General features: G+C 39.6%; 2 protein-coding genes, 1 non-coding gene and 2 pseudogenes across 3 annotated transcripts; all 5 read right to left on the bottom strand.

The window, feature by feature from the left end:
* Nucleotides 1-7,218: 7,218 nt before the first annotated feature.
* LOC100663938 (olfactory receptor 11H7-like) lies at nucleotides 7,219-8,485 on the bottom strand (annotated as a pseudogene).
* Nucleotides 8,486-14,410: 5,925 nt separating this feature from the next.
* LOC100663554 (olfactory receptor 11H6-like) lies at nucleotides 14,411-15,388 on the bottom strand (annotated as a pseudogene).
* A 20,275-nt stretch (nucleotides 15,389-35,663) lies between these two features.
* TRNASTOP-UCA (transfer RNA opal suppressor (anticodon UCA)) lies at nucleotides 35,664-35,750 on the bottom strand. Its single transcript has one exon. It is a non-coding gene; the product is annotated as a tRNA-Sec (tRNA).
* Nucleotides 35,751-41,764: 6,014 nt separating this feature from the next.
* Nucleotides 41,765-42,842, bottom strand: LOC100658530 (olfactory receptor 11G2-like). Its single transcript, XM_010601017.3, has one exon. It carries the CDS (start codon nucleotides 42,825-42,827, stop codon nucleotides 41,880-41,882), a length of 948 nt encoding a protein of 315 aa, XP_010599319.2. The 5' UTR covers nucleotides 42,828-42,842; the 3' UTR covers nucleotides 41,765-41,879.
* Nucleotides 42,843-62,471: 19,629 nt separating this feature from the next.
* Nucleotides 62,472-63,697, bottom strand: LOC100658810 (olfactory receptor 11H7-like). Its single transcript, XM_003421623.2, has one exon. The coding sequence runs from the start codon at nucleotides 63,486-63,488 to the stop codon at nucleotides 62,472-62,474; it is 1,017 nt and encodes a 338-aa protein (XP_003421671.2). The 5' UTR covers nucleotides 63,489-63,697.
* Between the last annotated feature and the right edge of the window lie 8,392 nt (nucleotides 63,698-72,089).

Genomic DNA, 72,089 nt, shown 5'->3' with positions numbered 1-72,089 from the left:
TTTATGTAGTAAAAGGCACTCTGTAGAATATCACAAAGGTTTGCACAAATGGTTTCCTCTCAGTTACTAATGGTAGGTGGCTCGAACTCACCCAACAGTTCCACAGAAGAAAGGCCTGGTGATCTCTTTCTGTAAAGTTTACAGCCAAGAAAATCCTATGGGCATTTCTGCTCTGTAACACATGCGGTCGCTATGATTTGAAATCGAGTCAATCGCAATCGGTTTGGTTTTTTTCTTCCGGTAGTCTATCACAGCCATAGCGGTAATGTGGAAATTGTTCCTGTTCTCTTACATGTAATGATGGGTTTCCTGGCTCAGCTTGGAGAGAGGGATAGACACGGTGGGCTTGAACATAACTTCAGCAACTAGCATCACCTTATCACTACCTCTGATGAGGAAAACCCCAGTTGAGGGCATCATGTATTATTGAACCTGGAGACTCCAGAGTCTTGTTTTCTAGGAGTCTGTGGAGATGCTTAAATTTGTGTTTCCTCTGAGGGATTACTGTAAAACCCTGTGTCTCTCCCCAGGTGGTCTCTGTGGCTCCAAGTTTCCCCTGGAGTGCATCCTCTTTCCAACCCTTGAGGTTTACCGAGGTTTTAGTAGACTAGATCCCAGGGTGTGGCTAGAGTTAAAGAAACAGTGAACTGAACACCAAACTCACTGCCGTCGTGTTGACTGCGACTTATAGCCACCCTACAGGACATGGTAGAACTGCCCTGTAGGGTTTCCAAGGCTGTAAATCTTTACAGAAGTAGACTGCCACATCTTTCTCCTGCAGAGTGGCTGGTGGGTATGAACCACTGACTTTTCAGTCAGCAGTCGAGTGCTTTAACCAGTGTGCCACCAGGGTTCCTGGAAACAGAGAAGCCAGGGGAAATACCAGATAAATTTCAGGAGGGTTTCTATTGTAAAAGGAGACCTGGTGGTGCAGTGGTTAATTGCTTGGCTGCTAACTGAAGGATAGGTGTCCACCTGACCACCCTGCTAGAGAAAGATGTGGCAGTCTGCTTCTGTAAAAATGACAGCCTTGGAAACCCTATGGGGAGGTTCCGTTTCATCCTATAGGGTCGCTATGAGTTGTAATCGATGACATTCGATTTGGTTTGATTTTGGGTTTTATTGCAAAGAGATTGCTTTCCATTAAGGAATTACCTCTGTGGAGATGAGTGAAATTAAGTGTTAATTTTGCTCATGAATCTAACTCTGAAACGGAGAGATATCTGTGAACAAATTCTTCCTCTCTAGCTTAAATGGAATGTGACAACACAGAGAAACAGGAATCTGTATTCTCTTGGTCACTTTAAGTCCATTCATTTTTCCTGGACTCGGTCACTGTGATGACTAGGTGATTGGCATTAGGTAGGAACTGCCTGGAGTGACCTGATAATGAATAATTACTTAATAGATGTGGCAGGAATCCCATGAGTGTCCATATACAGAGCCATTTAATTGACTAATTGAGTCAAATTGTCAGGTTCCCCTCTGAGTTCATTCTCCAAAAACCCAAACCCAAAACCATTGCCATGGAGTAAATTCCGATCCATAACAACCTATAGGACAGAGTTGAACTGCCCCATAGGCTTTCCAAGGAGCGGCTGGTGAATTTGAACTGCTGACCTTTTGGCTACAGCAAGCTCTTAACCACTGCTCACCAGGGCTCCGCAGTAGGGAATTTGAAATCAGTGCAAATGTGAGCAGAGATTTACTTCCATTTTTTATCTTTTGGCATTTGTTTTTCTTCTAAAAAATTGCAGCTTCTTTCAAGGACCCTCTCAGTCTACTTCTTCTTTTTAACATGGCTTCTGGGGAAAGGTGATGGAGATGAGCAAGGAGAAAATCTTCACTTATAACCTGGACCAGCTAGTACATGAAATTGATATTCAAAGACAGTCTAGGCCAAAGGTTCGCAAACTTTAACGTGCGTTATGATAAAGTTAAATTTTACCTGAGCCTTAAGATTTCGGGGAGCAGTGGTGGTTAAAGAAAATTCCCCACTCTTGTGTTCTAGAGAATGGTTTTTTGCAAACAATTGACCAAGACTGACTTCATGATCTCCTCTTCAAATAAGCTTTAAAAGCAGTTGTTGTCAAGTCTACTCCAACTCCTGGTGACCCCATGTGTGTCAGAGTAGAACTGTGCTCCTCAGGGTTTTCAGTGGCTGAAGTTTTGGAAGCAGATTGTTAGGCCTTTCTCCCAAGGCACCTGTGGGCGGATTCCAACTGCCAACCTTAAGGTTAGCAGCCCATTGTGTTAACTGCTTGCACCACCAGGGACTCCGGATAAACTTAAGATGGGCCTTTTCCTGCTTTATCTCCCTAACCATCTTTTTTTCCCTCAGTCTTTATAGTTTCCAGGCACCTAACTAGAGAAAAGGAGCCCTGGTGGTGCAGTGGCTAAGAGATCAGCTGCTAAGCAAAAGGTCGGCAGTTTGAATCCACCAGCTGCTCCTTGGAAACCCTATGGGGCAGTTCTACTCTGTCTTATTGAAGTGCTATGAGTTTGGAATTGACTTGACGGCAATGAGTAACTAGAGAAGAAGGTGCCCTGATTGTGCAGTGGTTAAGTTTTTGGCTGCAAACCAAAAGATTGGGCATTGGAACCTGCCAGGAGAAAGTTGTGGCAGTCTTCCTCCGTAAAGATTCCCAGCCCATTGCCGTCAAGCTGATTTCGACTCATAAAGATTACAGCTTTGGAAACCCTATGGGCCAGTTCTTCTCTGCTCTATAGTCTCACTATGAGTTGGAATTGACTAGATGGCAACAGATATTTTTTGAACTAGAGAGGTCCTTTTCTCCCTCTCTCTTTCCTTAGGTCTCCCAGGATTCAGGTGGCCTTATCATAAGAAAATGGCCAAATGGCTTTACTTGCCAAATGGCCTTACTCAAAAACTTAATAAATCACTTAGGCTTTCCAGTGATTAACCCCTCTTAATTTCTTTCAAAAGCTTCCTAGTTCTTGAACATCTTGCTCGGTTGGCATAACATAGTTTATAATGAAAATGTTCTACACTCCACTTTGTTGAGTAACTTCTGGGGTCTTAAAAGCTTGGGAGAAGCTATCTAAGATGCTCCACTGGTCTCACCCTGCTGGAGCAAGGGAGAATGAAGAAAATCAAAGACACAAATGAAATATTGATCCAACTGACTAATAGGCCTCATGTACCACAGCCTCCAGCATACTGAGTCCAGCACAACCAGATGATGCCCAGCTACCACTGTCGACTGCTCTGACAGGGATCACAATAGAGGGTCCCAGACAGGGCTGGAGAAAAATGTAGAACAAAATTCCAACTCATCCACACACACAAAAAAAGACTAGACTTAATGGTCTGACAGAGACTGGAGAAACCCAGAGAGTATGGGCCCAGGATACTCTTATAGCTCAGTAATGAAATCACTCCTGAGGTTCAACCTCCAGTCAAAGATTAGACACACCCATAAACCAAAATGAGACTAAATGGACACACCAGCCCAGAGGCAAGGACAAGAAAGCAGGAGGGGACAGGAAAGCTGTTAATGGGGAAGCCAAGGTCAAGGTCGAGAAGGGGAGTGTGTTGACATGTTGTGGGGTTGGCAACCAATGTCAGAAAGCAATATGTGTATTATTGTTTAATGAGAAGCTCGTTTGCTTTGTAAATCTTCATCTAAAGTACAGTAAAAAAAATGTAGCATACACACTGTAAAAAAAAAGCCTTCTGAGTTCTTTATCTGAGTGGGGTAGGAGATTCTGGTCCCTTTCTCTCCCTACCACAGTCGTGTTGTTGTCATGTGTCTTTGAGTTGATTTAGACTACTAAAAACCCTATAGGACGGAATAGAACTGCCCCATAGGATTTCCTAGGATATAATCTTCAAGGGAGCAGATCACCAAAGAAATTTTTCTTTTAATAACTTGAATCTCTGTGAGAAGAAAGCACTTTAAAGCAATGTGTCTAGCAATAGGGGAATAATTAAATAAAACAAATTAGGTTAATTCATACAATAGGATACTATTTAACTGTGAAAAAGAACGACATATATCTATTTGTATTGGCCTGCAAAGAAGCTCACAAAATGTTAAGAAATTTAAAAAAAGTTACAGAATAGTCGTATAATATAATCAGTTTAAAGAAAATCAAACCTTTATATACGTATGCATTTGTTGGCATGTATTTTTATATGCATACAAGCCTAACTGCTACTAAACTTGTTATTTGTAGGAAGTGGGATTGTGGAGAAGGATGGTGGGAGCTTTTTACATTTGACTTTATACTCTCTTGTATTGTTTGAAAATTTTGTAACAAACATGTACTACTATCTTTTTTAGGAATACATTTTATGAAAAGGATACAAAAGAAGAGATGCCTAGGATGAGGCCCAGAAGGGTCCCTGACAAACAGCTTCTGTGTCCTCAGGATGTGTTTTCTTTCCTGGTGCATTGATGTCTACCTACCACTAACCAGGAAGCTCCCTTGAGCTTCAGGGTCCAGAGTTTTTATTGGGGTTCATTACATAGGCATGATTGATTGAATTATTGGCCATGTCACTGAATTCAATATTAGTCCCCCTCCCCACCCCAAAGTTTTGACTGATATCACAGTTGGGTATTTCTGGGGTGACCAGCCCCCACTCAACATGAGCCACCTCCTTAGCTTAAACTCTCAGGTGTGATTCAGGCACTTACACTGCAAACATTCAAGAAAGTCTAAGGGTTTAGAGGTCACCTCCCAGGAATCAGAGACAAAGGCCAAATTCTTTGGGTAAAGTAATTTTTCACCCTGTAGGTATACAAAGTGTTCCGAAGCCCTAGTATTAGCTGTGAAGAGATACATATAATAAATAGTACAAAGCATGTGCAACTTTTGTAATAAGATACATTTCATAATGTGGGTTTGAAAACAGATAAGATTCTTAAGTATTTAAAATATCTAAACAATCACTTAATGATTTTTTGACTAAAGTATATTTAATTCTAGTGAGGACGAATTCAAGAACTAGCTCATTCATCCAAATCTACAAATGATTTTTTCTCTTGTGCTTACCATGAGTCAGGCATCATGCTAGATCCTTGGGATAAAAAGATACCAGTCCTGTCCTCAAAGGCCTCACAGTCTAGGGAAAGAGACACATAGCCTCACCTCAAAGCGTCTATAGCACAATGACTGGAATTTGAAGTTAGTATATTCTGATGCACCAAGGAGAGACACAAGTCCAGCCTGGAGTGCTAGGAAGGTTTTTTGGTGGAAGTGATTTCTGAGTTGAATATTAATGAAAGAATGGATGTTTGACAGGAGAAGCTACATATTTGACATTTAAAAGTTGCAGTAGTAGGATAAAAAAAAAAATTTTTTTTTTTTTTTTACGTTTAAGTTATTGAGTTCTATACACAGTATTTCTTGTCCTTTCAGCTAATGAGTTCGGGTGAATGACTGAATCATTACGACTGACTTTATACAAAACAGTGATGAATAGTTCAAGCTTGTCTTTAGTGCCTTTCTTAAACATGTTTTCTGATTTATTTTCCCACTCTTTTTAGGTCTTTCTGCCACCCTGAAGAGCAGTGCTCTCCTGTTGCCCATGGAATTCCGAGGAGGTGCCACTGGGTCCCCCTAGGTGAAGGTTTTCTTCCTCTCTTAGGCTACAGGAATGTTTAAATGTTCTCATCTGTAACTATATTATTGGATGATTTGGCCTTACCTGTTGCTGTGAAGTTGATTCCGACTCATAACGACCCTATAGGACAGAGTAGAACTGCCCCAGAGAGTTTCCAAGGAGTGCCTGGTGGATTCAAACTGCTGAACTTTTGGTTAGCAGCCGTAGCACTTAACCACTATACCATCAGATTTGGGCTTAGTAGGGTGAAAATCGAAAGGAATTTTATTTTTACTGATCGTGTCTACTTCAAACATCTTCTGAGGGCCTATTTGTTTCTACTCTGAATAATATCTTGGACAGATATGACAGCTTTTCTGATGACTCTTAGTATTAATATATGTTCTTATTTTTTTTTATCCATGTATTGGAAAGTACAAACCAAAATTTTAATTTTTATCAAAACTAAAACTTCTTCCCACATACTGAGTCTGACTTAGGGTTGATTTGCTTCTTCTCACCTACCCTTCCACTCCCCCTCTCTCACATTGCTAGGCTGCTGCTGGTTATTTAAATTTGGAGTGAGGGAGAAGGAAGGCCTGGAAAGTTCTTCTTTGACCGTGATATCTCTATTCAGGCACTTTTGGCTTCTAGCTGTGGCAAAAGTCTGAGTGTTTTCTCTCATGGTGAGCAGCTACCTCAAATGCAATTCCCTGATATGGACAACGCTGCCCTGGCTGGCTACTATGGCTTCCTTCTCATCCCTGGGTTCTGGTGTCCCAGACCCTCTTTTGGCATTACCTTACTTCGACAGGTAGTACTTCTGGGTGGGATCCCTTTCAAGATGGCCCAAAATGCTTACCTTCCATGAGGTTGACCCAGGCTGAATGTGGATATTCTATATTTGTCCTACTATTCATGGAGTTCAGTTTGCTCCCATTATAGCCCATCTCGCTCTGCTCTGCTCTCAGAGACAGGTCCTCCACAGCATTTATAATTTTTTTTTTCCAGATAGAATCCAGGGACAGCCTTGGTGTCCCTCAAACTCCAGGGAACAAGGTCAAGCTCTCTGAATGGTTTTCTTGATGTACCCTTTACTTTGCTTAGAGGGATCACATAGCACACTAACAACTCTCATCGAGGATATTCTTACTAATGGCCTCCATCACACTTCCAGTCTCCATTTGTACACTGTTGAAGAGGATGATGAGCTAAGAGTTCTGAGAGACCGATTCATAATCTCTTAGTATGTCCAGCATTGATATGTGGAGATTCTGCCAAAAATACAAGAGGCTTATTGTTACATGGCTTTAAAAAAAAAAGTGATAGAAAGCCATGTGAGAAAATAACTTGATTGATTTCTCTTTCCAAAGTTGTGCAGACTTAAAAAAGTATCAAAACCTTCCTGGATAAATATTAAGATTTTGAAGTTATTTTTATGATTTGTTGGGGGGCTAATCTTTTCTCCCCATGGAAACACATATCTGAAACTAAATGGGAATCAACATATGATCAATACACAATGAGTTTGGCTTTGCACAAATGATCTCTGATGATTATGAATACAGCAAAGCCAGTTTGAATTAGAGAAAGAGGATTATTGTCTCACTTACACTAATAAATTTATTGGGTTGTACAAAGCCTATTCATGAGCTTTGGGTAATTCTTGTCCCAAAAACTATGTGACAGAGGGCATATTTAACGTCCTTGTTGCATAGGCTGTAGATGATAGGGTTTAAGACTGGTGTCACTACAGAGTATATCAGTGTGATGATCTTCCGCATAGCAATTGAATTGCCAGAGGTAGGAGTCACATACATCACCATTATGGTTCCACAGAACAGAGATACCACCACTAAGTGGGATCCACAGGTAGAGAAGGCTTTTCACTGACCAGCTGAAGAAGAGACTTGAAGCACAGATCTGAGCACCAGGGAATAGGACCCAAGGATGTAGAAAATGGTGAGAATGATAATAAGGCAGCTCACAGAGTGTAATATATGCTCTATGATGGGTTTAGGGGCACAGGACAGGGCCATCAGTGGGTCCACATCACACAGGAAGTGATCAATGATGTTAGGACCACAAAAAGGTAGTTGGGAAATGAAGAAAATGGGAATTAAATGTCCAAGGAAACCGATGAGCCAACAAAGAGACACCAGAATGCCACAGAGCCTCTGGGTCATGATGGAGGGATAGTGTAGTGAGTGGCAGATGGCCAGGTAACGATCCTAAGCCATGGCACAGAGAAAGAAGCATTCCATTGTACCCAGGGAAAAGAAGAAGTAGAACTAAGTGAAGCAGCCAGAGAAGGAAATGGTCTTGGTTTTGGAAAGAAAATTGACCCACATGTTGGGAACTGTGCAGGTCACATACCAGATCTCTAGGAAGGAGAAGTTGGCCAGAAGCACGTACATATGGGTATGGAATCTTGGGTCCCATCTCACTGCACAAATGGTGGCCACATTCCCAGTCAGAGTCAAGATGTAGGCCAACAGAATCATCGAGAAAAGAATGAGCTGCATTTTCCAGGGACCAGGAAAGCCCAGCAGAACAAAGTGTGTTACAGTAGATATCCCTGATTTATTCATGGTCCCCAGACTGTAGAGAGAAGACAGATGGATAATGACAATTGACTCTGTTTGCTGCTGAGGCAGCCTGAAGTTTTTCTTGGGACAGAGAGTTTGATTCATGCAGGCATACATATGGATATTCTAAAAAAAAGTCTTGAACGAATCCTTCCGTGTTCTGAATGAATCTTTTGGCCCTAACTCTTTGTAAATATACACTTCTAGGCTACTTGAACTTTCTGTGACAGTGGACAAAGTCAGTTAAATTTCATTTTCTTCTGATATTAAGAAGCCTTAAACTGGAGGAAAAATGGTTTGTCTTTTACCTAATTTTTTTCCAGTGAAAGCTGTTTATACACAGCAATTACTTAGTGCTATTGACATCAATATGTGATGGCATGCATACCATCATCAAATTTTCTAATCAGTTTGAATGACTTGTGCTTTTATATTATTTTAGGTTCTTTCTTTCTTGGAGCCATTTCCATTAGAAGAATTTATTTTCCATCCAATACTTTTGAGTGATACCAGAAAAAAAATCCATAAGGATATTCAAATGATAAAATTCTTTATGTATATATACTAAATACATTTAAATTGGACTCCAGCTCATTTGGTTTTTAATTCTTTGTTTTTAGCAATAAAAAAGTCACTATTACCACTTCTGAAAGGGTAATTGTTAATTTCTCATCCTTCATAGACATTTAAAAAGATATGTCATTAAAGATAAATATAACCTATGGGATGTATTGAGAAGGAAATTACAATCACTAAAGAGACTCTTTTCTAAAGCTCTTCTTACTATGGCCGCCACAAGTTTTGCTTCAAATTTACGATTTGGAAGATTTTATTTTAGTCCATTTAAAAAACAGCCCCTAAAACAAAAGAATACAAGAGAATCAAAGATATTGTTTCAAAGAAATATTATTCACCCACTTTAAAAAATTTCCTCTTGCTCCCTTTAGAACACCATTACCAAAGGAGGTTTCTTTTTAAGACCAACATGTAACTCTAAGAGCACAGCAACAGCTTTAACATGTTACAATCTCCAGAAAAATTTAACAAGGTAACTTTAACTTTTTGATTGATAAGAGGAAAATTTACCTTAAAAATATTTTTCATAAAAGTGGTGTATTTTGTGACTAGGTTGATTTAGTTTCCTGTATTGAACAAAGGGTGAAGGTATATAAATAAGAGTACTCACTGAAATAATCAAATTGAAAAAAAAAAAAACCCTTCTATTCAATGCAGTTATATGAAATCAGAGAAATATATTATGCAGCTGTTGCAGGCTCACTAAATTCATAAGGCATGAAGTTTAGTAACCTCTGAGCCTATGTATCTAGAAGAAACCATAACCTTTCTATTGGGTTGGTTATGTCAAACCAGGTTGTAGTCTAATGGACAAGAAACCAAGAAGAGAAAGGAACTGAAAGATACATATATATATACATACACACACACACACACATACACACATACACATATATGTTGTTGTTGGGTGCCGTCTAGTTGGTTCTGACTCATAATGACCCTATGTACAATAGAACAAAGCACTCCTTGTCCTGAGCCATTCTCACAATGGTTGCTATTTTCAAGCCCATTGTTGTAAGCACTGTGTCAATCCATCTTGCTGAGGGTCTTTGTATATAAAATATATAAATCCTAATTTAAAATGCTTTTTTAAAGGAGGATTTTTGTGAACAGTTAAATTAACCTGCATTGATGATCTCTGTGGTGAAGCATCTTGAAAAATGTTTCTCCACCATAGGAGTTCTATCCCTAAAAAACTGACGGTTGTCGAGGCGATTCCCACTCATTGTGACAGAGTAGAACTGCCCCGTAGAGTTTCCATGGAGTGCCTGGTGGATTCGAACTGCCGACCTTCTGGTTAGCAGCCATAGCACTTAACCACTACGCCACCAGGGTTTCCAGGAGCTCTATATGTTCTCCATTTTTCTAAGCAAGAAATATAACTCAACAAGTTTGAGAAAGCAGTGATGCAGAGAACAACCATTATCCCTGGAACAGAGCAGCATCAGCAATGACTTTGAACTCAGAGTCACAGACTTTGACCCGAAATGCAGAAGGCTGAACTCCATGCATTTGAGCCATAGATCGCTCTAGTTGACGTACAAACAAAGAAACAAGCAAGGAAACATAAACAACCTTTCAGAAACTGCTAGTCAGCCACAGGGAAAGCATGAAAAATGAATTTCACAGATAATTTCAAACGTAACGGTAGGAAGTAGTTCCCAATATATTCACCATTAAGCTCTGTGGGAAATCTTACTCCTCATGCTGCCTTATTTGATATAACTATTAAAATATTTTTTTTTCTATCACCTCATCTGAAGGTGCAGATGAGTAATGGACCAAGAGGGGAAAGCTGGTGAGAGGAAATAAACAAACAAACAAACAAAAAAATTCCAGTTTTCTTTTGGTTTCTAGCCTCAGTCGATAGAGTTAGCTCCATACTATTTTGCTCAAATATCTAGAAGAGTCGGATGGTTTCTGGTCACCCAGGGATGACTTTGGCTCCCTTTTTAGTGCACTCATTTTGGTGAGTGTGAATTCCCCGTTGATCTAAGTACCTTGTGGGATTTTTTTTTTTTTTTAATTTTGTTACTGAGCTGAAGAGAAACTGATATTCTTTGGTACTTGAAACCTTGAGCATATTGAATGAACAAATGTACAGGTGGATAGGCCCAATGTGGTGTATCATAGCAGCAACGCCCATCAGAGAAGACGTCCCGTGCATACCGTGAAGCTTTCCTAGGTCAGCCTGAAGAGAGTCTGCAGGGAGATCACAAAGTTTCTCTTCTCCCCTGGCTCTAGTGTAGAAACCCTAGAGAGAGCCCCATGCTTGGCTTGTTTCTCTTCCCTTGCTCCATGAGATTCTCGTGGCCTATTTCCCACAGAGTGTTGAAACTGAGCTCTAGTCTTATTTTATGGCTTATATTAGCCACTGTTGAGAACCCTCAAGTCTCTTGTAAGTTTTCATGTTTTCCCTAGGGATTTTCTTATTTCTTGCCTTAGGGTATCCTTCATTTATTTGATAAATTGATCCCCAGGGATCATTAAAAATAATGTGCAATGTTAACTCTAGGGAGACCCCGTAGTCTCCTTAAGCATCCCTCCTTGTGCTTCTCAAACAGGGTATGTGATTTTGTGCCATGAGATACACAAATCCTTCAGTTAATTGGTTTCCTGAAGGGCCAATTTAATTTAGAGAAAATAATTTTATATTATATAAAATACATGTATACTATGGAATAAACCCATTGCTGTCAATTCGATTCTCACTCATAGCAACCCTATAGGACATAGTAGAACTGTTCCATAGGGTTTCCAAGGCTGTAATCTTTACAGGAGAAGACTGCTATAGCTGTCTCCCATTGAGTGGCCGGTGGGTTCGAACCACCAAGTTTTGGTTAGCAGCCAAGTGTATAACCACCATGACTAGGAAACATAATTTGTAATGAACTTTAAGACAAAACTTTGGATTAAAAAAATTGTTGTTCCAACATGCTCTGTGTTCTCTGACCACTGTTGTTAAGCATGCGCTGGTGGAAAGGTTGAGAAACACCATGCTGGAGCATTTCTTCCCTTGGCACCCAGAATGTCCTTCTTCCTCACGCACCTCATTCCAGCCCCTGGGGGTCCTCTCATTTTAAGTACGTTGGCCTCTCAGCTGATGGTCTTCCTGTTCAGTATGGGGTTTGGGCACAAAGGTTGAAATCTTGGCGTTGTTTTCTGTGCACACTTTTCTGTTTGAGGCTTTGCCCTACAGCCTCCTGAAAGGCATGCATTGCTCTGTGGGTGACATGGAAACCGCTGCACACAAATAAAATATGCTTAGGTTGTTGTCTTCTATATATATGCCAAATGATATTAGAATCATCATAGTCAGTTTGGGGAGGATGAGTTCTACGTATTTCCTGGCACATCTAGGAGAGAACCATCCGTGAAGGAGGCCTGAAGGGCTGCGGGGTGGCCTCATGTCTTCTGTGGTTGCAGTCTGGTGGATTTGCTTCTAGTTTTATCAAGTTGTCATTGTCAGGCAAACTTTAAAACTCCTCCTACCAATGTTAATTTACCACTTGTTTCTGTGCTGTGATTGCGGAATATCACTAAGTAGGCAGAAAATGACTGTCACATCTGGGAACTTAGGGGTAATTTCGGTTTGTATGTAGTCTTTAGTCAGCGACAACATGAAAGAATTAGAACAGGTGGGGCTCAGGAATTAAGAAAGCTGATGAACATTTTATGCCATTATATTAATTATAAAACATTGTTTTAATCTCCAGGATATATGGTATATAGAACTCAGTCTGATTTCGTATACTCAAAGATTCTCATATTTGTCTGCAATTCATAAGTACCTTCAATCCATATGGAGTGGATCGACATCACAGTTATTATCACAGGTTATCATCAAAGGAAATTTCAAAGTGATTGCTGGTCCAATGTCGTGTTAATCCAACAGTCTAGCAGAACTTTGCGACACGTATCACATTAATAATTAAGCTCCTCTTGAAGAGCTAGTATGAGCCGAGCAACCAGGAGACTATTACAGTTCACAGTCCAAGGTGTATGGACATAAAACAATTAGGAAGCAATGTAAGATTGAATATAGCAGAATTGACTGCTAGATATTGTGGTATTCTTCTCAGTGCTGAACTGCCTGCTGTGGAAACCTGCTTTAGAGTGCCCTTTCCCACAGACACATTCTAGTATGACTTATCGAGTTTTCTCCTGGAGGTGATTAGGCCATTTAAAAAGATTCCAATATAGTTAGGACCCAATTCAGTATAAGCAAAGAATAAATTAATGTTTGTTTATATGACTGTACTCTGCATGAATAACTTGTGGGGTCAGAAATCAAATTGAGGAATTTAGATATACATTTGGATAGTCTTGATGATAGAATCAGTACCCTAGATATTTATTAATTTATTCATAGGTATTTGGTTTGTGCCTATTGTGCACATTGCCCTGATTTGGGCATTGAGGGGAAGCAAAAGATGTTTAGGTTTTAGTCTTGCTCATAAAAGAACAGCTAAGGATCCCTGCAAAATAGTATGCAATTAAATGGTTAAATTGCAGATAAAGATAAGTTCCAGGGAAAGGAGAGTTCAGGGAGACATCAGGTATTATCTCATGGAAGAGAAAGGGTTAATTAAGATTTACGTCAGTAGATAGACAGGGGCAAGTGCTCAAGGTCAGGGGAAGCACTACGATTAAAACACCCAAACCCAAAACTAAACCCACTGACGTCAAGCCAATTCTGACTCATAGCAACCCTATAGGACAGAGTAGAACTGCTCCATAGGGTTTCCCAGAAGCAGCTGGCGGATTCAAACTACTGACCTTTTGGTTAGCAGCCAAGCTCTTAACCACTATGCCACCAGGGCTCAGTTGGGAATAAATGTGTTTAAAAGAAGTAAGAAGGCTGATCATCGTGAAGTACAGGGTTATACAGTGGATAAGTGGGAAAGAAGACTGGACCTAGCAGTCCATTGAATAGACTTTGAATGGCAGATGAAGAGTTTGCACTTCACTCATAATTGATAGAGATATGAAGCACACTCTGTTTTTGGTGTGAAAGAGAACCTCAAAGAATGAAAGATGTCCATTGCTATTTTTTTTTGAGGCTCCTTGGCCCATTGTGTTTAAGAGTATTTATTTTCTGAACTTAGAAGATTCCTCCCTCTCTTGAAAGGCTTCAGGAACATGTGCAATCAATTCCTTCTGCCAGTCAGGATTAAAACCAGCAAAGACACATCATAGAAAAAGTACATGTAACATACGTATAACAACCCTACATAATTACTCAGTGAGCTATGCATATTTAAAATGTTTTACTGAATATATCATCAGTGAACTGTACCTGATCTGCCAAAAACCAAACCAAACCCACTGCCTTTGAGTTGATTCTAACTCATAGCGACCCTATAGGACAGAGTAGAACTACCCTACAGAGTTTCTAAGGCTGTAAATCTTTACAGAAGCAGGCTGCTACATCTTTCTCCCATGGAGTGGTTGGTGGGTTCTAACTGCTGACCTTTCAGTTAGCAGCCAAGTGCTTTTATCACTGTACCTCCAGGGTTCACTGAACTGTTAAGGAACAGTGAAAGAGAATTCTCTCTTAGATATGAGCCAGAACATGATGTACTGATGCCATTCTCTATGGTTCTTATAAATAACACAGGCCAGAAGTGACAAACTCAGTTTCTCTTTCACAGGTGTCTCAATATTGGCTACTTCATAATCCCAGGACTTTCTTTAGGGCATCTTTCATGGCCTTGTTTCAAGACTATAGATAAGGGGATTTAGTAGGGAAGTCAGTGCTGAGTACACCCAAGTAAAGATCTTCTGCATCCCTGCTGGGTTCCCTGATGTTGGACTCACATACATAACTGTAAGACTTCCACAGAATAGAGACACCACCATCAGGTGGGATGCGCATGTGGAGAAAGCTTTAGTTCGACCAGCTCCAGAGGGAAAACGAAGAACAGCTCTGAGCACCAGGGTGTAAGATCCCAAAATGGAGAGGCAGGGTCCAAAGATGGCCATTGAGTTGAAGGTGTAATGGATAAGCTCAGTAGAAGGTGCAGGGACACAGGCCAGTGCCAAAAATGGGCCTGGGTAGCACACAATGTGGGCAATGATATTGGGTCCACAGAAGGGAAGTTGGGAGATAAGGATAATGGGGACTGGATAGCAGAGGAATTCACTCATCCAGCAAACACAGATCAGGATCACACAGAAATTTCCAGTCATGAGAGAGGGGCAGCGCAGTGGGTGGCAGATTGCGAGGTACCGATCATAGGCCATAACTGATAAGAAGAAACACTCAGTTGTATCCAATGAAAAAAAAGAAGTGGAATTGGAAGAAGCAGCCAGACAAAATGATGGCCTTAGCCTCAGAGAGGATGTTGACCAGCATGTTTGGGACAGTGGAGGAAACATACCAGATCTCTAGGAAGGCAAAGTTTCCCAAGAGGATGTACACAGGTGTGTGGAGCTGCCTGTCCCATCTCACTGCATGGGCAATAGCCCCAGTCCCCAGCCGGGTCAGGAGATAGACCACCAGGATTAATGCGAACAGGAAGTTCTGTGTCTCCCTTGGACCAGGCAAACCCAGAGGGACAAACTCAGTCACGACATGCATCGTTCTGTTCTGGGCTCTCAACGGTGTTCAAGAAACAGAAGAGACCAAGGAATGAGTAATAATGAACATTAGTAGGATAAGCTAATAATTGGTTGAAAATGTACTAAGCATTTTCACACATTATCTCATTTGGTCTTCATCATGGCCCCTTGAGCTACAGGGAAGTGTATTTCATTGTCTTCTTCTTCTTCTTTTTTTTTTTTTTTACAGATTAAAAAAAAAACTGAAGCTCAGAGAGATTTAAGGAATTTACTTGAATATGCAAGGGCAATAATTCCTAGATACACTGGCCTATTTGGAGGTTGGTTTGGAATAAACACCAGTTCATTTAAAATGTTCCTGCAATCCGAAGTCTCAGTTTCAACTTTAATGGTAGAATCAGGGCCTCTTGGATAGCCAACATATAAGTATAAACTCTGGACCCACTCCTTCATTTTGAAGCAAAATTGAGTATCAATCTGAAGCAAAAAAATCTGTTAAGTTGCCTTCTTACTCAGAGTTTCATATGCAGACATCCAATATAAGCAGGTGAGAATGGAGCTAGGTGGTAACCTTGAGTTGCCTTGCCTTCACTGCTCCGAATGAGATGCTGCAGAACTCTTAGGGTTCTGTAAAGCAGTCCCCAAATCACCAATCTGGTTCCCTCTAGATCACATCCCTCAGGTGGCATCTGGATTTGCTGAACATTTTAACCCATTTCCCACTTAAGGAGCCCTGGTTCTCTCAAAGCACTTCCTTATATTGCACAAACTCTGTTTCCCTTATTACTTCTACGCACTGATGCTGGGTCTTCTCTTTGCAGCTACACAAAATGAGTCTAATTCCTCATCCATGGGGGCAGGGAGATTAAATTACTGAAGACAGCTGTTATGTGCCCTATACATCTTTTCTTTCAGCACCATTTCCCCTGGCTTGTTTTCCCCATCAGCTGTACTACTCCACAACCCCACAGTCACAGCTGGGCACCTGAGGCACCTTGGTGTTTTGCTGCTGGCAAGTCAATTTCTCTAGTATATACAGCCATGTGCCTTCATTTTGGCCAGGAACTAAGCCCTAAAGACAACAATTTATGTTGCTTCATAATCTTGCTTTTACCTAAATTTAATAATGTTCAATAATGAATAATGAATAGAGGGATCTCCTTAAGATGTGCAGAGATCAAAAAGATCTTTCTGATGATGGCTGATTCAGGAGTTGAGACAAAAGTATAAACCTGGATATTTTGCTAGCAAAGTTCTTGAAATTATTAGTCCCGGTTCGTTTCTATGTCCTAAACTTTGCCAGCTAAAACTCAGAATGTTTTGCTAGGTAAGTCACCATCCATATTTTAGGTTCAGCCATATATTGACTTTAAAACTAGAATAAATGACCATATTATTTATTTAGGTCATTGTTAAGATACTCACTGATAAACATCCTTATGCCATTTATACCATCTGCAGAGAGCAAGGGACCTGCTTCTTAGCACTTGATCAAAGCTGGAACAAACCCAGAGGGATAAATTTCTTATGGCCAAGGTTACTTTGGATATTTGCATTAACATTTGTGTTTAGAATGATGAAAAATATTATCTTTAATAAACATGATTTTTGTGAAAATGTAAATTTTGTACGAGATTTGGTTCACTGGACTGTAATCGTGATGACCTCTGCACCAAAATTTCTAGCAGAGAGATAATTTCCAATATACTTCCTACAACTATGCTTACATGTGCCAGACCGCATGCTGTCATTTTTCGTTAGAAAATATAGTTACTGGGCTTGTAATAACAATAAAAAAAATTGAATGCCGAATATAGATTTCAGAATTCCCTCCATTTACTTATTAATTCCCTAAGCTAAGCTCTATAGCTTTTCGCCCTCCCCAAAAATATATTCTCAAGGGCACGTGAAAGATATAAAATTCTTTAAGAAGAAACAACTTTTTTTGACAGCTAGAAATAAGAATTTTAAAACAGAAATACGCTAGTGAGTAGACACATTGGCATGAAAGACTTCTAGGAAAACATAAATGATGATAGAAAGTTCTTTCTGAATTTGTGATAGAGAAGGAACCAGATGCTAGAGGGCAGGGTGAGGAAACAAGAATAGAATGAGGCATAAAAACTAACTCAAAATGGATCAAAGACCTAAATATATAACCTAAAATGATAAAGATCATGGGAGAAAAAATAGGGACAATGCTAGGGGCCCTAATACATGGCATAAATATAATACAAACCATAACAAAGAATGCACAATCACCAGAAGAAAAAGCAGGTAACTGGGAGCTCCTAAAAATTAAACCCTTATGCTCATCAGAAGTCTTCACCAAAAGAGTAAAAAAAGAACCGACAGAGTGGGAAAAAAAATTTGTCTACAATACATTCAACAAGGGTCTAATGTTAAATTCTACAGAACACTTCAACACCTCAGTAACAAAACACAAACAATCCAGTTAAGAAATGGGTAAAGGATATGAACAGACACTGCACCAAAGAAGGCATTCAAGAGGCTAACAGACACATGAGGAACTGTTCACGCACACTAGCCGTTAAAAAAAACCCATTGCTGTGGAGTCAATTGAGACTCTTAGGGACTCTATACGACACACTAGAACTGCCCAAAGAGTTTCCAAGGAGCACCTGGTGAGCTCGAACTGCTTACCTTTGTTTAGCAGTTGTAGCTTTTAGCCACTAAGTCACCAGGGTTTCCACTAGCCATTAGAGAAATGCAAATCAAAATTGCAGTCAGATACTGTCTCACCGTGACATAACTGGCATTAATCAAAAAAGCAAAAACAAAACAACAACAAAAAACAAATCTCGAAAATAACAAATGTTGAAGGAGTTTCAGGGAGATTGGAACTCTTATGCACTGCCAGTGGGAATGTAAAAGGTACAACCACTATGGAAAATGATATGGCACCTCCTTAAAAGCTGGAAATAGAAATACCATACAATCTAGCAGTCCTACTCCTAGGAATATATCTTAGAGAAATAAGAGTCATCAAACGAATAGACATATGCACCCTTATGTCCATTGCAGCATTATTCACAATAGCAAAGAGATGAAAACAACCTAAGTGCCTATCAACAGATGAATAGATAAATTATGGTACATACACACAACGGAATACTGCACATAAGTAAACACCAATGATGAATCTTTGAAACATCTAAAACATGAATGAATCTGGAGGGCATTATGCTGAGTGAAATAAGTTAATCATGAAAGGACAAATATTGCATGAGGCCACTATTAAAAATACACAACAAAAGTTGTAAGCATAGAAAAAAACAATCTCTGATGGTTACAAGGGAGGGGGTAGGTGGAGAGAAGAAACCATTAACTAGATAATACACAAGTGTTAATTCTGGTGAAGGGTAAGACAGTACACATTATTGGGGAAGTCAGCACCACTTGGCCAAGGCAAAGTCATAGAAGCTTCCTAGACACATCCAAACAACTTGAAGGACGTAGTTACTGGGGCTGAGGTCTGGGGACCATGCTCAATTGATACAATATAGTTTGTAAAGAAAACGTTCTATATCCAACTTTTGCGAGCAGCAACTGGAGTCTTGAGAGCTTGCCAGTGGCTGTCTAAAATACATCTATTTGTGCCACCATTTTGAGAGCAAAAGAGAATGGAGAAAACCAAAGGTACAAGGGAAATACTAGTCCAAACGACTCATGGACCACATGAACCACAACCTCCAGCAGCCTAAGCCTAGAGGATCTAGATGGTGCCTGGCTACCACCACCAACCCCTATGACAGAGATCACAATGGAGAGGGTTCAAGACAGCACAGGAGAAAAATGTAGAACAAAATTCAAATTCACAAACACACACAAAAGACCAGATTTACTGGTCTGGCAGAGACTGGAGAAACCCCCAAGAATGTGGCCCTCAGATACCCTGCTGACTTAGAACTGAAGCCACTGCCAAAGTCCACCTTTCAGCCAAAGATTGGCCAGGCCTATAAAACCGTAACACAAGTGAGGAACTTGCTTCTTGGTTCAACCAAGTACAGGAGACTGAATGGGCAACACCTGCCCAAAAGCAGATGCGAAGGCAGGAAGGGATAGGAAAACTGGATGAATGGTGTGGAAAAGAAAGAGGGAGAGTGCTGACACCTTGTAGGGAGCAACCAATGTCAGAAAAGCCTCAATTTTTGAGTGAGAAACTAATTTGTGCTGTAAACTTTCACCTAAAATGCAATAAAATTTTTAAAAACTTAATAAAACATTACTTTTGAAAAATCTGTGAAACAGGAAAACGAGTCTACTTTGTATAAACCAAATCCAAACTAGTTGTCATTGAGTCTATTCTGACTAATGGCGACCCCACGTGTCTCAGTTTAGAACTGTGCTCTGCTCCACAGGGTTTTCAATGGCTGATTTTCTGGGGAGTAGGTATGTCTTCCAAGATGACTTTGGGTGGATTCAAAATTCCTTTTTTTTTTTTTCCTTTTTGTGCTTTAGGTGAAAGTTTCCAGAGCAAATTAGTTTCTAGTTCAAGAGTTCCTACACAAATAGTTTTGTGACATGGATCGCAACTCTCGTGATGTGTCAACACTCCCCACACCCCCATCTTTCCCAGTTTCCATTCGTCCATGTTTCCTGTTCTTCCTGCCTTCTTATCTTTGCTTTTGGGCAAGTGTTGCCCATTTTGTCTCATATACACGATTAAACTAAGAAGCACTTTCCTTACATGTGTTATTATTTTTTAAAACTGTGTCATCTTTGGGTAAAAGATGAACTTCAGGAGTGGCTTCAGTTCTAAGTTAAAAGGGTGTCTGGGGAGCTATAGTCTTAGGAGTTCCTCTAGTCTCTGTCAAACCAGTAAGTCTGGTGTTTGTTTTTTGGGTTTTTTTTTTATGAAATTGAGTTTTGTTCTACATTTTTCTCCAGCTGTGTCCGGGACTCTCTTTGTGAATCCTGTCAGGGCAGTCGATGGTGGTAGCTGTGCAGGGTCTAGATGTTCTGCGTTCAGGGTGGTGGAGGCTGTGGTTCATGTGGCCCGTTAGTCTTTTGGACTAATATTTCCTTTTGTCTTTGGTTTTTTTCATGCTCCCTTGCTCTGGATGGGATGGGACCAAAAGATGTATCTTAGATGGTCGCTCGCAAGCTTTTAAGACCCCAGACGCTACTCACCAAAGTTGAATGTAGAATATTTTCTTTATGAACTATGTTATGCCTATTGAGCTAGATGTCCCCCGAGACCATGGTCCCCAGTCCTCAGCCCCAGTAACTCAGTCCCTCAGGGTGCTTCGATGTGCCCAGGAAGCAACTGTGGCTTTGCCTTTGTCAAGTTGTGTTGATTTCCCATATATTGTGTACTGTCTTTTCCTTCATCAAAGTTTTCGTTTGTCTACTATCTAGTTCTTGGTTGATGTTCAATCATTTCAGTAGGTAGAATATGATCAGGAACTGATAGTACTGAAGGAAGAAGTCCAAGCTGTACTGAAGGCATTGGCAAAAAACAAGGCCCTGAGAATTGATGGGATAGCAGTTGAGGCATTTCAACAAATGAATGCAGCGTTGGGAGTGCTCACTTGTCTATGCCAACACATTTGGAAGACAGTTACCTGGCCAACCAGCAGGAAGAGATCCATATTTATGCCTATTCCCAATAAAGGTTTCCAACCAAATGAGGAAATTTTGGAACACTATCATTAATATTACACACAACCAAATTCTGCTGAAGATCATTCAAAAGCGACTGCAGCAGTACATCAACAGGGAACTGCCAGAAATTCAGGTTGGGTACAGAAGAGAATGTGGAACCAGGGATTTAATAGCTGGTGTCAGATGGACTCTGGCTGAAGGCAGAAAATACCAGAAGGATGTGTACTGTGTTTTACTGATTATGCAAAGGCATTCGACTGGGTGGATCATAACAAATTACGGAGAATGGGAATTCCAGAACACTTAATAGTGCTCATGAGGAATCTGTGCATAGATCAAGACACAGTTGTTCAGACAGAACAAGGTAATACTGCATGGTTTAAAGTCAGAAAATGTGTGCATCAGGGTTGTATCCTTTCACCACATGTATTCAGACTGTATGCTGAGCAAATAATCTGAGAAGCTGGACTGTATGGAGAAGAATGCAACATCAGGATTGGAGGAAGACTCATTAACAACCTGCCTTATGTAGATGACACAACCTTGCTTGCTGAAAGTGAAGAGGACTTGAAGCACTTACCGATGAAAATCAAAGACCACAACCTTCAGTATGTATTACACCTCAACATAAAGAAAACAAAAATCCTCACAACTGAACCAATAAGCAACATCATGATAAATGGAGAAAAGATTCAGGTTGTCAAGGATTTCATTTTATTTGGATCCACAACCAACACCATAGAAGCAGCAGTCAAGAAATCAAAAGATGCATTGCACTGGGTAAATCTGCTGCAAAGGACCTCTCTAATGTGTTGAGAAGCAAAGATGTTACCTTGGAGACCAAGATGCACCTGACCCAATGCATGGTATTTTCAAACACATCATATGAATACGAAACCTGGGCAATGAATTAGGAAGACCCAAGAAGAATTGATGCCTTTAAGTTGTGGTGTTGGTGAAGAACATTGATTATACCATGGACTGCCAGAAGAACAAACAAATCTATCATGGAAGAAGTACAACCAGAATGCTCCTTGGAAGCAAGGATGGCGAGACAGTGTCTTATATACTTTGGACATGTTGTCAGGAGGGGTCAGTCCCTGGAGAAGGACATCATGTTTGGTAGAGGGTCAGTGGAAAAGAGGAATATGCCCAGCAAGATGGATTGACACAGTGGCTGCAAAAATGGACTCAAGCATAACAAGGATTGTGAGCATGGTGCAGGGCTGGGCAGTGTTTCGTTCTGTGGTACATAGGGTAGCTTTGAGTTGGAACTTACTCAAAGACACCTAACAACAATTATCTAGTTAGTTATTTTCCCTTCCCAGCCCTTCCCTCCCTCTTAACTATCAAAGATTGTTTTTTTCTGTGTATAAACCTTTCTTGAGTTTTTTAAATAGTGGTCTCAGACAGTATATGTCCTTTTGTGGTTGTCTTATTTCACTGAGCATAGTGTTCTCCAAATTCATCCATGTTGTGAGATATTTTATGGATTCATTATTGTTTGTCGTTGTATAGTGTTCTGTTGTGTGTATGTACTATAATTTGTTTATCCATTCATCTGTTGATGGGTGTTCAGTTGTTGCCATCATTTTGCTATTGTGAATCATGATGCAATGAACCTGAGCGTGTGTATGTCTATTTGAGTGACAGCTCTGATTTTCTCCAGGATATATTCCTAGGAACGGGATTGCTGGATTTTATATTTCTATTTCTACGTCTAGTCTTTTAAGGAAGCACCATATCATTTTCCATAGTAGATGACCTCCAAACAAGTGTGTTAACAATTTGCACAACAAAGGGACTCTGTGCACGGTACAATGCGTGGGGGTAAGGGGGAAGGGATAAATGCAATTCAAAGTAAAATAATCTGTATTTTCTACTTATCGACTATTATAATGTACAAATATATAAAAAAAATAACAGAATGAAGTAGAGATGCTGGATATACTAAAGGAAACTTCCAAAGCATCACAATTTTGCTGAGTGTGCCCTCTCCCCCTCTTTTGTCATTATCTGTGCAGGATGTTTAGAATCACAGGGTAGAACTTCTTCACATAATGCATTGCTGTTTAGATGCTATTCAAACTACTGTTCTACAAGAGAGTTTTTTTTTGAAAAAAAGCAAAATCAACTGTATATTAAATTTATATCTCACTTTTACATTTAAGGTAATGGTTTAGCCTAAGCTACTCTGCCTGGCATCACCCACCATTAGATGACAGTTTCTTGAACAGCAAGCATAGTGTTTAGGAAAAATTACTTAACTTCTAGGTGAGAGTCCTGGATCCCTGGGTGGTGCAAGCAGTTAGTGATTGGCTACTCTGGAGCAGTGGTTAAGAGCTCAGCTGCTAACCAAAAGGTTAGCAGTTGCAATCCATCAGCTGCTCCTTGAAAACCCTATAGGACAGTTCTACTCTGGCTATGAGTTGGAATCAACTCCACAGCAATGGGTTTTGGCTTTTGTTTTTGTTTTTTATACTAACCTAAAGTTTGGTGGTTCACACTCACTACCAGAACCATGGAGGAAAGGTCTGATGACCTGCTTAACTATAGATTACAGCTAAGGAAACCCTATGGAGCATTTCTACTGTGTAATGCATGGAGTCGCCATGGATTGGATTAACTCAACAGCAAAAAGTTCCAGGTTAGGGTTATCCAGGATGTTTCAACAGTACAATTCATCATAATCAGAAACCTCTATGTATGTGGATCGCATAATATATAAAAAAAAAAGATAAAAATCATGAAGGAGAGGATCTTTAATCAAATGTATTGCTTAGGTATTAAGGAGTAGAATGTGAGTCATATATACATGAAAGCTTTGTTCATACCAATTTTCCTTTTGTAGTCCTTCATAATAACACCATTTCGTGGGGCAGTTTTAGTTGACCCAAACTAGAATGATTCAAATCGTAAAATTATTGCATTATGTTCATTTTCAATGAAAGTTGCTATTTTATCTAATCTTGCTAGCAGGACATTAGGCCTTAGTCATTTGTGCAGTAGAAATAATAGTAAAATGAGGCCGTTAAGATCCTATGTGGGCTTCATCACAGATTCAGTCTCACATAACCTCCAACCTGCAGTCTACCATCAACAAAACATCCCAGGAGTTGAACATTTGTAATGTAAATATGATTATATTACTCACTTGTTCAAAACTTTTGAAAGGCTTCTCATCTCATGCAGAAATAAAAGTTCTTAAAATGACTTGTAAGGTTCTGAACAATTTGCCTCCCTGGTCACTCTCTGACTTTATCTCCATTAGTCTTTCCCCTATTCTCTCTACTGCCAAGCCAACCTCCTTGGTGTTGCTTGAACACACTGCTGCCTCAGAATTTTGTAGAGAACTTGCTTCTGCATGAAATACTCTTCCCTCAGCTGTCTACATGTCTCACTCCCTCACCTCCTTCAAGTTTTTGCTTAAATCTTGACTTCTCAGGGTGGCCTTCCCTGACCACCCTATTTAAAATTTCAGCCTTCTCTCCTACACTTGCTAACCTCTTTCCCCTTTCTCCATAGCACTTACCTCTCTCTGACATGCTATATATTTTACTTCTTTACTGTTTTTCTTTCCGCAACTAGAATGTAAACTCCACGTGGGTAGTAGTTTTTGACCATTTTGGTTATAGTGTCTCTCTAGTGCTTAGAAGAGTGCCTGGAACATAGTAGTTGCCCAAGAGTATTTGTTGCCCAATGAAAGAATGACTACTACTTTATCTAATGTCACAACATTTACTACTTATGTAAGCATGAAACTTTCAGTTTGTCCCTAGTCTGGAAGACTCTCAACCATCAAGAACCAAGGAAATTAGAAAGTGGTTCTGTTACTAAATCCTTTAGTTCGGTAGTCATTAGGCATTAAAATTTGTTCTGTATTCACTTTTTAAAAAATTAGACTGTGTTAAGAAATGCCTTGAGTACAGCAATGAATATCCACCTGGGATAACAGCGCTCCGACCTTCTACACCCAATCCCCCCAGTAATCAAACCTAAAAAATTGAGAGAAATACCACAGATGTAATGGCCTTCCATCTACCAGGATTGCCCATGTTGAAAATACAGTTGTTACAATTAGGTGAATTATAATACAGGTCTTCCTGGTTAGCCGAAGAATAAATCAATGAAGTGTGCCACTGAGAAAAATGTCTTCTTTAAAGTGTGCATTGGCCGCTGAAATCATGTCTTTCTTAAGTGACCTTTATGTGTGGACAGTGGTCTGCTTTGTCTCACATAGATTATGCTTATTCTAGCCTCAAGACTTTCTTCAATACACCCTTCATATCCTTGTTACATAAGCTGTAAATCAGAGGATTTAAGAAGGGAGTGACCACAGAATAGAACAAAGTAATAATCTTCTGAAGTTCAGCTGGATTTTCAGATGTGGGGCTCACATACATTGCCAAGAGGGCCCCAAAGAATAAACACACCACGGTTAGATGCAATCCACAGGTAGAAAAGGGCTTCTGTTGGCCAGCTGCTGAAGGGACACTTTTTTTTTTTTTTTAATAACTTTTATTAAGCTTCAAGTGAACGTTTACAAATCCAGTCTGTCACATATAAGTTTACATACATCTCACTCCCTACTCCCACTTGCTCTCCCCCTCTTGAGTCAGCCCTTTCAGTCTCTCCTTTCTTGACAATTTTGCCTGCTTGCCTCTCTCTCTATTCTCCCATCCCCCCTCCAGACAAGAGTTGCCAACACAAATCTCAAGTGTCCACCTGATATAATTAGCTCACTCTTCATCAGCATCTTTCTCCCACCCGCTGACCAGTCCCTTTCATTTCTGATGAGTTGTCTTCGGGGATGGTTCCTGTCCTGTGTCAACAGAAGGTCTGGAGAGCATGGCCGCCGGGATTCCTCCAGTCTCAGTCAGACCATTAAGTTTGGTCTTTTTATGAGAATTTGGGGTCTGTATCCTACTGATCTCCTGCTCCCTCAGGGGTCCTCTGCTGTGCTCCCTGTCAGGGCAGTCATCGATTGTGGCCGGGCACCAACTAGTTCTTCTGGTCTCAGGATGATGTAGGTCTCTGGTTCATGTGGCCCTTTCTGTCTCTTGGGCTCTTAGTTGTCGTGTGGCCTTGGTGTTCTTCATTTTCCTTTGCTCCAGGTGGGTTGAGACCAATTGCTGCATCTTAGATGGCCGCTTGTTAGCATTTAAGACCACAGACGCCACATTTCAAAGTGGGATGCAGAATGATTTCATAATAGAATTATTTTGCCAATTGACTTAGAAGTCCCCGCAAACCATGTTCCCCAGATCCCCGAGCTTGCTCCGCTGACCTTTGAATCATTCATTTTATCCCGGAAACTTCTTTGCTTTTGGTCCAGTCCAATTGAGCTGACCTTCCATGTATTGAGTGTTGTCTTTCCCTTCACCTAAAGCAGTTCTTATCTACTGATTAATCAATAAAAAACCCTCTCCCACCCTCCCTCCCTCCCCCACCCCGTAACCACAAAATGTGTTCTTCTCAGGTTTACTATTTCTCAAGATCTTATAATAGTGGTCTTATACAATATTTGTCCTTTTGCCTCTGACTAATTTCGCTCAGCATAATGCCTTCCAGGTTCCTCCATGTTATGAAATGTTTCAGAGATTCGTCACTGTTCTTTATGGATGCGTAGTATCCCATTGTGTGAATATACCACAATTTATTTACCCATTCATCCGTTGATGGACACCTTGGTTGCTTTCAACTTTTTGCTATTGTAAACAGAGCTGCAATAAACATGGGTGTGCATATATCTGTTTGTATGAAGGCTCTTGTATCTCTAGGGTATATTCCCAGGAGTGGGATTTCTGGGTTGTATGGTAGTTCTATTTCTAACTGTTTAAGATAACGCGAGATAGATTTCCAAAGTGGTTGTACCATTTTACATTCCCACCAGCAGTGTATGAGAATTCCAATCTCTCCGCAGCCTCTCCAACATTTATTATTTTGTGTTTTTTGGATTAATGCCAGCCTTGCTGGTGTGAGATGGAATCTCATCGTAGTTTTAATTTGCATTTCTCTAATGGCTAATGATTGGGAGCATTTTCTCATGTATCTGTTGGCTGCCTGAATATCTTCTTTAGTGAAATGTGTGTTCATATCCTTTGCCCACTTCTTGATTGGGTTGTTTGTCTTTTTCGGGTTGAGTTTTGACAGAATCATGTAGATTTTAGAGATCAGGCGCTGGTCGGAGATGTCATAGCTGAAAATTCTTTCCCAATCTGTAGGTGGTCTTTTTACTCTTTTGGAGAAGTCTTTAGATGAGCATAGGTGTTTGATTTTTAGGAGCTCCCAGTTATCGGGGTTCTCTTCATCATTTTTGGTAATGTTTTGTATTCTGTTTATACCTTGTATTAGGGCTCCTAGGGTTGTCCCAATTTTTTCTTCCATAATCTTTATCGTTTTAGTCTGTATGTTTAGGTCTTTGATCCACTTGGAGTTAGTTTTTGTGCATGGTGTGAGGTATGGGTCCTGTTTCATTTTTTTGCAAATGATTATCCAGTTATGCCAGCACCATTTGTTAAAAAGGCTATCTTTTCCCCAATTTATTGACACTGGTCCTTTGTCAAATATCAGCTGCTCATACGTGGATGGATCTATGTCTGGGTTCTCAATTCTGTTCCATTGGTCTATGTGTCTGTTGTTGTACCAATACCAGGCTGTTTTGACTACTGTGGCTGTATAATAGGTTCTGAAGTCAGGTAAGGTGAGGCCTCCCACTTTCTTCTTCTTTTTCAGTAGTGCTTTGCTTATCCGGGGCTTCTTTCCCTTCCATATGAAATTGGTGATTTGTTTCTCCATCCCCTTAAAATATGGCATTAGAATTTGGATCGGAAGTGAGTTAAATGTATAGATGGCTTTTGGTAGAATAGACATTTTTACTATGTTAAGTCTTCCTATCCATGAGCAGGGTATGTTTTTCCACTTAAGCATGTCCTTTTGAATTTCTTGTAGTAGAGCTTTGTAGTTTTCTTTGTATAGGTCTTTTACATCCTTGGTAAGATTTATTCCTAAGTATTTTATCTTCTTGGGGGCTACTGTGAATGGTATTGATTTGGTTATTTCCTCTTCGGTGTTCTTTTTGTCGATGTAGAGGAATCCAAGTGATTTTTGTATGTTTATTTTATAACCTGAGACTCTGCCAAACTCTTCTATTAGTTTCAGTAGTTTTCTGGAGGATTCCTTAGGGTTTTCTGTGTATATAATCATGTCATCTGCAAATAGTGATAACTTTACTTCTTCCTTGCCAATCCGGATACCTTTTATTTCTTTGTCTAGCCTAATTGCCCTGGCTAGGACTTCAAGTACGATGTTGAATAAGAGCGGTGATAAAGGGCATCCTTGTCTGGTTCCCGTTCTCAAGGGAAATGCTTTCAGGTTCTCTCCATTTAGAGTGATATTGGCTGGTGGCTTTGCATAGATGCCCTTTATTATGTTGAGGAATTTTCCTTCAATTCCTATTTTGGTAAGAGTTTTTATCATAAATGGGTGTTGAACTTTGTCAAATGCCTTTTCTGCATCTATTGATAAGATCATGTGGTTTTTGTCTTTTCTTTTATTTATGTGATGGATTACATTAATGGTTTTTCTGATATTAAACCAGCCTTGCATACCTGGTATAAATCCCACTTGATCAGGGTGAATTATTTTTTTGATGTGTTGTTGAATTCTATTGGCTAGAATTTTGTTGAGGATTTTTGCATCTATGTTCATGAGGGATATAGGTCTATAATTTTCTTTTTTTGTAATGTCTTTACCTGGTTTTGGTATCAGGGAGATGGTGGCTTCATAGAATGAGCTGGGTAGTATTCCGTCATTTTCTATGCTTTGAAATACCTTTAGTAGTAGTGGTGTTAACTCTTCTCTGAAAGTTTGGTAGAACTCTGCAGTGAAGCCGACCGGGCCAGGGCTTTTTTTTGTTGGGAGTTTTTTGATTACCGTTTCAATCTCTTTTTTTGTTATGGGTCTATTTAGTTGTTCTACTTCTGAATGTGTTAGTTTAGGTAGGTAGTGTTTTTCTAGGAATTCATCCATTTCTTCTAGGTTTTCAAATTTGTTAGAGTACAATTTTTCGTAATAATCTGAAATTATTCTTTTAATTTCATTTGGCTCTGTTGTGATGTGGTCCTTCTCATTTCTTATTCGGGTTATTTGTTTACTTTCCTGTATTTCTTTAGTCAGTCTAGCCAATGGTTTATCAATTTTGTTAATTTTTTCAAAGAACCAGCTTTTGGCTTTGTTAATTCTTTCAATTGTTTTTCTGTTCTCTAATTCATTTAGTTCAGCTCTAATTTTTATTATTTGTTTTGTTCTGGTGCCTGATGGATTCTTTTGTTGCTCAGTTTCTATTTGTTGAAGTTGTAGGGACAGTTCTCTGATTTTGGCTCTTTCTTCTTTTTGTATGTGTGCATTTATTGATATAAATTGGCCTCTGAGCACCGCTTTTGCTGTGTCCCAGAGGTTTTGATAGGAAGTATTTTCATTCTCGTTGCTTTCTATGAATTTCCTTATTCCCTCCTTGATGTCTTCTATAACCCAGTCTTTTTTCAGGAGGGTATTGTTCATTTTCCAAGCATTTGATTTCTTTTCCCTAGTTTTTCTGTTATTGATCTCTAGTTTTATTGCCTTGTGGTCTGAGAAGATGCTTTGTAATATTTCCATGTTTTGGACTCTGCAAAGGTTTGTTTTATGACCTAATATGTGGTCTATTCTAGAGAATGTTCCATGTGCGCTAGAAAAAAAAGTCTACTTTGCAGCAGTTGGGTGGAGAGTTCTGTATAAGTCAACGAGGTCAAGTTGGTTGATCGTTGTAATTAGATCTTCCGTGTCTCTGTTGAGCTTCTTACTGGATGTCCTGTCCTTCTCTGAAAGTGGTGTGTTGAAGTCTCCTACTCTAATTGTGGAGGTATCTATCTCACTTTTCAATTCTGTTAAAATTTGATTTATGTATCTTGCAGCCCTGTCATTGGGTGCATAAATATTTAATATGGTTATGTCTTCCTGATCAATTGTCCCTTTTATCATTATATAGTGTCCTTCTTTATCCTTTGTGGTGGATTTAAGTCTAAAGTCTATTTTGTCAGAAATTAATATTGCTACTCCTCTTCTTTTTTGCTCATTGTTTGCTTGATATATTTTTTCCATCCTTTGAGTTTTAGTTTGTTTGTGTCTCTAAGTCTAAGGTGTGTCTCTTGTAGGCAGCATATAGATGGATCGTGTTTCTTTATCCAGTCTGTGACTCTCTGTCTCTTTATTGGTGCATTTAGTCCATTTACATTCAGGGTAATTATAGATAAATAAGTTTTTAGTGCTGTCATTTTGATGCCTTTTCATGTGTGTTGTTGACAATTTCGTTTTTCTACATACTTTTTTGTGCTGAGGCGTTTTTCTTAGTAAATTGTGAGATCCTCATTTTATGTTAGTTGAGTGGTTACGTTTTTCTTGGTTTTTATCTTGAGTTATAGAGTTGTTATACCTTTTTGTGGTTACCTTATTATTTACCCCTATTTTTCTAAGTAAAAACCTAACTTGTATTGTTCTATATCACCTTGTATCACTCTCCATCTGGCAGTTCAATGCCTCCTGTATTTAGTCCCTCTTTTTGATTATTGTGATCTTTTACCTATTGACTTCCATGATTCCCTGTTATGTGTATTTTTTTTAATTAATCTTAATTTGTTTGTTTTTGTGATTTCCCTATTTGAGTTGATATCAGGACGTTCTGTTTTGTGACCTTGTGTTGTGCTGATATCAGTTATTATTGGTTCTCTGACCAAACAATATCCTTTAGTATTTCTTGTAGCTTTGGTTTGGTTTTTGCAAATTCTCTAAACTTGTGTTTGTCTATAAATATCTTAATTTCGCCTTCATATTTCAGAGAGAGTTTTGCTGGATATATGATCCTTGGCTGGCAGTTTTTCTCCTTCAGTGTTCTGTATATGTCGTCCCATTCCCTTCTTGCCTGCATGGTTTCTGCTGAGTAGTCAGAACATATTCTTATTGATTCTCCCTTGAAGGAAACCTTTCTTTTCTCCCTGGCTGCTTTTAAAATTTTCTGTTTATCTTTGGTTTTGGTGAGTTTGATGATAATATGTCTTGGTGTTTTTCTTTTTGTATCAATCTTAAATGGGGTTTGATGAGCATCTTGGGTAGATATCCTTTCGTCTTTCATGATGTCAGGGAAGTTTTCTGTCAGGAGTTCTTCAACTATTTTCTCTGTGTTTTCTGTCCCCCCTCCCCGTTCTGGGACTCCAATCTCCCGCAGGTTATGCTTCTTGATAGAGTCCCACATAATTCTTAGGGTTTCTTCATTTTTTTTAATTCTTTTATCTGATTTTTTTTCAGCTATGTTGGTGTTGATTCCCTGGTCCTCCAGACGTCCCAGTCTGCATTCTAATTGCTCGAGTCTGCTCCTCTGACTTCCTAGTGCGTTTTCTAATTCTGTTATTTTATTGTTAATCTTTTGGATTTCTACATGTTGTCTCTCTATGGATTCTTGCAACTTATTAATTTTTCCACTATGTCCTTGAATAATCTTTTTGAGTTCTTCAACAGTTTTATCAGTGTGTTCCTTGGCTTTTTCTGCAGTTATCCTAATTTCATTTGTGATATCATTAAGCATTCTGTAAATTAGTTTTTTATATTCTGTATCTGATAATTCCAAGATTGTATCTTCATTTGGGAAAGATTTTGATTCTTTTGTTTGGGGGGTTGGAGAAGCTGTCATGGTCTGCTTCTTTAAGTGGTTTGATATGGATTGTTGTCTCCAAGCCATCACTGGGAAACTAGTTTTTCCAGAAAATCCGCTAAAAAAAAAATGCAGTCAGATCCCTATCAGAGTTCTCCCTCTGGCTCAGGCTATCCAGATGTTAATGAAGCCGCCTGGGGAGGGTGGGGGAGGGAACAGAGAGATAGGAGATTAGCACCTCAGAATATAGCCAGAGTTGCTTGTCTTGCTTGGAATGAGTATTATATCTGAGATTCCCACGAGTGCGTCCCCTATGTGTGCTGGCTGTGTGGAGATTGCCCCCGGGGGGTATGGCCCGCTGGAGTCATGGTCAGATCCTCCACTTCCAGCCCCACGCCCAGCATCAAGGCTCCCCTACTGGGATGGTGCACTCTCAACTCCAAAATCAGTCGCTGCCTCCCGGGGACTTCTCATCCCTCCAGCCGCGTGGCCGTGCCACCTCCGAGAACCAGTTGGGCCTCCTCCCGGGGTTAGTTCAGATGGGTGGAGCAGCTCCCCGTGCTTGTGCCGTGACCGAGTGTCCCGGCTGGGACGCTGTTCTCCCCACTCCAATACCAGTCGCTGCCTCCCGGGGACTTCTCCTACCGGCTGAGTCCCACGCCGCCCGCGCGACCCGGCTGGTCCCCTTCCCGGGGTTAGTTCAGGGGAGTGGAGCAACTGTCTGTGTTTATGCTGTACCCGCGTCCAGTCCAAATCCCTGCGGGACGGTTCCCCGGCTCGGACGCTGCTCTTTCTGCTCCAAGACCAGTCACTGCCTCCCGGGGACTTCTCCTACCGGCTGCGTCCCACGCCGCCCGCGGAACCGGCTGGTCCCCCTCCTGGGGTTAGTTCAGGGGGGTGGGGCAGCTCTCTGTGCTTGTGCTGTACCTGACTGGTACGCTGGCTCCAGGCTCTGGAAACAATCGCTGCTTCCCCGTATTAGTTCGTTCTCCGTCTCTAAATCTGTGTTTGTTGTTCAGTGTTCGTAGATTGTTATGTATGTGATCGATTCACTGGTTTTTTCGTGTCTTTGTTGTAAGGGGGATCCGAGGTAGCGTCTGCCTAGTCCGCCATCTTGGCTCCGCCCCCCCCGAAGGGACTTTTAACACAGCTATCAGTAAAAGGGTATAAGAGCCAAGGATGTATAGAAGGGTGAGGACCATAATGAGAGAGCTCAGGATGTAGAAGACAATCTCAGTGATAAGAGCTGGAGCACAGGACAGAGACATCAAGTGGTCCATGTCACACACAAAGTGATCAATGATGTTGGGCCCACCGAAGGACAATTGGGAGAGTTATACTGTGGAGACTGAGTAACTAAGGAACCTAAACACCCAGCAAAGAAACATCAAGATATAGCAGAGTCGTAGGGTCTTGATGGTTGGGTAGTGCAATGGGTGGCAGATGGCAAGGTACCGATCATATGCCATGACACGGAGGAGATATGTTTCAGTTATACCAAGGGAGGTAAAAAAAATAGAACTGGAGGAAACAGCCAGCAAAGGAGATGGTTTTTGTCTATGAGAGGACGTTGGCCAGCATACTGGGCACAGTGGAGGTAATGTACCAGATTTCAAGGAAAGCAAAGTTCCCCAGGGGAATATACATTGGGGTGTGGAGTCGCTGGTCCCATCTCACAGCACAGACAATGGTGCCATTTTCCATCACGGTAAATACGCAGATCCCAAAGAAGAATGAGAAGAGGAAAATTTGCATCTCCTGGCCACCAGAGACATTGTTCATGAATCCTAGGGCTGCAGAGAAGACAGAGAACAGCATTATACAAGCTGTTTTGATTCCTGAGAAACCTGTAGGAAACCTATGTATGGCACATACGTTGGCCATTTGGCAATTATATTGGAATAATCCATTCTCTGACTCTTCCTTAAAAGCCACGAATCAATGATCCTAGTGATTCTAAATTTCAATAAAATTGGGTTTGTAGCAATAGAAGCTTTATATTTTATGGATTTTCTTTATCAATGAGTTAAATTTGAAAATACTTCCCTCTCCTCTTTGAAGTTTTGAAAACTCAGAAACATCACCCTCTCACCTCTGTGAAAGGCAGCAGAGTGACTATCAGTTTGTGTTTCTTTTTCACACCCATAGTTATTTTAATAGATTCACTCTTAGTCTAAGTTACTTTTTATTAGGAGTGGAATGACTATGTTTTTTGAAACCTCTCACCCAATGGAAAGTAGTTGACACACTTCTCACATCACACAGAGCTGTGAATGTCCGTTATATAGTTTCTCTGTGTTGTCCACATCAGAATAATTTTCTCTTGTAACATATCAGTGAAGTATAAGTCTTAACACGGAAGCCAAAAGGAAAGGTCATGGTAACACTTTCCTGGAGAGTAGAGAGCTAATAGTTACCTCAGAACATTCCTTGTATTTGCTTTGCTTCAAACTATTATTTTAAACCCTCTAATTTATCAACGTGGCTGCAACAATGAGCTCAAGCATAACAACAATTGTAAGGGTGGTGCAGGACCGGGCAGTGTTTCGTTCTGTTGTGCACATGGTCGCTGTGAGTAGGAACCGACTCGATGGCACCTAACAACAACAACAATTTATCAACTGAATCTCTGCTACTCTAAACAAATACAGTGTTTTAAATAATTTTGCCATAAATGTCATTTGAAACAATTTCTTTCAAAATACGTGGTTTGGCTACTTACAAGTAATCTTTGTTGTGTTATCCAGGTATTGCACATGATAGGTTTCCACATTTCTGACTGTAATCCCACCTGCAAGAAATTCAGAATCTTAATAAACTCAGAAAGATCATTTATTAAAAATCAAACAAATGGATATGCAAACGTAACATTATCTCTAAATGTTGCTAAAGATCATTTCTTGTTGCTGAGCACACATGATATTTTCTTTTCTTGCAGGTTGGTGATACACAAAACATACACGTAAAAAATATTCAACAAGCCTTATCCAAATGCAAGGATGTTTATTAATATCACTTGGTATAAAATTAAAAAAAAAAGACTTTAATAATAGAGGAAATGGTTGGAGGGTAAAAGTATGGGAACTCTCTGTACTTTTAGCAGAATTTTTCTGTCAACCTAAAACTGCTCTAATGAATAAAGTTTATTACATTAAAAAGAGCACTTTATTTGACAAATTTCAAATAAACTAAAGTGCTTATGCCTTGTGATTTTAGTTTATTAACAACACAGTATTTAAAAATTTACTTTTCTAAAATAGAATCCTTGTTTTTAATAATTAAGAACATAAAAAATATGGAAACAGAGAAAAATGAGAAATCATCTCACTTTCCAGAGAAAACAATTTTAACTCTTTGGAGCATTGTGTTCCTCTCTATTCTTAAAAAAAAAAAAAAAAAACCAAAATGAGATTTTCAAAATACATTGCTTTATAACCTCTTTTTTCCATGTGAAAATATATGGCCCCACATCATTAATTCAATCACTGCATTGTCTTCTATTGTATAAATTGAATCAACCCCTAGTGATAGATATATGCTTGGCCTATAAAATGATTTTAAGATTATTAGAATATTTAATAATTAGTGTAGCACGTTGTAGTTTTTGATGATGACTATGTTAGATATCCTTTTGATCCCTATCATATACTGAAGCCAGTCAGATAAAACCCTACTACATATATTGGCATAGTGGTTAATTATTAAGTGCTACGGCTGCTAACCAAAGGGTTGGCAGTTTGAATCCACCAGGCGCTCATCGGAAACTTTACAGGGCAGTTCTACTCTGTCCTATAGGGTCGCTATGAGTCGGAATCGACTCGACGGCACTGGGTCTGGGTACATATGGGATAAATTCCCTATGTAGTTCCATGTTGTTTTTGTTAGGTTCTGCCTAGTAGGTTCCAACTCATAGAGACCCTATAGGACAGAGTAGAACTGCCCCATAGAGTTTCCAAGGAGCAGCTGGTAGATTTGAATTGCCAACATTTTGGTTAGCAGCCGAGCTCTTAAACACCACACTACCAAGGCTCCTAAAAAGCAGGGTACCAGGCACCTGGAAGGTGGAATTGAACCACTCTGTTGCCAGACATCTACAGGTTTGAAACCTGTGCCCCAGACTACTGAGGATCAGTCGGGTGGTATTTTCCCTAGCATGTTATCCACTGGGGCATGTGACGTATTGACTAAATTGTATGTCTATGTTTTTCTTTCTAGACTGAAAGCTCCTATAATTCTCGGATGATGTTAAATTCATCTTTATAATCTCAGTTGACTCAGTTTCTGGTGTACAGTAGGCATTTATTAAATGAATAAATGGATAAATGAATTTAATGTTCTGAGTTTCTGAACATCACCATAACTGAGTTTCCAATCTGAACATCATTGGGCAGAATCTTGTGTGACTCTGACTAAATTGTCAACAGGGCTACTAATCCCAACTTGTGGCCCAGTAATCCCATCTTGCCTCATATCTCTCTCACCCTTTAGGGTCCATTCTAAATGTAAGCCTCTCCAGTCATTTACTCTGTTTTACATTTTCAACCCTGTAATGGACATTTTGCTCAGTCCTTTTCCTTATTCCATCTTTTTCTTCCTAAGTGTGTTCCTCCTCTGTATTTGCTTCTTGGTGAATGATTCTTCTCTCCATTCATCAATCCATTCAGCATTTACCAAAGCCAGAAACTTGACAGGCACCCAGATCTTTCTTCTGTCTGGCCCAGTAGAGAAAGTTCATCAGTTGATTTTTACATATTAGTTATTTTTGCTGCAGAGTTGATGGAAACACTGAGGTATGAACTCATGGGGCAATTTCAAAAAGGGGGTGGAGGTGAAGGAATGGGAAGAGAGTGTTGTTGAGATTCTCAATGGGTGCAATTAAAGTTGTGTCTTAGAAATTTCTGTGAAGTCTTCAGTCTCCCCTTGGGGTGGTTTGTGCTCAGGAGTCCTTGGTGTAGCATCCTTTCTTCCACCCATAATCTTCATATAGTTTAGGGTAAATAGGTCTCTAGAGGGAAAGCAGGAAAACTGTGTTAAAAAGGCAATGGTGAGATGTGTGTATGGATTTACCGAAAACTTCTTTTTGTTTCCAGGAAAAGCCTTTTTCACTGTGAAATTTAGAAAATGTTCAAGTGTACATTGTTTATATTCTCTGAGGGTGTGTTTTCTTCACACAATTGACAGCAGTAAATTTAATTACTGATAGGCTATTTCTTTTCTATTTGTCGTATTTGTTCTTTTTTTTTTCTTGTTTGGATTATCCAAGTAATTTTATTATTTAGTTTTCCCCTGATTAGCTTTTTAGTTATACACTCTTGGATAATTATTCTAGTAATTATAATACGCATCCTTAATTTTACAGTCTATACATTAAATTGAAGCCCTGGTGAAGCAGTGGTTAAGTGTTAAGGCTGCTAATCAAAAGGTTGGCAGTTCACATCCACCAGCTGCTCTTTGGAAACCCTATGGGGCATTTCTACTCTGTCCTGTAGGGTTGCTATTAGTTGCAACTGAATGTATGGCAATGGATTTGGGTTTGGTTTTGGTTTACCTTAAATGAATACTTTTACCACTTTCTGAACAATTTAAGATCGTTCTCCGTCTCTAAATCTGTGTTTGTTGTTCAGGGTTTGTAGATTGTTATGTATGTAAGATCGTAACAATGGTTTAAACCCATTTATTTATACATTTTATTTGTACATATGTTATAAATCCCACAAGATATTACAATTATTGTATAAACAGTTGGTTGTTTTTTATTTATTCACATATTTATCCTTCCTAGAGTTCATTCCTTTTTTCACTTTCAGACCATTCCTTTGTATTGCACTGGAATGTCACCTCTGTCATAAACCAAGTGACTTTATATCTCTGGGTCTTTTATTGGGCTTGCTAATTGGTTCTGTTGGCCTATTTGCTTACCTTTGCCCTAATACCACAGTATCATCACCTTTGTAATAAGTCTTGATGTCTGCAAATATAAGTCATCCACCTATATATTTTTCTTCCTTCTTTTCTTTCTTTCATATTTCTCCTTCCCTTCTCCTCCTCTTCCTTTTTCTTCACTATTTTTTTATAGCTATATAGTATTACATTGTTTGAACATACTGCAATTTATTTGTCCATTCTCTGCTCATGAGTATTTCAATTAATATTAGGACTAAGGACTAGCTTGTTAATATTCCCAAAAACAACTGCTGGAATTTTGGTTGGTATAATGTTAAATCCATAGAGCAATTTGGAGAGAATTGATACTTTCACGACACTGAATTTTAATTCATGGAATAATATAACCATCATTAATTTAAATCTTGATTTTTTTTTTCTGTCATGAGGCCTTGTACATCTTTTGTTAGATTTACTTTTTGGCATTTGATAATTTATTTTCTATACTTTAAAAATTTTTATTTTGCTTTAAGTGACAGTTTACAAATCAAGTCAGTCTCTGACACAAAAACTTATATACACCTTGCTACATACTCCCAATTACTCTCCCTCTAATAAGAAAGCCCGCTCTCTCCCTCCACTCTCTCTTTCCATATCCATTTCGCCAGCTTCTAACCCCCTCAACCCTCTCATCTCCCCTCCAGGCAGGAGATGCCTACATCGTCTCAAGTGTCCACCTGATCCAAAAAGCTCACTCCTCACCAGCATCCCTTTCCAACCCATTGCCCAGTCCAATCCATGTCTGAAGAGTTAGCTTTGGGAATGGTTCCTCTCCTACGCCAACAGAAGGTCTGGGGGCCATGACCACTGGGGTCCTTTTAGCTTTAGTCAGACCATTAAGCCTGGTCTTTTTATGAGAATTTGGGGTCTGCATCCCACTGTTCTCCTGCTCCCTCGGGGGCTCTCTGTTGTGTTCCCTGTCGGGGAAGTCATCTGTCATAGCTGGGCTCCATCTAGTTCTTCTGGTCTCAGGATGATGTAGTCTCTGGTTCATGTGGCCCTTTCTGTCTCTTGGGCTGATAATTACCTTGTGTCCTTGGTGTTCTTCATTCTCTTTTGATCCAGGTGGGTTGAGACCATTTGATGCATCTTAGATGACGGCTTACTGGGGCTTAAGACCCGAGATGCCACTCTTCAAAGTGGGATGCACAATGGTTTCTTAATAGATTTTATATGCCAGTTGAGTTAGATGTCCCCTGAAACCATGGTCCTCAAATCCCTGCCCCTGCTACGCTGTCCTTCGAAGCATTCAATTTATTCAGGAAACTTCATTGCTTTTGGTTTAGTCCAGTTGTACTGACATCCCCTGTATCATGTGTTGTCTTTCCCTTCACCTAAAGTAGTTCTTATCTGCTATCTAATTAGGGAATACCCCCTCCTGCCTTCCCTCTCTCCCCCTTTTCATAACCACAAAAGAATTTTTTCTTCTCAGTTTAAACTATTTCTCAAGTTCTTGTAATAGTGGTCTTATACAATATTTGTCCTTTTGCAACTGACTAATTTCACTCAGCATAATGCCTTCCAGGTTCCTCCATGGTATGAAATATTTCACAGATTCCTCACTGTTCTTTATTGATGTGTAGGATTCCATTTTGTGACTATACCATTATTTATCCATTCATCTGTTGTTCGGCACCTTGGTTCCTTCCATCTTTTTGCTATTGTAAACAGTGCTGCAATAAACATGGGTGTGCATATATCTGTTTGTGTAAAGGCTCTTATTTCTTTAGGATATATTCTGAGGCGTGGGATTGCTGGGTTGTATGGTAGTTCTATTTCTAGCTTTTTAAGGAAGTGCCAAATTGATTTTCAAAGTGGTTGTACCATTTTACATTCCTGCTAGCAGTGTATAAGTGTTCCAATCTCTCCACAGCCTCTCCAACATTTATTATTTTGTGTTTTTTGGATTAATGCCTGCCTTGTTGGAGTGAGATGAAATCTCATCGTAGTTTTGATCTGCATTTCTCTAATGGCTAATGATCGTGAACATTTCCTTATATACCTTTTAGCTACGTGAATGTCTTTTTTAGTGAAATGTATATTCATATCTTTGGCATTTGATAATGCTTTGATGCCATTATAAGTATCATTAAAATATTTTATAGCTTTTGTTGCTGGTATATAGAAATAAAATTAATATTTGTATATTGACTCATATACAATGACTTTTTAAAAAATTCACCTACTAAATGTGATATTTTCTTGGGATATTATTTTGGATATTATACATATACAATTATATCATTTTAATTTCTTTTAGATATTACCCATATATGTATACAATTTTTTTCTATTTTATATCCTAACTTTCCACTCCTTGTAACTTTATTTTTCTTACCAAATTGCACTGGCTAGAACCTCAAGAACAATTTTAAACACAAATGTTTACAATGAGCATCCTTGTCTTCTTTTCAATCTCAAAGAGAAAACCTTTCAAATTAAAACATTAAGTGTATTTAATGTAGCTTTAGAAAAAAAATACATCGTTTTCAGTTAAGAAATAATTCTTTTATCCCTATTTTACTAAGATATTTTAAAATGGGTGATATTGAATTTTAATATGTGTTTTGCTGTGTGTTTTGATAAGATATAATGTTTATACTCTTTTATTTTGTTAATGTGATGAATTACATAGATTGATTTTCTAATGTAAAAGTAAATATGAGGTTTTCCGGTTTAAATTAAATTTGGTCTTGATTTTTTTTTTTTTAGCATATTTTCCCTGGTTATGATCATGATTAGTAGCTTAGCAATTAACCCTTCTGACAAATGTAGCTATAAAATCTGGACAAAATACAAGCAACCATTTGGATGCGTTGGAGAGCAATCTACACAAGGAAAACGTCAGGGACTGCAATTCCAGGAAGAAGGCAAAAGTGTGTTCCATTCACCTCCCACACCCCCACCCCAGCATGTTTGACAATTAACTAAAAAAAAAACACACCCATTGCCATGTAGTAGATTCCAACTCGTAGCAATCCTACAGGACAGAGCAGAATTGTCCCATTAGGTTTCCAAGGAGTAGCTGGTGGATCCAAACAGCCAAACTTTTGGTTAGCAAGCAGAGCTCTTAACTATGCCACCAGGGCTCCGACAATTCACTAGTTTTGGGGGAATATGGAAATGTTGAGGCATGGGAAAGAGACTGGGGTTTGTAAAAAGTCTGAGTAGAAAGCACTGGTTTTACTGAACTGAGGAGATAAAAATTGGACCAGTGAGTGTTTGAGAAAGATATTCTTGAGAGAGGCTGACCACAGAGAAGTGACACCCAGAATTTGATGAAACCTTCCCTCAATGGATTTTGGGATTCCTAGATGCCCTGGGGGAGCAGTGGTTATGAGCTCGGCTGCTAACCAAAAGGTCAGCAATTCGAATCTAACACCTACTCCCTGGAAAAATTATGGGACAGTTCTATTCTGTCCTATAGGGTTGCTATGAGTTGGAATTGACTTAAAGGCAATGGGTTTGGGGTTTTTTTGTTTGTTTTTAATGGGGTGCCTATTTTTTTTTTTTATGCCTTTGAATAGACTCCATGGCAAAGATTTTTGTTTTTGGTTTTTCAACTGTTCATGAAGCCCTGGTGGCTAGTAGATAAGCGCTTGGCTGCTAACCACAAGGTTGACAGTTTGAAACCATCAGCCACTCCTTAGAAATCCTATGGGGGACTTTTACTCTGTTCTATAGGATTGCTATGAGTTAGAATCAACTCAATAGGTTTGGGTTTTTTTGGAGATGTTCATATGCAAGATGACACTTCAAGAAATCTAGCGCAAGCAGAAACCCAGAGTCTGAAGAGATAAGCAGAGATTTCAAGAGTCACAGGGTGCAAAAAGTACAGAAATAGGAGTCAGAGCACACTAGAAGTGGCCGTGGTACACGGTCCAGGCTTCAGATGAGATCTCATGAATGCCATGTTCCTGAGTAAGGAATGTATCCCAGGAGGAAGATCAAAACTGACATAGACTATCTTTAAAATGCATAAAAATAAGTTTTAAATGGGATTAAAACTATCTGCACCTACTCTATCTCCCTGGTGAAAGAAAACCTTCTTCTTGAGTTGGTTACTAAACCCGGTGTCTACAGAATTTTTTAAGCATAATATGCTGCATTCTAAAAAAAAAAAAAAAAAATGAGGCAATGCTAAGAAACAGGAATAAATGATCAAAAACCAAGAGAAGAAATAGACAATAGAAACAGACTCGTGGGTAGTTAAGGTTTGGATCAATACTAGGATGAATAAGTATATGAATGACACCTGTTTTTCTTTTTTTAACCCAAATAAGAGGTTACGTATGAGTTTAACATTGCTCAAGAATCTTTTTGATTAGCACTTTCTTTGTATTCTCAGAAATTTCTGCAGGGATCTTTTCATATCTTTGTTCCTAAGACTGTATATCACAGGGTTAAGGAGAGGGGTCACAACAGAATAAAACAGGGTCACAATTTTCTGCATTCTGTCTTCATGCTCAGATGTTGGACTCCCATACATGACCAGTACTGAGCAATAGAAAAGTGAAACCACAGCCAGGTGAGACCCACAGGTGGAAAAGGCTTTTCTTTGTCCAGCTGCTGAGAGGACCCTTAGTACAGCTCTTAGGACCAGAGAGTAGGACCCCATGATGAAGAGAAAGAGAATAATGATGGGCAGAAGAGTTAAGGTGGAGAAGACAAGCTCCATCACAGGAGCTCTTTTGCAAGTGAGTCCTAGAAGAGGACCTGGGTCACATAGGAAGTGATCAATTATCCTGGATCCACAGAAGGCCATCTGGGAGATGATGATAATAGGAATCAGGAACCAGAGGAAACCAAACACCCAGCAATTGACTACAAAATTGGTGCAGAGTTGTCCAGTCATAATGGTTGGATAGTGTAGAGGCTGGCAGATTGCAAGGTATCGATCAAATGCCATAACCGCCAAGAAAAAGCATTCTGTACAACCCAGAGAGAAGAAAAAGTAGAATTGGAGAAAGCACCCAGAGAAAGAGATGACTTTGGTCTCAGAGAGGAAGGTGGCCAACATGTTGGGGACAGTGGAGGTGACATAGCAGATCTCGAGGAAGGAGAAGTTGGCAAGAAGGATGTACATGGGAGTATGGAATGTTTGATCCCAGCACACAGCACAGATGATAGAACCATTCCCGATGAGGGTCAGGAGGTAGACAATAGAGAAGAGCACAAAGAGGAGGATCTGACCCTCCCTGGGGCAAGGGAAGCCCAAGAGGATGAAGCCAGTAAAGATGTTGGAGTTGTTGAGGGTGTTGTAGATTTTCATGTGTTTGTGAGCTGTAAAAGACCAGCAAATACTGAATAACAGTGTAAAGAGAGATGGGTCCCCAGATTTATATTTGAAACATCTTTGGAAAGAAAAGAAAGAATTAAGTATCAATTGCTACTTTTTTTCTATAATCCTGAAATATTGTCCTGGCTTGTTTTTTTGCTCTCATTCAGATTTTCACTGTGGGATCATGTAAACCTGTGGTCAGATCTGATAAACTCTTGAAGTAGAGTGCTGTAGAGGTATTTATATAAGATTTACACATAGTAGAACACACACAGACACCCACCCACCCCGCCACACACACACACTCACAGATATATATATATACATATAAATATATCTATAGATATATATCTATATATACACGTATCACCTGACCATGTTGAATTTTACCTGAACCCCGTGAGCCTGGAAAACAGCCATGATTAAAGAAACCCCTTTGCCCTTTGTGTTCAGGAAAATGGCTCACTGCAAGTGACAATCCTTCTTCACAGGACTTGGATACAACTCATGGATTCTCCCTTGTGTATCTATGACAAGGTGAGACACATATCCTCGAAATTCACATGTTTGCCTTATAAATACTTAACTGAGATTATGAACTGCTTGTTCTCTCTGACCAATCAGAAATGAAATGCTTGTTAACAAAACTTGAGTTACGCTTTTCCCATCTCCACTGCCCCTGCCCTAGTTCAAGTCATCTTTTTTCCCATGGACCACTGAAATGGTGTCTTAACTTTCTTCCTGCTTCCATTCTTGCTTCACAACACACTGCTCCCCATGCCACAGCCAGAGTGGCTGTTTAAACAAAGAAAATCAGATCATTTTCTTCTCTTGTACGTAGACTTTAGTTAGGTTTCCAATTCACTCAGAATAAAATAAAATCTCTAAACTGTGGTCTTTATTTTGCCCCTATAAACATCTCCACAATAATTCCACTATGAATATCTCCGTAAGAAATTATGAATGACATTACAAAGAATGGGAATTCCAGGACACTTCATTCTGGTCTTGCAGAACCTGTACATAGACCAAGAGGCAGTTGTTCAAACAAACAAGGGGATATTGCGTGGTTTAAGTCAGGAAAGGTAGATGTCAGGGTTGTATCTTTTCACTATGCTTGCTCAGTCTGTAAACTGAGCAGATATTTAGAGAAACTGGGCAATATGAAGAAGAACATGGCATCAGGACTGGAGGAAGACTCACTAACAACCTGTGATATGCAGATGACATAATCTTGATTGCTGAAAGTGAAGAGAAATTGAAGCACTTAACGGATGAGGATCGAAGACTACAGCGTTCAGTGTGGATTACTCCTCAGGATAAAGAAGACAAAAACCCTCACAACTGAACCAATAGGTTTTCATTTACTTGGATCCACAATCGATACCCATGGAAGCAGCTGTCAAGGAATCAAATAATGTATTGCACTGGGGAAATCTGCTGCAAAAAAGACCTCTTTAAAGTGTTAAAAAGCAAAGGTGTCACCTTGAGGACTAAGGTGTCCATCAACGGATGAATGGGTAAATAAATTGTGGTATATTCACACAATGGAATACTACCCATCGATAAAGAACAGTGACGAATCTGTGAAACATTTCATAACATGGAGGAACCTGGAAGGCATTATGCTGAGTGAAATTAGTCAGAGGCAAAAGAACAAATATTGTATAAGACCAATATTATAACATCTTGAGAAATAGTATAAACTGAGAAGAACACATACTTTTGTGGTTACGAGGGGGGGAGGGAGGTAGGGAGGGAGGGAGGGAGGGAGAGGGTTATTTACTGATTAATTAGTCGATAAGAACTGCTTTAGGTGAAGGGAAGGACTACACTCAATACATGGAAGGTCAGCTCAATTGGACTGAACCAAAAACAAAGAAGTTTCCGGGATAAAATGAATGCTTCAAAGGTCAGCGGAGCAAGGGCGGGGGTTTGGGAACCATGGTTTAAGGGAACTTCTAAGTCAATTGGCAAAATAATTCTATTATGAAAACATTCTGCATCCCACTTTGAAATGTGGCGTCTGGGGTCTTAAATGCTAACAAGCGGCCATCTAAGATGCATCAATTGGTCTCAAACCACCTGGAGCAAAGGAGAATGAAGAACACCAAGGTCACACGACAACTAAGAGCCCAAGAGACAGAAAGGGCCACATGAACCAGAGACCTACATCATCCTGAGACCAGAAGAACTAGTTGGTGCCCGGCCACAATCGATGACTGCCCTGACAGGAGCACAGCAGAGGACCCCTCAGGGAGCAGGAGATCAGTGGGATGCAGACCCCAAATTCTCATAAAAAGACCAGACTTAATGGTCTGACTGAGACTAGAGGAACCCCGGCGGTCATGGTCCCCAAACCTTCTGTTGGCACAGGACAGGAACCATCCCCGAAGACAACTCATCAGACATGAAAGGGACTGGACAGTGGGTAGGAGAGAGATGCTGATGAAGAGTGAGCTAATTATATTAGGTGGATACTTGAGAGTGTGTTGGCATCTCCAGTCTGGAGGGGGGATGGGAGGCTAGAGAGAGTGGGAAGCTGGCAAAATTGTCACGAAAGGAGAGACTGGAAGGGCTGACTCGTTAGGGGGAGAGCAAGTGGGAGTACGGAGTAAGATGTATATAAACTTATATGTGACAGAGTGACTTGATTTGTAAATGTTCACTTGAAGCTCAATAAAAGTTAATAAAAAAAAAAAAAAGAATAAAGGAATGAAGACTCAGTGGTTTTACAGAAGGGCCAGCATGCTCTAAGGCTCTGAAAGCAGTGTGCACAGGTGCGGTGATGCACTGATGAGTACACTTTCCTTACTTACCTGGTGGCATTTCTGGCTCCAAGAGGAACTTGTGAGAGGAACTCCAGCCACAAGACTCTCTTTATTAACAAGACCTAAAAACTGAGTCAGGAATGGCGAACAAAATTTTTGACTCCGGAGACTTGCTTCCTTACAGTGTAAAGAACCTAAACAAATGGAATTCATTCTTCAGGTCAGTGATTATTAAGAGTTTACAAGTCTCTCCTGCAAGGACCCATAGTTCCCCAGTGTGCTCCTTGGGAGGTATCACTCCCTGTGCTTGCATCTAATCTAATCTATATTTGTGTATATTTCCCCCATGGGCCCGATTAGTGAGACACAGAGATCAGGATAATTATTCAGAGATGCCAGGGAAACTTTTCTCTTAGTGGAGACATCATCCTCTAAGGATCGAATCTACTGTGGAGAGGGAGGAAGATGAAGAGGGTAGGGATGGGAGGTGAGGAGTGGTGGTTGATGGGGGAGGAGAGATCACAGTGTGAGTGTGTGTTTGATCTTCTCTTGAAATAGACTTAATTCATTCTTGGTGACTAACCAATAAGCAATTATATTAAAAAAATCTTTGTCTATACATAATTTAGTTTTGTTATGTCTGATATAAAATAATCTCCTTTTTCAATTTTAAATGTAGTTTGAAAATATCTGTTCGAAAAAATTTATTCATCTGTAAATGCAAAATTTATAAGGCTTCTGCCCTACATGATTAATATTACTGAAAATGAAAATTATGCACTATAAAGTGTTCAGAGGTGGGAAGTGGGAATTCTTTCAGTGATATCAGTGGAAGGAGGACAAAAAAACATGAGGCAGAGGACCCGAGGACCTGAGAGAAAGATGAATTCAGTCTGAGATATAAGAGCTCAAGTAGAGATCATGGCTGAGTTTAGCAGTGAGAATAAGGAAGTGTAAGTTTTCTCAGAATGTAGTCCCTGCACCAGCAGTATTAGCTTCAGTTGACAACTTGTTAGACATGCACATTTTTAGGCCCCACCCTGACCTATTGAATCAGAAACTCTGAGTGTGGGGCCCAGCAATCTGTGTTTACAAGCTTTCCAGTGTTTGTGGTGCATCCTAAAGCTTGACAACCACTGTGATAGAAGACAGAGCATTGGAGTCAGTAGGGTCAGGAATCAATTGAGAATAGTTTCAACAGAGGGTTAAGGATGATATTAGTAGGGATAATTGTCACTTAGAGCTGAGCTACACGTGATGTTCAGTGTGTGTCTTAGTTATCTTGTGCTGCTATCACAGAAATACCACAAGTGGATGGCTTTATCAAAGAGAAATTTATTCTCTCACAGTTTAGGAGGCTAGAAGTCCGAATTCACGGTACCAGCTGCAGGGGACAGCTTTCTCTCTATTGATTCTGGGGGAAGGTCCTTGTCATCCCCTGGTCAAGGAGTGTCTCAGCCCAGGAACCTCGGGTCCAAAGGACACGCTGTGCTCCAGGTGCTGCTTCCTTGGTGGTATGAGATCCCCATGTCTCTCTGCTCTCTTCTCTCTTTTATATGTCAAAAGAGATTGGCTTAAAACACAAGCTAATCTTGTAGATTGAGTCCTGCCTCATTAACATAATTGCCTCTAATTCTGCCTCATTAACATCATAGAGGTAGGATTTACAGCACAAAGGAAAATCACATCAGATGACAAAATGGTGGACAGTCTCACAATACTGGGAATGATGGCCTAGCCAAGTTCACACACATTTTTTGGGGACACAATTCAATCCATGACAGTGTGGGACTAAGATCTAGGCGTCTGAAAAAGCATAGTTGGATTTAAGAACTGGAAGAACTTTTGAAAGAAGTATAGGATAGGCAAGGAAATGGTGGAAAAGATTATTCAGACATTTTATGAGTGTGGGAGACCTGGGATAAAGAGGGACACTGGGTGAGAGCAGGGTTGAATCTAAAGAGAAGGTAGCAGTAAAGGAAAGAATATTGGGACACAGATAATTTGGGTCCTAGTCTGAGTATTCTCACTTATTAGATGTAAGAACTTGGTGAGCTATAGTTTCTTCAAATATTAAATATATACCTTTCCTGTGTGCCCCATAAGGCTGATATAGCATATGGGGATGAAATTGTTGCCAAACCCTAGAAGGTGGGTTCTGTCTGGAGCACTCAAACCTGCCAATAATCTGGACACCAGCTTTTGAGAAAGACAAAGTAACTTTATTGCAATGCTTGGAGCAAGGAATCAGTTCCTCAGATGTGACTCCTTGAGCTATGCGTAAGCAGGGCTTAGATGTGATTTCGGCAGCAAGACGGTAGCTGCGTAGGCTTAATGGGGCTGGAAAATTCTAGAAGGAAGAAGTTGCAGGAATTATGGTGGCCAGAAAACAGAGATGACAGGGTTCTTTTCAGACCTCTCGCTTTGGAATGGGGTCCAGGTGATGATTTTCCTTCCGACTTGTTCCACCTGTTGCTCTGTCATATGTTGAAGTCAAGCAATGGTCACAGCTGGCCCTTTTGAGCATACAGGGCAGGCTGATCCTGGCTTGGGTTAGTTTAAGTCAGTCTTTTCTGACTACTGGAAATTTACTGGCATTCATAGGGTTGGATTACAAAATGAGATAATGGATATAAAAATGTTTTGTATATTTTTCACACCACAATAAGTAAGATTATATGCAGCTCAAGGGCCTCAAGCGTAGATTTCTAACTTCCCACTTTTCCCTCAAGATTGTCATGAAAACATCATTCCTGAATCAGAATTTCCTTCCCTAGGGCTTGGAGGACTTTCCATTCCTGTGGGGCAACTAAGCTCCCTAGCTTTTCCCCTTCCCCAAAAACATATTCTCAAGGGCAGGTGGAAGATACAGTCTTTTAAAAAGAAACGGTTAAAAAAAAAATTCTTTATTTACTTATTGTGCTTTAATTGAAAGTTTACAAGTCAAGTCAGGCTCTCATACAAAAAGTTATACACACCTTGCTATGTACTCTTAGCTGCTCTCCCCCTAATGAGAAAGCACATTCCTCCTCCTAACTCTGTATTCCCCATGTCCATTTAACCAGTTCCTGTCCCCCTCTTCGTTCTCGTCTCACCTCCAAACAGGAATGACCCACATAGTTTCATGTGTCTACTTGAGTCAAGAAGCTCACTCCTCACCAGTATCATTATCTATCTTATAGTCCAGTCCAGTCCCTGTCTGAAGAGCTGGCTTCAGGAATGGTTCCAATGTTGGGCCAACAAAGGGTCCGGGGATCACAACCTCCAGGGTTCCTCTAGTCTCAGTCAGACCATTAAGCCTGGTCTTTTCATGAGATTTTTTTTTTTAATTAATTTTTATTAAGCTTCAAGTGAACATTTACCATTCCAATCAGTCCGTCACATGTAGGTTTACATACATCTTACTCCCTTCTCCCACTTGCTCTCCCCCTATTGAGTCAGCCCTTTCAGTCTCTCGTTTCGTGCCAATTTTGCCGTCTTCCCTCTCTCTCTATCTTCCCAGCCCCCCACCAGTCAAGAGTTGCCAACACACTTGCCAGTGTCCACCTGATTTAATTAGCTCACTCTTCATCAGTATCTCTCTCCCCACCACTGACCAGTCCTTTTCATGCCTGATGATTTGTCTTTGGGGATGGTTCCTGTCCTGTGCCATCAGAAGTTCTGGGGAGCATTGTCTCTGGGATTCCTCTAGTCGCACTCATACCATTAGGTATGGTCTTTTCATGAGAATTTGGGGTCTGTATCCCATTGGTCTCCTGCTCCCTCAGGAGTTGTCTGTTGTGCTCCCTGACAGGGCAGACATTGATTGTGGCCGGGCACCAACTAGTTCTTCTGGTCTCAGGACAATGTAGGTCTCTGGTTCATGTGGCCCTCTCTGTCTCTTGGGTTCTTAGTTGTCGTGTGACCTTGGTGTTCTTCCTTTGCCTTTGCTCCAGGTGGGTTGAGACCAATTGATGTATCTTAGATGGCCGCTTGTTGGCATTTAGGACCCCAGGCACCACAATTCAAAGTGGGATGCAGAATTTTTTCATAATAGAATTATTTTGCCAATTGACTTAGAGGTCCCCTCAAACCAAGTTCCCCAGACCCCAGCCCCTGCTCCGCTGACCTTTGAAGCATTCATTTTATCCCAGAAACCTCTTTGCTTTTAGTCCAGTCCAATTAGGCTGACCTTCCTTGTATTGAGTGTTGTCTTTCCCTTCACCCAAAGCAGTTCTTATCTACAGATTGATCAATAAAAAGCCCTCTCCCTCCCTCCCTCCCTCCTCCCTTTGTAACCACAAAAGTATGTGTTCTTCTCCGTTTTTTCTATTTCTCAAGATCTTATAATAGTGGTCTTATACAATATTTGTCCTTTTGCAACTGACTCATTTCGCTCAGCATAATGCCTTCCAGATTCCTCCATGTTATGAAATGTTTCAGAGATTCGTCACTGTTCTTTATCGATGCGTAGTATTCCATTGTGTGAATATACCACAATTAATTTACCCATTCATCCGTTGACGGACATCTTGGTTGCTTCCATCTTTTTGCTATTGTAAACAGAGCTGCAATAAACATGGGTGTGCATATATCTGTTTGTGTGAAGGCTCTTGTATCTCTAGGGTATATTCCGAGGAGTGGAATTTCTGGGTTGTATGGTAGTTCTATTTCTAACTGTTTAAGATAACGCCAGATGGATTTTCAAAGTGGTTGTACCATTTTACAATCCCACCAGCAGTGTATGAGAGTTCCAATCTCTCCGCAGCCTCTCCAACATTTATTATTTTGTGTTTTTTGGATTAATGCCAGTCTAGTTGGTGTGAGATGGAATCTCATCATAGTTTTAATTTGCATTTCTCTAATGGCTAATGATCGGGAGCATTTTCTCATGTATCTGTTGGCTGCCTGAATATCTTCTTTAGTGAAGTGTGTGTTCATATCCTTTGCCCACTTCTTGATTGGGTTGTTTGTCTTTCTGTGGTTGAGTTTTGACAGAGTCATGTAGATTTTAGAGATCAGGCCCTGGTCTGAGATGTCATAGCTGAATATTCTTTCCCAGTCTGTAGGTGGTCTTTTACTCTTTTGGAGAAGTCTTTAGATGAGCATAGGTGTTTGATTTTCAGGAGCTCCCAGTTATCTGGTTTCTCTTCATCATTTTTGGTAATGTTTTGTATTCTGTTTAGGCCCTGTATTAGGGCTCCTAGGGTTGATCCTATTTTTTCTTCCATGATCTTTATCGTTTTAGTCTGTATGTTTAGGTCTTTGATCCACTTGGAGTTAGTTTTTGTGCATGGTGTGAGGTATGGGTCCTGTTTCATTCTTTTGCAAATGGATATCCAGTTATGCCAGCACCATTTGTTAAAAAGACTATCATTTCCCCAATTGACTGACACTGGGCCTTTGTCAAATATCAGCTGCTCATACGTGGATGGATTTATATCTGGGTTCTCAATTCTGTTCCATTGGCCTATGTGCCTGTTCTTGTACCAGTACCAGGCTGTTTTGACTACTGTAGCTGTATAATAGGTTCTGAAATCAGGTAGAGTGAGGCCTCCCACTTTCTTCTTCTTTTTCAGTAATGCTTTGCTTATCCGGGGGTTCTTTCCCTTCCATATGAAATTAGTGATTTGTTTCTCTATCCCCTTAAAATATGACATTGGTATTTGGATTGGAAGTGTGTTATATATATAGATGGCTTTTGGTAGGATAGACATTTTTACTATGTTAAGTCTTCCTATCCATGAGCAGGGTATGTTTTTCCACTTAAGTATGTCCTTTTGAATTTCTTGTAGCAGAGTTTTATAGTTTTCTTTGTATAGGTCTTTTACATCCTTGGTAAGATTTATTCCTAAGGATTTTATCTTCTTGGGGGCTACTGTGAATGGTATTGATGTGGTTATTTCCTCTTCGGTGTTCTTTTTGTTGATGTAGAGGAATCCAAGTGATTTTTGTATGTTTATTTTATATCCTGAGACTCTGCCAAACTCTTCTATTAGTTTCAGTAGTTTTCTGGAGGATTCCTTAGGGTTTTCCATGTATACGATCATGTCATCTGCAAATAGTGATAGCTTTACTTCCTCCTTACCAGTCTGGATACTCTTTATTTCTTTGTCTAGCCTAATTGCCCTGGCTAGGACTTCAAGTACGATGTTGAATAAGAGCGGTGATAAAGGGCATCCTTGTCTGGTTCCCGTTCTCAAGGGAAATGCTTTCAGGTTCTCTCCATTTAGAGTGATATTGGCTGTTGGCTTTGCATAGATGCCCTTTATTATGTTGAGGAATTTTCCTTCAATTCCTATTTTGGTAAGAGTTTTTATCATAAATGGGTGTTGAACTTTGTCAAATGCCTTTTCTGCATCTATTGATAAGATCATGTGGTTTTGTCTTTTGTTTTATTTATGTGGTGGATTACATTAATGGTTTTTCTGATATTAAACCAGCCTTGCATACCTGGTATAAATCCCACTTGATCAGGGTGAATTATTTTTTTGATGTGTTGTTGGATTCTATTGGCTAGAATTTTGTTGAGGATTTTTGCATCTATGTTCATGAGGGATATAGGTCTATAATTTTCTTTTTTTGTAATATCTTTACCTGGTTTTGGTATCAGGGAGATGGTAGCTTCATAGAATGAGTTGGGTAGTATTCCATCTTTTTCTATGCTTTGAAATACCTTCAATAGTAATGGTGTTAAGTCTTCTCTGAAAGTTTGGTAGAACTCTGCAGTGAAGCTGTCTGGGCCAGGACTTTTTTTTGTTGGAAGTTTTTTGATTACCGTTTCAATCTCTTTTTTTGTTATGGGTCTATTTAGTTGTTCTACTTCTGAATGTGTTAGTTTAAGTAGGTAGTATTGTTCCAAGAATTTATCCATTTCTTCTAGGTTTTCAAATTTGTTAGAGTACAATTTTACATAGTAATCTGAAATGATTCTTTTAATTTCATTTGGCTCTGTTGTGATGTGGTCCTTCTCGTTTCTTATTCGGGTTATTTCTTTCCTTTCCTATATTTCTTTAGTCAGTCTAGCCAATGGTTTATCAATTTTGTTAATTTTTTCAAAGAACCAGCTTTTGGCTTTGTTAATTCTTTCAATTGTTTTTCTGTTCTCTAATTCATTTAGTTCAGCTCTAATTTTTATTATTTGTTTTCTTCTGGTGCCTGATGGGTTCTTTTGTTGCTCACTTTCTCTTTGTTCAAGTTGTCGGGACAGTTCTCTGATTTGGCTTTTTCTTCTTTTTGTATGTGTGCATTTATCGATAAAAATTGGCCTCTGAGCACTGCTTTTGCTGTGTCCCAGCGGTTTTGATAGGAAGTATTTTCATTCTCATTGCTTTCTAAGAATGTCCTTATTCCCTCCTTGATGTCTTCTATAACCCAGTCTTTTTTCAGGAGGGTATTGTTCATTTTCCAAGTATTTGATTTCTTTTCCCTAGTTTTTCTGTTATTGATTTCTAGCTTCATTGCCTTGTGGTCTGAGAAGATGCTTTGTAATATTTCGATGTTTTGGATTCTGCAAAGGTTTGTTTTATGACCTAATATGTGGTCTATTCTAGAGAATGTTCCATGTGCGCTAGAAAAAAAAGTCTACTTTGCAGCAGTTGGGTGGAGAGTTCTGTATAAGTCAATGAGGTCAAGTTGGTTGATTGTTGTAAGTAGGTCTTCCGTGTCTCTATTGAGCTTCTTACTGGATGTCCTGTCCTTCTCCGAAAGTGGTGTGTTGAAGTCTCCTACTATAAATGTGGAGGTGTCTATCTCACTTTTCAATTCTGTTAAAATTTGATTTATGTATCTTGCAGCCCTGTCATTGGGTGCGTAAATATTTAATATGGTTATGTCTTCCTGATCAATTGTTTCTTTTATCATTATCTAGTGTCCTTCTTTATCCTTTGTGGTGGATTTAAGTCTAAAGTCTATTTTGTCAGAAATTAATATTGCTACTCCTCTTCTTTTTTGCTTATTGTTTGCTTGATATATTTTTTTCCATCCTTTGAGTTTTAGTTTGTTTGTGTCTCTAAGTCTAAGGTATGTCTCTTGTAGGCAGCATATAGATGGATCATGTTTCTTTATCCAGTCCGTGACTCTCTGTCTCTTTATTGGTGCATTTAGTCCATTTACATTCAGGGTAATTATAGATAAATAAGTTTTTAGTGCTGTCATTTTGATGCCTTTTCATGTGTGTTGTTGGCTATTTCATTTTTCCACATGCTTTTTTGTGCTGAGACGTTTTTCTTAGTAGCCTGTGAGATCCTCATTTTCATAATGTTCAACTTTGTGTTTGTTGAGTCGTTACGTTTTTCTTGGCTTTTTTCTTGAGTTATGGAATTGATATTCCTTTTTGTGGTTACCTTATTTATCCCTATTTTTCTAAGTAAAAACCTAACTTGTATTGTTCTATATCACCTTGTATCACTCTCCATCTGACAGTCCAATGCCTCCTATATTTAGTCCCTCTTTTTGATTATTGTGATCGTTTATCTATTGATTTCCATGATTTCCTGTTATGTGTATTATTTTGTTCATTTATTTATTTTTTAGAATTAGTCTTTGTTTGTTTTTGTGCTTTCCCTATTTGAGTTGCGTTGATATCAGGACGTTCTGTTTTGTGACCTTGTATTGTGCTGGTATCTGATATTATTGGTCATCAGGCCAAACAATCTCCTTTAGCATTTCTTGCAGTCTTGGTTTAGTTTTTGCAATTCTCTAAACCTGTGTTTATCTGTAAATATCTTAATTTCTCCTTCATATTTCAGAGAGAGTTTTGCTGGATATATGATCCTTGGTTGGCAGTTTTTCTCCTTCAGTGCTCTGTATATATCGTCCCATTGCCTTCTTGCCTGCATGGTTTCTGCTGAGTAGTCTGAACTTATTCTTATTGATTCTCCCTTGAAGGAAACCTTTCTTTTCTCCCTGGCTGCTTTTAAAATTTTCTGTTTGTCTTTGGCAAGTTTGATGATAATATGTCTTGGTGTTTTTCTTTTTGGATCAATCTTAAGTGGGGTTCGATGAGCATCTTGGATAGATATCCTTTCGTCTTTCATGATGTCAGGGAAGTTTTGTTTCAGGAGTTCTTCGACTATTTTCTCTGTGTTTTCTGTCCCCCCTCCCTGTTCTGGGACTCCAATCACTTGCAAGTTATCCTTCTTGATAGAGTCCCACATGATTCTTAGGGTTTCTTCATTTTTTTAAATTCTTTTATCTGATTTTTTTTCAGCTATGTTGGTGTTGATTCCCTGGTCCTCCAGAAGTCCCAGTCTACATTCTAATTGCTCGAGTCTGCTCCTCTGACTTTCTATTGCATTGTCAAATTCTGTAATTTTATTGTTAATCTTTTGGATTTCTACATGCTGTCTCTCTATGGATTCTTGCAACTTATTAATTTTTCCACTGTGTTCTTGAATAATCTTTTTGAGTTCTTCAACAGTTTTATCAGTGTGTTCCTTGGTTTTTTCTGCATTTATCCTAATTTCATTTGTGATATCTTTAAGCATTCTGTAAATTAGTTTTTTATATTCTGTATCTAATAATTCCAGGATTGTATCTTCATTTGGGAAAGATTTTGATTCGTTTGGGGGGTTGGAGAAGCTGTCATGGTCTGTTTCTTTATGTGGTTTGATATGGACTGCTGTCTCCAAGCCATCACTGGGAAACTAGATTTTCCAGGTAATCAGCTAAAAAAAATGCAGTCAGATCCCTATCTGAATTCTCCCTCTGGCTCCGGGTATTCGGATGTTAATGGAGCCGCCTGGGGAGGGTGGGGGAGGGATCAGAGAGCTAGGAGTGTAGCACCACAGAATATAGAGCTGATCACCGCGTTCACGCTCCGCCCCCGTCCGCCAAAATCCGGGCGGGACGGCTCCCCATTTGGGATGCTACTCTCCCTGCTCCAAGACCAGTCACTTCCTCCCGGGGACTTCTCCCTCCGGTGCACAGCACCTCTAATGCGAACTGGGTGGGCATCACCCGCACGACCAGGTGGGCCCGCCCCCTGGGTCAATGCAGAGGAATATAATTGGACCCCACACTCACGCCCCGCCCGCTTTAGCCAAAATCCCAGCGGGAGGGCTCCCCTGCTGGGACGCTGCTCTCTGTGCTCCAAGACCAGTCACTTCCTCCCTGGGACTTCTCCCTCCAGTGCGTTGCGCCACACGCGCGAACTGGATGGGCGTCCCCCCGCACGAATGTGTGGGCCCCGCCCCGGGGTCGCTTTAGGAAAATATAGCTGACCCCCTCGCTCGCGCCCCGCCCTCTTCCCTCCAAACTCCTGGCGGGGCGGCTCCCTGGCTGGTAGCTGCTCTCCCCGCTCCAAGATCAGTCACTGCCTCCCGGGTGCTTCTCCCTCTGGCTGCGTCGCTACGCCGCCCGCGCCAACCTGCTAGATTCTCTCCTGGGATGGGTTCGGGGGGTTAGGGCTGGGCCCCTTGTCTGTGCCGTCTGCCCCCCTGGGCTCTGCCCCAGATCGGGCTCCAAAGGTCACCTGCCTGGTACGCTGGCTCCTAGTTCTGAAAACGGTTGCTGTCTGCCTGTATTTGTTCGTTTTCCTTCTCTAAGTCTGCGCTTGTTGTTCCGACTTCATAGATTGTTATGTATGTGATCGATTCACTTGTTTTTCCAAGTCTTTGTTGCAAAAGGGATCCACGGTAGCGTCCACCTAGTCTGCCATCTTGGCCCCGCCTCCTTTTCATGAGATTTTAACATCTGTATCCCACTGTTCTCCTGTTCCATCAGGGATTCTCTGTTGTGTTCCCTGTCAGGGCAGTGATCAGTGATAGCCAGGCACCAGCTAGTTCTTCTGGTCTCAGGTGATGGAGCCTCTGGTTTATGTGTTCCTTTCTTTCTCTTGGGCTCATCTTTACCATTTGTCTTTGGTGTTCTTCATGCTCCTTGCTCTAGATGGGTTGAGACTAATTGATGCATCTTAGATGGTCGCTTGCGAGCATTTCAGACTCCAGATGCCTCTCACCAAAGTGGGATGCAGAACAAGAAATAACACTTTTTATCTGACAACTATAAATAAGAGTTTTAAAATGTGAGTACTGAAGAGAGTTGACACTTTAGCATGAAAGACTTCTAGGAAAACTTATAAATGATGATAGAACGTTCTTTCTCAATTCGTGATAGTGAAGGAATCAGAAGACACACTGAAGGTAGAAGGTAGGGTGGGGAAACAAGAATAGAATGAGGCACAAAAACTAACACAGAATGGATTAAAGACCTAAATATAAAACCTAAAACAATAAGGATCATGGAATTAAAAATAGGGACAATGCTGGGGCCCTATTACATGGCATACATATAATACAAATGATAACTAACAATTCACAAACACCGCAAGAGAAGCTAGATAACTGGGAGTTCCTAAAAATCAAACACTCAAGCTCATCAAAAGACATCACCAAAGGAGTATAAAAAGAACCTAAATGGGAAAAAAATTTTGGCTACAACATCTGAAAAGGGTCTAATCTCAAAAATCTATAGAATACTTCAACACCTCAATAATGAAAACACGATCCAAGGAAAAAACGGGCAAAGGATATGAACAGACACTTCACCAAAGAAGACATTCAGGTGGCTAACAGACAAATGAGGAAGTACTCTTGATCATTAGCCATTAGAGAAATGCAAATCGAAACTAGAATGAGATGCCATCTCACCCTGACATTACTGGCACTAATCAGTCAAACAGAAAAGAACAAATGTGGGAGAGGTTTCCACCATGGAAAATGATCTGATGTCTCCTTAAAAAGTTAGAAATAGAAATACTATACAACCCAGCAATCCCACTCCTAGAAATATATGCTAGAGAAATAAGAACAGTCACACAAATAGATATCTGCACACCCATGTTCATTGCAGCATTATTCACAATAGCAAAAAGATGGAAACAACCTAAATGCCCATCATCAGATGAATGGGTAAATAAATGATGGGAGCCCTGGTGGTGTGGTGCTTAACAGCTCAGCTGCCAAGCAAAAGGTCAGCAGTTTGAATCCACGAGCCAATCCTTGGAAAACCCATTGGGCGGTTCTACTCTGTCCTTCAGGGCCCTATGAGTCAGAATGGGCTTGATGGCAATGGCTTTTTTACACACAATGGAATATTACACAATGGTAAAGCACAATGATAAATCTGAGAAGTATCTGACAACATGGATGAATCTGGAGGGCATTATGCTGAATCAAATAAGCCAATCACAAAAGGACAAATACTCTACGAGACCCCTATTATAAAAACCCAAGAAAGGTTTACACAGAGATAAAAACAATCTTTGATGGTTACGAGGGAGGGGAGGGTTGGGAAAGGGAAATCATTAACTAGGTAGTAGACAGCTATTATGTTTGATGAAGGGACATACAGTACACAATATAGGGGAAGTCAGCACAATTTGACCAAGGAAAGCCATAGAAGCTTCCTAGACACATCCAAACACCTTGAGGGACTGAGTTACTGGGCTGAGGGCTAGGCCATGGTCACAAGGAACATCTAGGTCAATTGCCATAACATAGTTCATAAAGAAAATGTTCTACATCCAACTTTGGTAAGTAGCCTCTGGGGTCTTAAAAGCTTGCGAGGGTTCCATCCCATCTGGAGCAAAGGAGAATGAAGAAAAACAGACACAAAGGAAATATTAGTCCAAAGGAGTAATGGACCACAACTACCACAGCCACCACCAGCCTGAGCCAAGAACAGCTAGATGGTGCCTGGCTACTATCACCAGCTACTCCTACAGGGAACACAATAGAGAGTCCCCAGCAGAGGGAGAGAAAAATGTAGAACGAAATTTAAATTCACAAAAAGACCAGACACCCCTGAGACTATCTATGGACCCTGGATAGCCTACTAACTCAGAATTGAAGCCACTCCTGAAGTCCACCTTTCAGCCAAAGATTGGACAGGCCTATTACACACACACACACCCCCACACATACACACAGGGAACATGCTTCTTAGTTCAATCAAATATATGAGAACAAATGGAAACACCTGCCCAAAAGCAAAGACGAGAAGGCAGGAAAGGACAGGAAAACTGGATGAAAGGGGTGGAAAGGGGAAGAGTGCTGACACATTGTGGGTATTGCAATGAATGTCACAAAATAATCTGTGTATAAATTTTTGAATGAGAAGCTAATTTGCAATGTGAACTCTCCCCTAAAACACAATTAAAAAAAAAACTTTTAAAAATTACTTTGGAAATATATTTGTGTAAGTGACAAGAGGAAAACAAGAAGTCTACATTGTGTAAACCAAAAACAAACTAGTTGCCATTAAGTTGATTCTGACTAATGGCAATTTGCTTCTCATTCAACAATTCATACACAAATTCCTTTGTGACACTGGTTGCAATCGCCACAATGTGTGAACATCCCCTCTTCCCCACACCAGGTTTCCTGTGTCCATCTGCCCATTTTTCCTGTCCCTTCCCGCCTTCTTGTCTTTGCTTTTGGGTAGGTTTGACCATTTGGTCTTGTATACATGATTGATCTAAGAAGCACTGTCCTCACATGTGTTATTGTTTGTTTTATAAACCGGTCTAATATTTGGCTGAAGGGCGAACTTCAGACGTGGCTTGAGTTCTGAGTTAGCAGGGTGTCCAGGGGCCCTAGTCTCAGGGTTCCTCCAGTCTCTGTCAGGCCAGTAAGTCTGATCTTTTTTTGTGAATTTAAATTTTGTTCTACATTTTTCTCCCCCTCTGCCCAGGACCCTCTATTGTGTTCCCTGTCGGAATGGCTGGTGGTAGTAGCCAGTCACCATCTAGGTGTTCTTGGCTCGGGCAATTGGTGGCTGTGGTACTTGTGGTTCATTAGTCCTTTGGACTAATATTTCCTTTGTGTCTTTGATTTTCTTCATTCTTCTTTACTCCAAATGGAATGGGACCCTTGCAAGCTTTTAAGGCCCCAGATGCTACCCACCAAAGTTGGATGTAGAACATTTTCTTTATGAACTATGTTATGGCAATTGACCTAGATGTCCCTTGTGACCATGGCCTAGCCCTCAGCCCCAGTAACTCAGTCCCTCAAGGTGTATGGATGTGTCTAGGAAGTTTCTATGGCTTTGCCTTGGTCAGGTTGTGCGGACTTCCCCTATATTGTGTACTGTATTTCCCTTCATCAAACGTAATAGTTGTCTACTACCTAATTAATGATTTCACCTTCTCAACCCTCCCCACCCTCATAACAATCAAGATTGTTTTTTTTCTCTGTGTAAACCTTTCTTGGGTTTTTATAATAGGGGTCTCATACAGTATTTGTCCTTTTGTGATTGACTTATTTGATTCAGCATAATGCCCTCCAGATTCATTCATGTGTGAGATATTTCTCGGATTCATCATTGTCCTTTATCGTTATGTGTGTGTACCATAGTTTATCCATTCATCTCTTGATGGGTACTTAAGTTGTTTCCATCTCTTTGCTATTGTCAGTAGTGCTGCAATGGACATGGGTGTGCATATGTGTATTCCTGTGATGGCTCTTATTTCTCTAGGATATATTCTTAGGAGTGGGATAGCTGGATTTTATAGCATTTGTATTTCTAGCCTTTTAAGGAAGTGCCATATCGTTTTCCATAGTGGTTGACTTCCAACTTTTTGGTTAGCAAACAAGTGTATTAAACATTTGTGCAACCAAGGGTCTGCTTACATAGTACAATGGGGGTGGAGAGGGAGCAAAAGTGATTTCAAATAAAATAATCTGAGTTTCCTCTTATTGACCTTAATAAAGTACAAATATTTAAAAAAGAGAGAGAGAGAGAGAATAGAATGAGGTGGAGATGCTTAATATACTAAAGGAAAAATTCCAAAGCATCACAACTTTGCTGTGTGCCCTGTCCCCTTCTTTTGTCTTTATCTATGCAGGACGTGTAGAATCACAGCGTAGCACTTCTTCGCATACTCCATTGCTGTTTAAGTGGTATTCAAACTACTAATCTAACAAGGTGTTTTTTTTTTTAGATAAAAAAAAATAAACTGCATTATAAATTTATATATTACTTTTACATTTAAGGTAATGGTTTAGTCTAAATTACTCTGCTTGACTTCACCTTCTATTAGATGACCCTTTCTTGAACAGCAGGTGTAGTGTTTAGGAAGAATTACTCAACCTCCGGGTCAGAGTCCTGAATCCCTGGGTAGTGTAAGTGACTTGTGATTGGCTACTAACCTAAAGGTTGGTGGTTTGAACTTGCCCACCAGCACCAGGGAAGAAAGTTCTGGAGATCTGCTTACCTATAGATTACAACCAAGGAAACCCTATGGAGCATCTCTACTATGTAACATCTGGGGTTGCTATGAATGGGGCTGCTGGATTGTATGGTATTTCTATTTCTAGCCTTTTAAGGAAGAGCTATTGGATCTACTCAACACCAAAGACTTAAGGTCTAGAGTCATTTAGGATGTTTCAATAGTATGACTCATCATGACCAGAGACTTCTGTGTATCTGGGTCACATAACATAAAAAGAAAAAAAGATAAAAATCATGAAGGAGAGGATCTTTAATTAACTGTATTGGTTAGGTATTAAGGAGTAGAATGTTAGTCATATATACATGAAAGCTGTGTTCATGCTGATTTTCCCTTTGTATTTTCCCTTTGAGGTTATAATAGCACCATTTCATGGGATGATTTTAGTGGACTCAAGAATGATTTGAACTGTAAAATGATTATATTTTGCTCATCTTTCCTGAAAGTTGCTATTTTGTCTAATCTTGCTAGCAGGACATTAGGACTTAGTCATTTTTACAGTAGAAATAATAGTGAAATGGGGTGCTTGAGATCCTATGTGGATTTCATCTCAGATTCAGTCTCACAGTAACCTCTTACCTGCAGACTATTATTAACAAAACATCCAAGGAGCTGAGCATTTGTAATGTAAATATCATTATGTTACTCCTTTGCTCAAACCGTCCTGAAAAATTTGCCTCCCTGTTCACTCTCTGACTTGATCTCTAATACTCTTTCCCTTATTCTCTCTATGGCCCAACCAACCTCCTTGGTGTTACTTGAACATACTCGAACCTCAGGATTTTGTAGAGAACTTGCTTCTGCATGGAATACCCTTTCCTCAGCTGTTTACATGGCTCACTGCCTCACCTCTTTCAAGCTTTTGCTTAAAATTTGCTTTCTCAGGGTGGCCTTCCCTGATCACCCTATTTAAAATTTCAGCCTTCTATGGCATACTTCCTACCCTCTCTCCCCTTTTTCCATACCACTTATTTCTCCCTGATATGCTATACATTTTACTTATTTATTGTTTCTCTCTCTCAACTAGAATGTAAACTGCATGTGGGTAGTGGTTTTTGACCATTTTGGTTACAGAGTCTCTCTAGTGCCTAGAAGAGTACCTGGAACATAGTAGGTGCTCAATAGTATTTGTTCAATGAAAGAATGACTACTACTTTTTCTAATGTTAAAACATTTTCTACTTATGTAAGCACAAAACTTTCAGTTTGTCATCAAGAGCCAAAAGAATTAGAAAGTTGTTCTGTTACTAAATCTTTTAGGTCCGTAGTCATTAGGTAATCAAGTTTGACTCTTATTCCCTTTTCAAAATATTAGGCTGTGTTACAATATTACTTGTGTACAACAATGATGACCCAGCTGGGATAACAGCTCTCCTACCTTCTATAGCCATCCCGCAAGTAATCAAAGCTAAAACAGTGAGAAATACCACAGATATAATGCCTTTATATCTACTGGGATCACCCATGTTGAAAATATTGTTATACTTGAGTCAATTATAATATAGCTCTTCTTGTTTAGTTGAGGGATAAATCAATGAAGGACACCACTGAGAAAATATCTTCTTTAAAGTGTACATTGGCAGCTGAAATCAAATCTTTCTTAAGTGATCCTTTATGTGTGGACAGTTGTCTGCTTGGTCTCATGTAGATTATTTTATGCTGCTTCTATCCTTAAGACTTTCTTCAATGCGGCCTTCATCTCCTTGTTTCGTAAGCTGTAAATCAGAGGATTTAAGAAGGGAGTGACCACAGAATAGAACAAAGTAATAATCTTCTGAAGTTCAGCTGGGTTTTCAGATGTGGGGCTCACATACATTGCCAGGAGACCCCCAAAGAATAAACACACCACTGTCAGATGAGATCCACAGGTGGAAAAGGCCTTTTGCCGGCCAGCTGCTGAAGGGACTTTTAACACAGCTATCAGTAAAAGGGTATAAGAGCCAAGGATGTATAGAAGGGTGAGGATGATATTCAGGGAGCTCAGGATATAGAGGACAATCTCAGTGATAGGAGCTGGAGCACAGGACAGAGATATCAGTGGGTCCATGTCACACATAAAGTGATCAATTATATTGGGCCCACAGAAAGATAATTGGGTGAGTTGCACTGTGGAGACTGAGTAACTGAGGAACCCAAACACCCAGCAGAGAAACATCAAGATATAGCAGAGTCTTAGGGTCATGATGGTTGGGTAGTGCAATGGGCGGCAGATGGCAAGGTACCTATCATATGCCATGACACAGAGGAGATATGTTTCAGTTGTAGCAAGGGAGGTAAAAAAATAGAACTGGAGAAAACAGCCAGCAAAGGAGATGGTTTTTGTCTCTGAGAAGAAATTGGCCAGCATACCGGGCACGGTGGAGGAAATGTACCAGATTTCAAGGAAAGCAAAGTTCCCCAGGAGAATATACATTGGAGTGTGGAGTCGTTGGTCCCACCTCACAGCACAGACAATGGTGCCATTTCCCATCATGGTAAATATATAGACCCCAAAGAACAGCGAGAAGAGGAATATTTGCATCTCCTGGCCACCAGGGAAGCCTAGGAGGACAAACTCAGTCACAGTGCTTTTCACTGAATTGTTCATGAATCCCAGGGCTGCAGAGAAGACAGAAAACAGCATTATACAAGTTGTTTTGCTTCCTGAGAAACCTGTAGGAAACCTATACATGGCACATATGTTGGTTATTTGGCAATTAGTTTCAATAATCCATTCACTGACTCCTAACTCTTCCTTAAAAGGCACCAATCAGTGGTCCTTGTTACTCTAAATTTCAATAAAATTGCGCTCGTAGCAATAGGAGGTTTATATTTTATGGATTTTCTTTATCAATGACTTAGATTTTAAAAAATTCTCTCTCCCTTTTGAAATTTTGAAAACTCAGAAACATCACCCTCTCTCACCTCTGTGAAAGGCAGCGGAGTGGCTATCAGTTTGGTTTCTTTTTCACACCCATAGTTATTTATTTTGATAGGCCCACTCTTAGTCTAAGTTACTTTTTATTAGGAGTGGAATGACTATGTTTTTTGACATTTCTCACCTAAAGGAAAGTGCTTGACACACTTCTCACATAACCCGGAGCTGTGAATGTCCATTAATCATTCGTTTCTCTGTGTTGTTCACTTTAGAATAATTTTCTCTTGTAACATATTAGTAAATTATAAATTTTAACACAGAAGCCAAAAGGAAATGTCACAGTAATTTTTTCCTGGAGAGTAGAGAGCTAATAGTTACTTCTCAACATTCCTTGAATTTGCTTTACTTCAAGGTTTTATTTTAAACCCCTCTAATTTATCAACTGAATCTCTGCTACCCTAAACAAATACAATGTTTTAAATAATGTTATCATAAATCTCATTAATAAAGAATTCATTTCAAAATACATAGTTTGGCTACTTACAAGTAATCATCGCTGTGCTATTCAGATATTGCACATGACAGGTTTCCACATTTCTGACTGTAATTCCACCTGCAGCAAACTCAGAATCTTAATCAACTCAGAAAGAGCGTTTATCAAAAATCAAACAAATGGATGAGCAAACATATCTCTAAATGTTGCTAAAGATCATTTCTTGTTGCTGAGCACACGTGATATTTTCTTTTCTTTCAGTTTGATGATACACAAAACATACATGTAAGAAATTTTCAACAGGCCTTATCCAAATGTAGGCGTGTTTATTAATACTATTTGGTACAAAATTTCAAATAATCTAAAGTCCTCAAGCTTTGTCATTTTAGTTTATTAACAGGACAGTATTTACAATTTACTTTTCTGAATTAGAAATCCCTCTTTTTAATAATTAAGAGCATAAAAAATATGGAAACAGACAAAGAAAAATGAGAAATAACCTCACTCCCAGGAGCAAACAATTTTAACTCTTTGGAGAATTATGTTACTCTCTTGAAAAAAACTAAAATGAGATATTCAAAATGTATTGTTTTATAATGTGTTTTCTAACTTAATACATTTTAGTCTTCTTTCCATGTAAAACTCTGTGGCCGTATGTCATCATTTCAATCACTGCATTGTCTTCTATTCCATAAATGGAATCAGCACCTAGTGATAGGTTTATGCGTGACCTATGAAATGAACTTAAGATGATTAGAATATTTAATGATTAGTCAGTGTAGAGTGCCGTAGCTTTTGATGATCAATATGTTAGGTATGCTTTTGATACCTATCATACACGGAAGCCAGCCAGATGAAACCCTATTACACATGAGATGAATTTCCTGTAGAATATTTCCATACATGTTGTAATATGTCCACTAGAGCATATAACGTAATGACTAAATTATATGTTTCTATATTTCACTCTAGACTGAAAGCTCTTGTAATTCATGGACGATGTAAATTCATCTTTATATTCTCAGTTGACTCAGTTTCTGGCACATGGTAGGCATTCATTGAATGTATTAATGAATAAAAGAATTCTAGACATCCCACCCTGTCACCAAAAAGCTGAGTTTTTGAACATCACCATTAGTGGGTTTCCAATCTGAACATCATTGGGCAGAATCTTGTGCTACTCTGACCAAACTTGCCAGCAGGGCCACATTTAGACCTTGTGGCCCACTAATCCCACCTCGCCTCATGTCCCTGTCATCCTTTAGGGTCCACTCTAAATGTAAGCCTCTCCAGTCATTTACTCTGTTTCATATTTTCAACACTATTATTGACATTTTAACCCTGATGGCGTAGTGGTTAAGTGCTAAGGGTGCTAACCAAAAGGTTGGCAGTTTGAATCCACCAGGTGATTCTTGGAAGTGCTCCTTGGAAACTCTATGGGGCGGTTCTACTCTGTCCTGTAGTGTGGCTATGAGTCGGAATCTATTCGACGGCAATGGGTTTAATTGACATTTTGCTTAGTCTTTCTCCTTATTCCATCTTTTTCTTCCTAAGTGCCCCAACTCTGTACTTGCTTCTTGGTGAATGGTTCTTCTCTCCATTCATCAACCTATTCAGCTTTTACTAAAGCCAGAAACTTGACAGTCATTCAAGGTACCTCCTAATTCTGTTACAATCCATGTGCAATTAATTGCCAAATCCTGTTGATTTTCCCTCTCAAATGTCTCTCAAGTATGTCTTGAGCACATAGGAGATGAATGTAAGTATGCTCTTCTTGTTTGGATGGTTCACTAGTGGAGCTCAGCAGCCACACGTGTAACTAGAAATAAAAATGGGCTGCTTTTTAGGAAGGATGAAGAGCTTTTTAGGAAGTAGGCTCGTGGTTTGATGAGAAAGGAAGAGGAAACCCACTCTGGCAATCTATGGGGTGTCCTACCACAGCTGAGACAGGTTCACAACTGATTGACTAGATCCAGTAGTACTTAACTCAGCAGTCCTGTTATGACACACACTTAAAGGAAAATAAATAATAAAATCAAATTGATTTGGGTTCAAGTATGACCTACTGTGGAGCCTTGGGCAAGTTGACTCCTATCTTGCAGAAGAATTCTTGCGAAAATAGCACTGAACATGTATGCCTAGCACAGTGCTTGGAAGAATACACGAGGACCTAAAAAAAAAGGTAGCTGTTATTGTGAATACTACTACTACTAACAGGAGCCCTGGTGGTGCAGTGGTTAAGAGCTATCGCTGCTAACCGTAAAGGTCGACAGTTCAAATCCACTAGCTGCTCCTTGGAGACCTCATGGAGGAGTTCTACTCTGTCTTATCGGGTCCGTATGAGTCAGAATCAACTCAACAGCAAGGGATTTTTTTTTTTTTACTACTACTAATGAACACGATTGGAAACTAATTGGGATAACAACGTTTAGCATAATCACTTAGTTTAAAAACTTCTTAAAAATCCAGATGACAAACAATAAATTGAATTTAATTTAACAGGCTGGATTAAGAAGTTACCCCATTTCAATGTAACACATAACAAAGCTACAGGCAGCTCTCTAGGTTGCTCAGATTTATTTTATTAATCTCCTTGTACATTCTGGCTCTCAGAAACACACAGCTTGATATGACATAAGGAAGAGGATATGAAAACACACTAGTGTTCACAATTCAATATGCAGAAAATAAATGGGTAAAGGAAGGGCATTACGTTAGCTGGGGTGTGCATAAGAGTAAATAAGAATAAGCTGTTTAACTGAGGGCTTTCTAAAAGCTGAGTTATGCACCACACTGAATGGTCTTCTAACATCAAATTATGAAATTTTTCAATTTTATGAATAATGAGACTTTTTTTGTGAATCATGAGGCAAGAAATTTTAAGGGAATGTTAAGCTGAGGAACATCTGAGTAACTGGGTCCTCAGTCAGCAGCTCCTTATAACATACCTGATTATTACTAAAGGCACAGTTTACTGTGGATAAAATCACATATCCAGAATTATAAAACTCATGAAACTTTGCAAAACTATGTTAATAGTGAAAGGGGATTCCACTGGAGCAAGTGTCTATGTGTGGATGTCTTAGGAAAAACCCAGTGAAGCCTAGATAGGGAGAAAAGTTACTTACCCCTCATGATAGGACTAAGCATAGACACAGCTGGGAACAAACACTGTGTCTGGGTACACTCACTGATGGTTTTCAATCCATTCCATGGAATCAGGACCCAGGGGTCTGAGCCTTGAGAGTTCTCCTGATCACTAGTGCACACCTGGATGTCATTCCAAATCCTTGGGAATACAAAGCTAACCACTGAACCTCTCTTTCCTCCCTTCCTGAGGAGCTCAAAAAAGAAAGTTATAGCAACAGGGTACTTCTGTTGGGCAATAGTGATAGCCAGTGGAAAGAAGCATAGCCCTATAATCAGTCCTTGAGGTGTGGGCCTTAACTGCCAGTTTGGTATTTTCCTCAAGACCTCATTCAACCACAGGCATGCAGATCTTTCTCCTGTCTGGCCCAGCAAATAGTTCATCGGTTGTTTTTTATAGATTAGTTACTTTCCCTGCAGAGTTGATGGAAACACTGAGGTGTGAACTCATGAGGCAATTTCAAAAAGGGGGTGCAGGTGAAGGAAGGGAAGAGAGTGTTGTTGAGACTCTCAAGGGGTACAATTAAAGGTGCATCTTAGAAATTATTGTGAAGTCTTCAGTCTCCCCTTGGGAGGGTTGGTGCTCAAGAGTCCTTGGTGTAGCATCCTTTCTTCCACCCATAGTCTTCATATAGTTTAGGGTAAGTTGGTCCCTAGAGTGAAGGCAGGAAGAGTGTCTTAAAAAGGCAATGGTGAGATTTATCTGTATGGGTTTACAGAGAACTTCTTTTTTTTTTTTTTCAGGGAAAGTCTTTTTTGCTGTGAAGTCTAGAGAATGCTGAAAATTTACATTGTTTATATTCTCTGAGGGTGTGTTTGCTTCACACAGTGGACATCTCTGTTTTTGCTTCCAGGCTTTAATTACTGACAGGCTATTTCTCTTCAATTTGTCCTATTTGTTCTGTGTTCTGTCTTGTTTTGGATTATTCAAGTAATTTTATTATTTCATTTTCCCCTATTGGCTTTTTAGTTATACACTCTTGAATAATTATTCTAGTGATTGCAATACACATCCTTGATTTATTACAGTATGCAGCCTAAATTAGAGCCCTTGTGGTACAGTGGTTAAGTGTTAAGACTGCTTGTCAAAAGGTCAGCAGTTCAAATCCACCAGCTGCTCCTTGGAAACCCTGTGGGGCAGTTTTAGTCTGTCCTATAGGGTTGCTATTAGTTGCAATTGACTGTATGGCAATGGGTTTGGGTTTGATTTTGGTATACCTTAAATTAGTACTTTTAACACTTCCTGAACAATATAAGATCGTAACAATGGTTTAAATCCATTTGTTCATACATTTTATTTCTACATAGGTTGTAAATCCCATAAGATTTATAATTATTGTATAAAGAGTTTTTTATTTATCCACATATTTATCCTCCCTAGAGTTCATTCCTTTTTCCACTTCTAGACCTTCATTTTGTAATTGGACTGCAATGTCACTTTTGTCATAAACCAAGTGACTTTATATCTGTAGGTCTTTTATTAGACTTGTTAACTGGTTCCATTGGCCTATTTGCTTACCTTTGCCCTAATAGCACAATGTCATCGCCTTTGTAATAAGTCTTGATGTCTGGAAATATAAATCATCCTCCTCTATATTTTTTCTTCCTTTCTTTCTTTCTTTCATATTTCTCTTTCCCTTCTCCTCCTATTCCTTTTTCTTCACTCTTTTTTTATAGCTATATAGTATTACATTGTTTGAACATACTGTAATTTATTTGTCCATTCTCTGTTCATGAGTATTTCAATTATTTCATTTAAAATTAGGACTAGCTTGTTAATATTTCCAAAAACAAGTGCTGGAATTTTGATTGGTATAATGTTAAATCCATAGAGCAATTTGGCGAGATTTGATACTTTCACAATACTGAATTTCAATTAATGAAATAATATAACCACCATTTATTTAAATCTTCAACTTTTTTTTCCTATCATGAGGCCTTGTACATTTTTTGTTAGATTTATTTTTTGGCATTCGATAATTTCTTTTATACTTTTATAATTTTTATTGTGCTTTAAGTGAAAGTTTACAAATCAAGTCAGTCTCTCACATGAAGCCTTATTTACACCTTGCTACATACTCCCAATTACTCTCCCCTTGAGACAGCCTGCCCATTCCCTGCACTCTCTCTTTTCGTGTCCGTTTTGCCAGCTTCTAACCTCCTATACCCTCTCATCTCCCCTCCAGGCAGGAGATGACTACATAGTTTCAAGTGTCCACCTGCTCCAAGAAGCTCATTCCTCACCAGCATCCCTTTCCAACCCATTGTCCAGACCAATCCATGTCTGAAGAGTTAGCTTTGGGAGTGGTTCCTCTCCAGGACCAACAGAAGGTCTGGGGGCCTTGACACTGGGGTCCTTCTAGTCTCAGTCAGACCATTAAGTCTGGTCTTTTTATGAGAATTTGGGGTCTGCATCCCACTGCTTTCCTGCTCCCTCAGGGGTTGTCTGTTGTGTTCTCTGTCAGGGAAGTCCTCTGTTATAGCAGGGCTCCATCTAGTTTTTCTGGTCTCAGGATGATGTGGTCTCTGGTTCATGTGGCTCTTTCTGTCTCTTGGGCTAATAATTACCTTGTGTCCTTGGTGTTCTTCATTCTCCTTTCATCCAGGCGGGTTGAGACCAATTGATGAATCCTAGATGGCTACTTGCTAGCGCTTAAGACCCCAGATGCCACTCTTCAAAGTAGGATGCAGAATGTTTTCTTAATAGATTTTATTATGCTAATTGATGTAGATGTCCCCTGAAACCATGGTCCCCAAATCCCTGCCCCTGCTACTCTGGCCTTCGAAGCATTCAGTTTTGGTTTAGTCCAGTTGTGCTGACCTCCCCTGTATCGTGTGTTGTCTTTCCCATCACCTAAAGTAGTTCTTATCTGCTATTCGGTTAGTGAATATCCCTCTCCCACCCTCCCTCCCTCCCCCACCGTCCCTCCCTCCCCCCTCTCATAACCACAAAAGAATGTTTTCTTAGTTTAAACTGTTTTTGAAGTTCTTATAATAGCGGTCTTACACAATATTTCTCCTTTCGCAGCTGACTAATTTCACTCAGCATAATGCCTTCCAGGTTCCTCCATGTTATGAAATGTTTCATAGATTCATCACTGTTCTTTATCGATGCGTAGGATTCCGTTGTGTAAATATACCATAATTTATTTATCCATTGATCTGTTGATGGGCACCTTGGTTGCTTCCATCTTTTTGCTATTGTAAACAGTGGTGCAATAAACATGGGTGTGCATATATTTGTATGTGTAAAGGCTCTTATTTCTTTAAGATATATTCCAAGGAGTGGGATTGCTGGATTGTATGGTAGTCCTATTCCTAGCTTTAAAAAAAAAAAAAAAATTTTTTTTTTTTTTTAAGGACGTGCCAAATCTATTTCCAAAGTGGTTGTACCATTTCACTTCCCTACCAGCAGTGTGGATGTGTTCCAGTCTCTCCACAGCCTCTCCAACATTTATTGTTTTGTGTTTTTTGGGTTAATGCCAGCTTTGCTGGAGTGAAATGAAATCTCATTGTAGTTTTGATCTGCATTTCTTTCATGGCTAATGATCATGAACATTTCCTCATGTATCTGTTAGCTACCTGAGTGTCTTCTTTAGTGAAGTGTCTATTCATATCTTTGGCATTCATTAATTTTTTGATGCCATTATAAGTGGTATCATTAAAATATTTTGTAGTTTTGTTGCTGGTATATAGATATAAAATTAATATTTGTATATTGTGTCATATTCAATCATTTTTAAAAGTTCACCTATTAAACCTGATATTTTCTTGGGAGATTATATTGGATACTATACATATACATTTTTACTATACATATACAATTACACCATTTTTATTTCTTTTAGATATTACACATAAATGTATACAATTTTTTCAATTTTTTATCCTAACTTTCCATTCCTTGTAACTTTATTTTTCCTGTCTAATTGCACTGGTCGAAACCTCAAGTACTATTTTAAACACAAGTGTTTACAATGAGCATCCTTTCCTCCTTTTCAATCTCAATGACAAAAACTTTCAAATGAAAACATTAAGTGTATTTAATGTAGCTGTATTTTTTTTTATAAAACATTATTTTCAGTTAAGAAGTGATTCTTTTACCCTTATTTTACTAAGATATTTTAAAAAGGGCGATATTGAATTTTATTCTGTGTTTTGCTGTATGTTTTGATAAGATACAATGTTTATACTCTTTTGTTAATGTGATGAACTACATGGATTGATTTTCTAATGAGAAAGCAAACATGAAGTTTTCAGGTATAAATTCAATTTGGTCTTGATTTTTTTAACATATTTTTCCTGGTTACGATCATGATTTATTAGCTTAGCAATTAACCCTTCTAACCCTTAGCTATAAAATCTGGACAAAATACAAGCAACCTTTTGAATGCATTGGAGAGCAATCTACACAGGTAAAACTTCAGGGCCTACAATTCCAGGAAGAAGTCAAAAACAAGGAAGTGTGTTCCATTCACATTCCTTATCTGCACCCCAGGATGTTTGACAATTAACTAAACAAAACCAAGTCCATTGCCGTGGAGTGTATTCCAACTCATATTGACCCTGCAGGACAGAGTAGAACTGTCCCATAGGGTATCCAAGGAGTAGCTGGTGGATCCAAACTGCCAAACTTTTGGTTAGCAAGCAGAGCTCTTAACTATGCCACCAGGGCTCCGACAATTCACTAGGTGGGGGGAATGTGGACATGTGGAGGCATGGGGAAGGGACTGGGGGCTGGAGGTTGGAGGAATAAAGTCTGAATAGAAAGCACT

The sequence above is a fragment of the Loxodonta africana genome, chromosome 10 (genome assembly GCF_030014295.1).
Source record: "Loxodonta africana isolate mLoxAfr1 chromosome 10, mLoxAfr1.hap2, whole genome shotgun sequence".
Taxonomy (NCBI): Eukaryota; Metazoa; Chordata; class Mammalia; order Proboscidea; family Elephantidae; genus Loxodonta; species Loxodonta africana.
This window is presented reverse-complemented; position numbering and strand designations above follow the sequence as displayed.

Excerpts from the sequence above, each read along its gene's own strand:
- LOC100658530 (XM_010601017.3), bottom strand. The coding sequence starts at position 42,827 with ATGAAAATCTACAACACCCTCAACAACTCCAACATCTTTACTGGCTTC.
- LOC100658810 (XM_003421623.2), bottom strand. The coding sequence starts at position 63,488 with ATGTATAGGTTTCCTACAGGTTTCTCAGGAAGCAAAACAACTTGTATA.